The 72,089-nt window shown below is 39.1% G+C and overlaps 1 protein-coding gene across 2 annotated transcripts; it reads left to right on the forward strand.

Moving 5' to 3' along the window:
* Nucleotides 1-13,128: 13,128 nt before the first annotated feature.
* On the forward strand, nucleotides 13,129-58,444 carry LOC122014267 (oligopeptide transporter 7-like). Of its 2 annotated transcripts, none has more exons than XM_042570454.1 (6): nucleotides 13,129-13,265; nucleotides 13,358-13,854; nucleotides 13,939-14,036; nucleotides 56,494-57,060; nucleotides 57,134-57,389; nucleotides 57,477-58,444. In XM_042570454.1, exons 1-6 carry the CDS (start codon nucleotides 13,223-13,225, stop codon nucleotides 58,272-58,274), a joined length of 2,259 nt encoding a protein of 752 aa, XP_042426388.1. In that variant the 5' UTR covers nucleotides 13,129-13,222; the 3' UTR covers nucleotides 58,275-58,444. The 2 variants fall into 2 exon arrangements, with proteins under 2 accessions (XP_042426388.1, XP_042426389.1); XM_042570455.1 differs by having other exon boundaries at nucleotides 56,569-57,060.
* The last annotated feature ends 13,645 nt before the right edge of the window (nucleotides 58,445-72,089 follow it).

The raw sequence follows: 72,089 nt of genomic DNA on the forward strand, positions 1-72,089 counted from the left end.
ACCTGGTTGACCAGACTCGAGTTGACTTGACTCGAGTTGTGTTTTGATGTTTGACGAGTTATGTTTGACAATGTTTGACGTGAACAGAAAAGTTGTATCTTGATGTTTTACAAGGATACAAGCTTGGGAGATTGTGGGTGCAACCCGTGGTCAAGGTTGACCTGGTTGACCCAAGGTGAGTTGACCTGACTCGGAAAAGTCCAAGCAGGGAGCTTGGCATGGGAAAAGTCCAAGCAGGGAGTTTGGCATGGTGAAAATTCCAAGCAGGGAGCTTGGCACGGGAAAAGTCCAAGTATGGAGACTTGGCACGGAGAAGTCCAAGTATGGAAGCTTGGCACATGGAAGTCGGAGAGGGCTCGGTAGCTCGTTCTCCGAACTGTGGTCAGAGAGGGCTCGGTAGCTCGTTCTCTGGACCGGATGTGGAAAGTCCTGGTGAGTGAAGCCAGGCAGACGGATAAGTCCTGGTGAGTGAAGTCAGGCAGTGGGAAAGTCCTAGTGAGTGAAGCCAGGCAGTGGGAAAGTCCTGGTGAGTGAAGCCAGGCAGTTGTGAAAACCCTAGTGAGTGAAGCTAGGTGAAAGTCCTGGTGAGTGAAGCCAGGCAGGGGGAAAGTCCTGGTGAGTGAAGCCAGGCAAATCCTGGTGAGTGAAGCCAGGTGAAAACCCTAGTGAGTGAAGCTAGGTGAAAGTCCTGGTGAGTGAAGCCGGGCAAGGGAAAATCCAGATGGATCAAGGGTGATCGGACATCTGGTGTTGAGAAGGTCAAGTAGGTCAAGGGAGTGACCGGATACTTGACACGAAGAGAAAAGTCCAAGTGGGTCAAAGGGATTGACCGGACACTTGGTGGGGAGTCTTAGCAGGTCAAGGGAATGACCGGATGCTAAGCATGATGTACCAACAGGTCAAGGTTGACCGGATGTTGGTTTGGAAGGCTTGGGACTTGGTTTGGGCAAAAACCAAGCTCTGGATCGATCAGTGGATCGATCCAGTGATACACTGGGTATCTGGATCGGTGTGGTAACCGATCAGTAACCACACAGTGAGCTTCTGTGTGTTATCTGATCGGACTGAAGACCGATCAGGAGGCCGATCAGAAGAAGGCAACAGAGCTGGGAAAGAACAGCTGATCGGTCCCCATGACCGTGCTGCTAGGCTGATCGGTCCCCATGACCGATCAGCAGCACTCTGGACCGATCAGGGTGGAGCCTGATCAGTCCAGGCCTAGCCGTTGTGACTCAACGGCTAGGCTATTTCGGGCTTCTATGTTCTGGCCTTTTTGCCTTGCAGGTTCGCAGGTTAGCTTAGGATATCAGAGGTTATAAAAGGATCGAGAGACACTACAGAAAAAAAACTTCTTCTTCCTCCTCTGAACTGAGCTGCTGTTCTTCTGAAAGCTGTGCTCTTGAGCTTTGCTGAGCTCCGAAGCTTCGTGTGAGCTTCTTCGACTGAGTTGCTTGTTGGCATTCGTCCGTGAAGTTGGTGCTTCATCCGGGACTTCAGTCGACGAGAAGGCAAGCGAGTATTTGTACATTCATTGTGTATTTTGTTCTTGCTCTTCTTTGTATTTCCATATTGCTGTTGCAAACTATTGTGGCGAGGTTTCTCCACCCATAAGGAGTATTTATTAGCCGGTTCTCCGGGGACTCATCCACCGACGGATTGATAGGGCTCGTCCACCTTACGGACACGCCGAGGAGTAGGAGTATATCTCCGAACCTTGTTACATCGACGCGTGTTGAGGTTTGATCTTCTTGTCTTTGTTTCTTTGTTTTATTTTCCGCTGCGCTAACGTCAACTTGTAGAAAGAAACGAAGAATTTGAGGTCGGCTATTCACACCCCCCCTCTCTAGCCGCGATCATCGATCCCAACAAGTGGTATCAGAGCAAGGTTGCTCTTCGTCGGATTCACACCCGTGGGAGCACAAGCTAGAGATGGATCGGGTTGGGGAGGACATCACGATTCCACCCTTCTACGATCGCGACGACTTCGCGTATTGGAAGGTAAGAATGAGGTATTTTCTTATGACTAACCTTGAAAATTGGAGTTGTGTTCAATTAGGTTTCAAGCCTCCGATGGACAAGAAAGGAGAAACCCTAGAGAAGAAGAAGTGGACCAAGGAACAAGTCCACCAATCCCTAGTCAACGATGAGGTATTGAAAATTTTTGAATTTTCTTTACCTAATGATGTTTTGTGTAGGATAGGTGGATATAACGATGCCAAGGAGTTGTGGAACAACTTGGCGAAGTTCCATGAGGAGAGCTCCAATTCAAGCCATGAAGAGGAGTCAAGTGAGCCAAGTAGCTCACATCATGGAAGTGTTGAATTAGAAGTTGAGGGCTACTCAACATCTAAGGATGAAGAGGAGGAGAGTTCTTCTTCAAGTTCGGAGCAAGAAGAAGAAGAAGCGTCTACCTCCAGAAGGGATGAAGAAGAGAGCTTTCATTCATCCTCAAACCTAGGTAACTCAAGCATTTTAATTTCTAGCAAATTACACATAATGTGCTTTGAGTGTAGGGAATTTGGGCACTACAAGAGTAAGTGTCCAAAGAGGATTAGAAAGTCTCCACCGGCGCCAAAGGTCAAGAAAGCCGGAGTCCCGATACGCAAAGGCAAAGAGCACGTGGTGTGCTTTCAATGCAATCAAAGGGGACACTATAGGAGTCAATGTCCGAGGGGGAGGCAATCTCACAAGGACAAGAGACCGAGCACGTCTATAGGGGGAGCTAAGGTAAACCCTAAGGTAATCTCTAAGGCTCATTTTTGCAATTCAAATAGAACACATGCTAGTAGCTTTGTTGCAATTGTTAACAATAATAAGCATGATAACCTTAGAAATCAATACATGTGCTTAGGAGCAAAACATGTTAACCTAGGTAAGGAAAATACTAGAAATGTCAACCTTAGGATTAACTCATTTAAGGTTAAGGAGAACCAAGGTAGGAATCTCAAAACAACTAGACATATGCCTAGGAATACCTCAAAGAAAAATGACAAATCAAGTCTTGAGGTATTAAGGAAGGAAAATCAAGTCTTGAGGTCAAGACTTGACATTCTAGAAAAGATCCTTAAGAATTTGGAGAAGTCAACTCTAGGGTCTAAGGGTCAAAAACCAAAGACAAAGGACAAGAGAGGTTTGGGTCACAAACCTAAGTCCCAAATGGTCAAGCCCACTTATCACAATGTTCTATTCGATTATGGAACAAAATCTAGGGAAAGGAAGACCATCACCAAGGTCACAAGGGGAGTCACCCCTAGAGTTGATCTTGATGAGTCCCAAATGACCAAGGCTTCAAAGCCTAGGAGGGTCATTAGAAGGGTTGCTAGGGAAGTCATCCCTAGTGAATACTTAGTGAACCCAATGAGCTCCAATAGGTATTGGGTTCCTAGGAGCGTGATTCCATCACGCTAGGTGGTTTAGGGTGTGCCAACCTTACTTGAATAGGTAGTTAACCTAATCATGGCAAAAGGTGGCACCTTAGGAATTTTCAAGGTCTAATCAAGCCTTGAAAATGAAAGTTAAAAATTATTCCTAAGGTGTTTAGGATGTGCCAACCACATTTGAGGAATTTTCTAGAGTCAATCTAGTTGGCACATAGTGATCTAGAAATCCTTAGTATATGATTTTAGGTCTAATACACTTAGGAATATGGATTTTATGGCAAAATGATCAAAAATGGCAACTAAGGCTAGAGTTAGGTATTTTCTATACCTTTATATATTATTTGTCATGTATTGTTTGCCATATGTCATGTCATGACATCATATTTATTTTATGATCATTTAAAATGTCATGATAATGCCTAGGTTAGTTAAATGTCATGTTTTATTTAAGTTTCATACTTTATGCCATGACATCATGACATTGACACATGTTTCCATTTATGATACAATTATATGCCATGTCATCATCTTGTGCATTAATGATCAATGAAATTGATTTAAGGACTAAAACATAATTTGATATGGAGATCAAATTGTTATTTAGAAAAATACATGAGAACTTAGATTAAGCTAACCTAAACCCATATCTCACATCAAAATTGACTTGGATGTGTTTGATACACCTTAGATGTGTGTGAGATATTAGGATTATGAGTTAGGATCAAGGTGCATAGTTCTTGTACCTAGATGAGCCTAATTCAAAATTGGGGATCATAGGGAAAGCTTGTGTACAAGTCATGTACATTTGGCCCTAAGATTGTGATCCCAAATTAAAGGGTTTAAAATCATTTCAAAATTGATTTGAAAAACCTTGATGAAGTTTTTCTAGTGATAGCATTCATCATTGAACAAGTTGATACAAAGATGAGTTAACTTTGAGTTATTTCAAAGACTTTTGAACTTTGTATCAAGATTGAAAAATGGAAGTTATTTTCATATAAAACTATTTTTCCATGATAGTATATGTTATGAGGAATGTATCCTCAAAATTTCACAATTTTTGGAATTTTCTATAATTTTCTAGAGGTTTCTGAATTTCGTGGAGAGAAATCAAAACTTATCAGACCTTTATCAGGTTTGTGGACCGATCAGAAGGGTTTATGATCGGTCCAGGGGAGCCTGGATCGGTCACTGTGACCGATCCAGAGGGAGCCTGATCGGTCTGGTGACCGATCAGGGCGTGCCAACCTGCTGAATTTCGATTGTTTGTCTGAAATTGCAGCTATGGAAGTGGTGTTTTAGAGTTCTAAAGGTTTGAAACTCTCCAAGACATTGTTGGTGCAATGGTCAAGGGGGAGTTGACCTTTAGGGGGAGTTTTACCTATTAGTCAAGGAGGAGTTGACTTTTAGGGGGAGTTTTTACTCCTAAAAGACTTAAGTGATATGAGATTATCACTAAATTGATTGTTGACTCTAATGTCAAGGGGGAAATTAAGGATTTCAATGAAAGGTATGAGACTTTCATTAGGAAGAAACTCTTGACCTTGATTCACTCTTTTTTATGTGTGTCAAAAAGGGGGAGAGTAGAAAGGAAAATGGAGAATGTCTAGAGAATGTTCAGGGAAGAACATTGGAAAACCTAAGTTAGGTTATCGGGTTAACCTAACTTGATTATGGGTTTGATTATGGGTTTTGTCAAACATCAAAAAGGGGGAGATTGTTGGTGCAACCTTAGGTCAAGGTTGACCTGGTTGACCAGACTCGAGTTGACTTGACTCGAGTTGTATTTTGATGTTTGACGAGTTATGTTTGACGTGAACAGAAAAGTTGTATCTTGATGTTTTACAAGGATACAAGCTTGGGAGATTGTGGGTGCAACCCGTGGTCAAGGTTGACCTGGTTGACCTAAGGTGAGTTGACCTGACTCGGAAAAGTCCAAGCAGGGAGCTTGGCATGGGAAAAGTCCAAGCAGGGAGTTTGGTATGGTGAAAAGTCTAAGCAGGGAGCTTGGCACGGGAAAAGTCCAAGTATGGAGACTTGGCACGGAGAAGTCCAAGTATGGAAGCTTGGCATATAGAAGTCGGAGAGGGCTCGCTAGCTCATTCTCCGAACCGTGATCAGAGAGGGCTCGGTAGCTCGTTCTCTGGACCGAATGTGGAAAGTCCTGGTGAGTGAAGCCAGGCAGACGGATAAGTCCTGGTGAGTGAAGCCAGGCAGTGGAAAAGTCCTGGTGAGTGAAGCCAGGCAGTGGGAAAGTCCTGGTGAGTGAAGCCAGGCAGTTGTGAAAACCCTAGTGAGTGAAGCTAGGTGAAAGTCCTGGTGAGTGAAGCCAGGCAGTTGGAAAGTCCTGGTGAGTGAAGCCGGGCAGATTGGAAATCCTGGTGAGTGAAGCCAAGTGAAAACCCTAGTGAGTGAAGCTAGGTGAAAGTCCTGGTGAGTGAAGCCGGGCAAGGGAAAATCCAGATGGATCAAGGGTGATCGGACATCTGGTGTTGAGAAGGTCAAGTAGGTCAAGGGAGTGACCGGATACTTGACACGAAGAGAAAAGTCCAAGTGGGTCAAAGGGATTGACCGGACACTTGGTGGGGAGTCTTAGCAGGTCAAGGGAATGACCGGATGCTAAGCATGATGTACCAACAGGTCAAGGTTGACCGGATGTTGGTTTGGAAGGCTTGGGACTTGGTTTGGGCAAAAACCAAGCTCTGGATCGATCAGTGGATCGATCCAGTGATACACTGGGTATCTGGATCGGTGTGGTAACCGATCAGTAACCACACAGTGAGCTTCTGTGTGTTATCTGATCGGACTGAAAATCGATCAGGAGGCCGATCAGAAGAAGGCAACAAAGTTGGGAAAGAACAGCTGATCGGTCTGGGGACCGATCAGCCTAGGGCCTGATCGGTCCAGGCCTAGCCGTTGTGACTCAACGGCTAGGCTATTTCGGGCTTCTGTGTTCTGGCCTTTTTGCCTTGCAGGTTCGCAGGTTAGCTTAGGATATCAGAGGTTATAAAAGGATCGAGAGGCACTACAGAAAAAAACTTCTTCTTCCTCCTCTGAACTGAGCTGCTGTTCTTCTGAAAGTTGTGCTCTTGAGCTTTGCTGAGCTCCGAAACTTCGTGTGAGCTTCTTCGACTGAGTTGCTTGTTGGCATTCGTCCGTGAAGTTGGTGCTTCATCCGGGACTTCAGTCGACGAGAAGGCAAGCGAGTATTTGTACATTCATTGTGTATTTTGTTCTTGCTCTTCTTTGTATTTCCATATTGCTGTTGCAAGCTATTGTGGCGAGGTTTCTCCACCCACAAGGAGTATTTATTAGTCGGTTCTCCGGGGACTCATCCACCGACGGATTAATAGGGCTCGTCCACCTTACGGACACGCCGAGGAGTAGGAGTATATCTCCGAACCTCGTTACATCGACGCGTGTTGAGGTTTGATCTTCTTGTCTTTGTTTCTTTGTTTTATTTTCCGCTGCGCTAACGTCAACTTGTAGAAAGAAACGAAGAATTTGAGGTCGGCTATTCACACCCCCCCTCTCTAGCCGCGATCATCGGTCCCAACAATTTATAGTTAATTAGATTATTTTGAAATAATCTCAGGTTCAGGGGGAGGATTAATAAGTCAATAAATTTTAAAAATATTTCTTTTATTCAAAAATCTATTTTTGAAAAAAATTATCACATGTTTTAAAAACTGGTTTAATTTTTTCAAACTACTTTAAAACAATTTTAAATATTGTAGCACTTAATATTTTGACTTTTGTTTTAGCAAATTTTAACTTTAAATATTTTATTTTTTTTTAGAGAACTTAGCATTTTTAGAATTTTTTTCAAAAACTTGAAAGTTTCTAAAGTTAATAGATTTTAAAGTATTTTCAACTTTGTTAACCTTATGAAAATACTAATTTGTTTTGAAAGATGTTTTTAAAATTTTTTAATTTTTGAAATCTGCTTTACAAGATGTCTTGAAAACACTTTGAAATTTTTTTTGAAAAGGTTCTTTTCAAAACTAATATTTTACCTTGAGATTTTTAATAAGTTATTTTCTTTATCATTTTAAAATACTAAGTGATTTCAAAATTATCTTTGAATATATTTTAACATATGTTATAAAATATTTTTTTATTTTGAAAATCTTTTATGGTTATAGTATTTTTCCTCCCTCAAGTTATCCTGAGAATTATTTTCTTGAAGATTTTTTTTTAAACTTTCTCTAGCATATTTTTTTCTTAAATATCTATTCATGTTTTTTTGATGAATGCCAAAGGGGGTCAAGGAGTTAAGTAAGGGATTAAGTTGAAATAAATCAAAATCCATATGCTTGCATTTTCCTAGCTTAACACAGGTTGTCATTGCATCAAAAAGAGGAAGATTGTTAGTGTGATTTGCACTAACTGTTTAACTCGGGTTTTGATAAATAATAAGTTAAGTTATGTTTTGTTATGATCTAACCACATGATTAAGTGTGCAGTACAAAGTCCAGATAGGTTGACTAGCCGACCGGATATCTGGTAGGAAACCCAGCTAGGTCAACGGGCCGAATGGATAGATAGTACGAAGTCCAGATAGGTCGACAGGCTGACCGAATATCTAGCAAAAAATTTAGCTAAGTCGATAGGCTAATCGGATAGCTGATATAAAGACCAGATATGTCGATTGGCTGACTGGATATCAGTCAAGAAGTCCAGCTAGGTCAACGGACCTACCGGATAGCTGACATGAAGTCCAGACAGGTCGACGGGCTGACGGGATGTCTGGCAAACTGGTAAGTTAAGGTAAGTCATTAGAGGAGAGCGACCTAGTGAGGACGTGTCACAGTTGAAGGGACAGTAGGCGTCGGTCCAGTTTAGATCCATTTGGAATTCCTAAACTGAGATCTTGACTAGTTCCTAGTCCTGGGAGAACAGGAACTAATTACTACACTTTTTATTCAGTATTATTATCCTAATACTTGTTTTACAGAATATTTTAGACTAACATTGTCTTGCAGGGCAAAAAGGAGAAAATTACCTTCGGATAAACAGTGTCAGAAGGTGCCTTCGACGGAGATGGAATATACATTCGTATTGTTCAAAGAAGGCGCCATCCACGGCTATGGAAGGCACCTTTCACAGGATAAATTTTTTACTTTGTAGTGCATAAGTGTTGGCTGTTCGGGATCGAACTTGCCTCATTGGAGGCGCCTTCCATGGCTATGGAAGGCGCCTTCCATGCCTTATATAAGGTAGTCTCGAGAAGCCTTCACAATACAACTGATATATGAGCTACTGCGCCTTCATTTAAGCTTCTGACTGCTCCATACTTTTGCTACTACGCTGCTGCAAAGCTACTGCACCCGATGACTATTCAGAGGACTTTCGATTGCGGTCGATAGACCGACATCGACACACGAATGCTTCTACATTCAAACTCTAAGTGTCGGTAACAAACTTTATTGTTGTACTTACATTCTGTAAACGAAAAGTGTAGCCTATTACACTTATCCAAATTATTCTCTGTATTTGATTCCCTCTTCCGGGGGTACCGGAAGAGGTCTTTAGTGAATTATCCATCGATAGGTCCGCGGGACCTGAGTCTTGGAGTAGGAGTCGCCGAAGGCTCTAAACTAAGTAAACCGCTTGTGTTTGTGATGTTGACTTTTTAATTTTCTACTGCATACTCAACTCTATTTTTAAAACTTAAAAGACGAGTTTTTGAAAACCACGTGATTCACCCCCCCCCCCCTCCCCCCTCTCTCACGTGCGGTCGATCCAATAGTATAGTCGTCTGCAAGCTCCCTATGTGAAATGGTTGTCACGTGGGTCTGAGCATCAGACCAGATTTGTGCTAATGGTCCTTGGATCCTGATATGGTGTTCCAGAGAGCGCAGCTCGGCGTCGTTCGGATGGCACCACTTATCCGTCGGTAAGTGAATGATGGTTGTTATGTGTCTCTGGCCGCTCAGACCTAAAGGCTTGAAGGTCGCTTGGCTTATGGACTTGGGCATGGAAGAGGATTGGATGGTGGACACCTGGGCGGTCGGTAAGGAGGATTACGGTGGCATGTACGCAATGGACTGCACATCGAAATCCACTAATGGACCTAGACATGTTCGATCGAACTAATTTCAATACATGTGTGTTTCTTGAACTGCAAGGAGTCCAATGATTTTTTCTATTACTTATTTTGACTTCTTCGAAGGTGCTATAATATTATGCTAATTTTCAGCTAGAATATGGTTATGATTTTTTTAGAATTATAGTCATGTTGGGCCTGATCTTAATGAGACCATAGCCATAGTAGTGCAAATCATTATTATAATATAATTAAGTTGTGACATTATATTTTAAAATCAGTACCATAATAGTAGTTACCAAGTAAAAGATGATTATACTTGTACTCAATGTCTTCTGTTAGTTCACTCTATGATCATTACAAAGGAAGGAAAAGATAAATTATATTGGAATATAAGGATTTATATCCAACCAACTTCAAAATTTAACACTATTTGTTAAATAAATCTATCATCTATCTACCATTTTAATTATGTGGGGCAGCATCATAAAAATTATCAGTTATTGTATGCGAACAAGAAACAGAGATAAAAGAAAGAAAAAAAAAAATTTGACGGGGATAAAACGAAAGAAAAGTGTGTCTTTTCGACATTTTAAATTTTAAAACACCAGTTCAGCGATTCCAAATTTTGAAGCGTCTCTAGAAATTCCCAAAAACCCAAACAAATGGTTGTAGGTGATGGATTGTATGCAGGCCTAAACTACCCATGTGATTTGATGCTGACATGTCTTCTGACAATTGATCTCTCAAATTAATCAATTTCCTGTTTAAATTAACGGCAATTTATCAAATCACGCACCTAGATATCTTAATTGACCAAAAGGCGTATGCTACTTTAATATTTACCAAAAGATGCACTTTTTCAAGTGTACTTCCCTTTTTATCCTTCTGATCAATCAAACTTTTTTTTGTCGTTTTTCTTTTCTCCCTCTTCTCTTTCCTATCTCCTCTTTCATCAACGACATTTAAAATTTAATTAATTTTTTGATAACATTTTAATAGATTTAGATAAGCTAAAATAAACTATGAATAGAAAATTTGAACTCCTTGCAATATCAAGAATTTACAGGAACTGAAATGGGTGTAATCTGAGGTCTCTAGGTCCATCAGTGAGTTTCGGTCAAAACCCACTGATGGATCTAGAGAGCTCCGATTGCACCCATTTCAGTTTCTATGGATTCCTGGTGTTACAAGGAGTTCAAATTTGCTATCTATTATTTATTTTGGCTTTTAGAAGGTATTAAAATACAAGAAGAAAGAATCAGCAAAAAGGTTCAACGTGGGCCTGATATAAATTATTTTTGCTTATTCTTTCTTCTTATATTTTAACATCTTCTAAAAGTCAAAATAAATAATGGATAGCAAATTTGAACTCCTTGCAACACCAGGAATCCATAGAAACTGAAATGAGTGCAATCGGAGCTCTCTAGGTCCATCAGTGGGTTTTGACTGAAATCCACTGATAGACCTAGAGACCTCAGATTACACCCATTTCAGTTCTTGTAGATTCATGATGTTGCAAGGAGTTCAAATTTACTATCCATTGTTTATTTTGACTTTTAGAAGGTGTTAAAATATAAGAAGAAATAATCAGTAAAAAGGCTCCACGTTAGGCCTGATATGAATCATATCAGACCCACGTTGGGCCTGATATGATTACAAGCCCAATATGGATCTCACTCTATTAAGAATTCTCAATTGTTTTAGGAACTCTTCATTTCTAATGTAGTATTTTATTTTGACTTAAATCTCAATTCATAATGTATGTCTTTGTTGGGGGTTTGAAAAATTATGCGGAAAAACCTTAACTGTTGAATACATTTTCAAATATGTTGGATTGGATATTGAAAAGTAATGATTTTTGCAGTTCCTCTACCTTTTGCTTGGTATCTTTTTCCCATTTAAATAATTGACACACTTTTCTTTCAGCCTACAGAATTTGGAGTGGTGTCTCTTTGTCCTTTTCCCTTATTTCTCGTAAGTGATATCATTTTCTGGATTAATTTTCTTTTACAAAGAAAGAAGAAATAAGTGAGTCATGACTTATTTGCAGTTACATGCTAATAGAAGAATTAGGTCTATCTGGTATTGTGTCAATTCTATTTATTGGAATTATACGTATCTTCTCTTTTTTCAATAACTATACTATGACTATTTGTTCTAAGTGTTTGCATATGTATTTCTTATAGGTAATGAAACATTATACATTCTCTAATTTGTCAGAGAACTCTCAACATTTTGCTACTGCATTTTTCCACTTGATTTCATCACTAGCTGAAACATTTATGTAGGAGGATATGCATTGATGCCCTTATCTATTTTTCTACTTAGAGTAATCATAAACACATCCATTATGAAATGAAGAGTTCCTAAAATAGTTGAGCATTCCTAATAGAGTGAGATCCACATTGGGCCTGATATGGAATCATATCAGGCCCAATGTGGGCCTGATATGATTAATATCAGGCCTAACGTGGAGCCTTTTTGCTGATTCTTTTTTCTTATATTTTAACACCTTCTAAAAGTCAAAATAAACAATGGATAGCAAATTTGAACTCCTTGCAACACTAGGAATCCATAAAAACTGAAATGGGTGCAATCGGAGCTCTCTAGGTCCATCAGTGGGTTTTAACCGAACCCCACTGATGGACCTAGAGACCTCATATTACACCCATTTCAGTTCCTGTAGATTCATGATGTTGCAAGAAGTTCAAATTTGCTATCCATTGTTTATTTTTACTTTTACAAGGTGTTAAAATATAAGAAAAAAGAATCAGCAAAAAGGCTCCACGTTAGGCCTGATATGAATCATATCAGGCCCAACGTGGGCCTGATATGAATTTTTTTTGCTGATTCTTTCTTCTTGTATTTTAACATCTTCTAAAAGTCAAAATAAATAAAAGATAGCAAATTTGAACTCCTTGCAACACCAGGAATCCATAGAAACTGAAATGGGTGCAATCGGAGCTCTCTAGGTCCATCAGTGGGTTTTGACCGAAATCCACTGATGGACCTAGAGACCTCATATTACACCCATTTCAGTTCCTGTAGATTCCTGATGTTGCAAGGAGTTCAAATTTGCTATTCATAATTTATTTTAGTTTATCTAAATGTATTAAAATGTTATCAAAAAATTAACTAAATTTTAAATGTCGTTGATGAAAGAGGAGATAGAAAAGAGAAGAGAGAGAAAAGAAAAACGATATAAAAAAAAGTTTGATTGGTCAGAAGGATAAAAAGGGAAGTGCACTTGAAAAAGTGCGTCCTTTGATAAATACCAAAGTAGCATACGTCTTTTGGTCAATTAAAATATCTAGGTGCGTGATTTGATAAATTATCATTAAATTAATGTCAACAATTATTTTATAAATAAATAATAAATATGGATAATTATAAACACACCCCAATTATTAATAGAAAAGTAGCAGTTACGGTAAGTCAGTAACAGCTAGAATATTTATAACAGCTATTAAAATCGTAATTAGTATAATGAGTTCGATTGATTCAAGTTGTGTCATATGAATTGATGGGTTGAATGACTTTTTTATTTTAAAAATTAAAAAGCATGACATGGGCTACGTTTTGATTTTGGTAGGGTAGCTGCAGCTGCTCCCATCATTTTGACCAACAAAATTAATTAAAAAAAAATACAAACTCAATAGTCTATCTATCTTATACAAACAACTCCCGGCCCTTTACTCTTCTTCTCCTCCTCCGATTGGATTCCCATCTAAATCGACAGAAATCGAGCGAAAAATTCGACGAGAAAGAAGAGAAAGATCGAGCAACAATAATGAACAGTCGACGAAGAGAAGAAGATGACACAACTCCGCTGCGTAAACTTCTGATCCCCGGCCCATTAGTCTCCTTTTCTGCTTGTTTTATGCTCCTCAGCCATCTCACGCCCACCGACGTCGACGTCATGCAGTTCACGCCGAAGCAGCCTCGCCGTCGGCAGCGTCGGTGGAGGAAGAAGAAACAGGGGAGCATGTGCTGGAGAACTCGCCTGTGGAACAGGTGGCGCTGACGGTGCCCGTGGAGGACGACCCGTCGACGCCGGCGCTGACGTTCCGGATGTGGGTGCTGGGGACGGCCTCCTGCGTGCTTCTCTCCTTTCTCAACCAGTTCTTCTGGTACCGGAAGGAGCCGCTGTCCATCACCGCCATCTCAGCCCAAATCGCGGTTGTGCCACTCGGCCACCTCATGGCTGCCACGATCACCGACCGCGTCTTCTTCCGGGAAAGCCGGTGGGAGTTCACGCTCAACCCCGGGCCGTTCAACATCAAGGAGCACGTGCTCATCACCATCTTCGCCAACTCCGGCGCCGGCAGCGTCAAAGCCATCTACGTAGTTACCGCCGTCAAGATTTTCTACCGAAAGCACATCAACTTCTTCGTCTCACTCGTCGTCGTCATCACCACGCAGGCACAATTATTTTTGTTAATTAATTTGAGAAAATAATTGTGACAAGAATTTCAGTTTCTAAAAATTGGTTGAAACATGAAGCAGGTGCTGGGATTCGGATGGGCAGGAATATTCCGGCGGTATCTCGTTGAGCCGGCGGCAATGTGGTGGCCGTACAATTTAGTGCAGGTCTCGCTGTTCAGGTGAGGGATAAAGTACTTTTTCTTTTTTTTTCTTTTACAGATAAATATTTAATCAAATATCAAAAACACCCCTTAGTCTTTTTATTTCAAATCAGGAGCCATGAAATTTAAAATTCTTTAAGAGAACTAAAAATCATTTTTTTTCGAATCATTCCGATTGAACTTTAAATGTAGTACAAATTCGGAAGAAGAGGATCAAGAGACAACTGAATGATAGTTGAGACTATCTTTTCAATGATTTTGATTGACATGACAAGAGCTCTTTGAATATATTTGTGATATTGTAATTTACAAAGCGTAGATTTTTAAATTTATTAAAAAGTTGTACGTTGTTTTAATATTTATTACAAGACGTATCTTTTTAAATATATTTTTTATATTATCTTTTTAATAAATTTGGCTTTTTTTCTATTTTTTTATTTCTCACTCTATTTTTTTTCTCGTCTACACATGCAACCAATCATAATATAGATTTGAAATGTAAATTATATCAAGCACATGACGTTTAGAATTTAGTTCGAATCATATTAAATCCAACGTAAAAATTTTTTTTATCTATTCTTCTTTATCATATTTTAACATTTTATAAAAATTAAAATAAATAATAGATAATATATTTGAACTCCTTACAATTTTAGAAATCCACATGAACTGAAATAAGTACAATTAGAGTTCTCTAGGCCCATTAGTGAGTTTTGGTTAAAACTCATTGATGAACCTAGAGAGTTCCGATTGCATCTATTTCAGTTCGTGTAAATTTTTGATGTTGCAAGGAGTTCAAATATGTTATTCATTATTTATTTTGACTTCTAGGAGGTATTAAAAATATAATAAGAAATAATCGATAAAAATTCTCATACATTGTTTGATATAAATCATATCATGCCTATGTTGGGTCTGATAAATTTCAAAAATGATAATCCAAGAAAATCTGTGATTAAAGGTTTTATTTTTCGAAGATGACAAACTTATGCATGAAAATCAGACAAAGGAACCCACAGCTGATTCCATGCTTCTATTCTTTAGGATCCTTGCATTGTGTCACAGTGTAATTCCTGAACTAGATGAGAAAACTGGTGGCTTTACTTGTGAAGCAGAATTGCTAGATGAAGCAGCATTTCTGGTTGCTGTCAAGGAATTTAGCTTTGAGTTTTGTAAGATAACTCAATCTAGTGTATTCATTAGGGAGAAATATTCATTTTCTGAAGATCTTATTAAGAGGTAACAATTCAGTTTGCATGTTTTAATCAACATATTTTCTTTTTTTTTTATGAAGATCTTGGCGACTTGATATTTTATTCTAACATAGTGAGTTCAAGATTCTCAATATGTTGGAATTCAATAGCAAAAGGAAGGGAATGTAATTGTGCGTAATGTAAGTGGGAAAAATTTTGTTCTTTGCAAAGGTGTTGATAGGTATGTTTAACTTTATACAAAGGATATTTTTTTTGTGATTAGAGATATAGTTTGTGTGAATTATATCTGAAATCACTGATGTAGGTGGTAAATAAGAATTGAATTGTTATTGAGATTTGATTTTTTTTAAAATTTTTTTTTTGTTGAGTAGCATTATATTTTAGCTTCTGAAAGGTCTTAAAATTTAATCAAAAATACAACAAATAACAACAACAATAATAATCAAGCCTTTTTCACTAGGTGGGGGTGGCTGTATGAATCATTTTACGTCATTGAGCTCTATCTTCTATTATATCATCATCTATATTTAAATAAATTTTATATTATTTTATTGTTACTAACCAAGACTTTTTTTGGTCTTCCTCTTCCTCGTTTGATATGCATGTTTATCATATTTTCACATCGCCTAACTGTAGCATTTATTGGTAGTCTAAGTACATGCTCGTACCATCTTAAACGTGTCTCTCGGAGTTTTTTCTCAATAGATGCAACTCCGACTTTCTCTCTAATGCTCTCATTTCTTATTTTGTTCATCCTCGTATGCCCACACATCCACCTTAACATCCTCATCTCTGCAACTCTCATCTTCTGCTCATGTGCTCGAATCATAGCCCAACATTCAGCTCCATATAACATAACAGGTCTAGCTGCGATTTTATAGAACTTACATTTAAGTTTAAGAGATACTTTACGGTCACATAAAACACTCGATGCTCCCTCCATTTCATCCATCTTACTTGTATTCTATGTAAGACATCTCTCTCAATCCCTCCATCATTTTGCAAAAATGATCCTAAATATTTAAATCTCTCAGTTCCGGGCGATCGTCCTCTCCTATCTTAATAATTGTTTCATTACTTCTAATATTGCTAAACTTAAATTCCATATATTCTGTCTTTAATCTATTAAGTTTAAAACCTTTCCCTTCTACTGTTTCCCTCCAAGATTCTAGTTTAGCATTTACTCCTTCACGTGCTCATCTACCAAAATAATATCATTTGCAAATAACATGCACCACGGTACTCTGTCTTGAATGTGTGCAGTGAATTCGTCCATAATTAGTGTAAAAAGATAAGGACTTAGAGCTGATCCTTGATGTAACCCTATCTTTATTAGAAATGCTTCAGTTACTCCGCCTGAAGTCTTTACTCTGGTTGTTACATCCTCATACATATCCTTAATTAGTTCAATATATGTTACGCTAACACCTCTCTTTTCTAAAATTCTCCATATAATTTCTCTTAGGACTCTATCATAAACTTTTTCTAAGTTAATGAATACCATGTGTAGATCTTATTTTTTCTCCCAATATTTTTCAATTAATTGTCTAAGAAGATGTATAGCTTCTATTGTAGACTTTCCCAGCATGAACCCAAATTGATTTTCTATCACTGCAGAAATAATCGATAAAAATCTCTATACGTGGGCCTGATATAAATCATATTAAACCAAATATAAGCTTGATATATTGGGCTTGATATGATTCATATCACTCAATGTATGGAGATTTTTACCAATTATTTCTTATTATATTTTAATATCTTCTAAAAGCCAAAATAATTTAATTTATATGTATAATATAATGAATCTTATGGATAGCATATTTGAACTCCTTGCAATATCAAAAATTAACAAGAACTGAAATAGATGCAATCGAAGCTCTTTAGGTCCATTAGTGGATTTTGGTAAAAACCCACTAATGGACCTAGAGAGGTCCAATTACACTAATTCCAGTTCTTGTGAATTTCTGAGATTGCAAGGAATTCAAATATGCTATCCATTATTTATTTTGGCTTTTAGAAGATGTTAAAAATAGTAATAAAGAATCCGAAAAAAAAACCCTCCATGTTGGATCTAATATGATTCATATAAGGCCCATGCATGAAGATTTTTGCCGATTCATCCTAATTATATATTTATACCTCCGTAGAAGTCGAAATAAATAATGGATCAGTTTTTGTCGATTTTTAGGGTTGTAAAGAGTTTAAATATACTATCTATTGATTATTTTAACTTCTTTAAATGTATTAAAATGATATTAAAAAATCAACTAAACTCCAAATGTCGTGGGCATGATATGATTTGCATTTTAGGCTTGTGTTATGCATGCATGAAAAAAAAGAGAGGAAAGAGAAGAAGAGAGAAAAAATATGATTGGTTCCATGCATAGGAGAGAGGAAATAGAAGAGAGTGAGACGTGATGAAGAAAAGAAAAAAGTCAGATTTATCAGAAGGATAAAATGGAAAATGTACTTTAAAAGTGCATCATTTGGTAAATACCAAAGTAGCGTGTATCTTTTGGTAAATTTAAAAATATACATACTCTTTTTAGTAAATTGCCATTTGATATATGCCTCACTAGTATGTGGATTGATGTAGATGATTCTGTTGGATCATGAAAATGGGGGGGTGAATAGCGTTATTTGAAAATCGTTATCAAATAGGCAGCGGAAACAGAAAGATAAATACAATGCTAACAACACCAATTTTATTTGGTTCGGAGCCTTCGGCGACTCCTACTCCAAGGCCCAAGTCCCGCGAATCTGTCGATGGACAATCCACTAAAAATATCTTCTGGTACCCCCGGAAGAAATAATCGAGTACAAAGAACTAGGTCAAGTGCAACAAACTGCACTTGTCCTTTTTTATAGAAATTAAGTATAGAAAAAATATGTTACCAACACTTAAGGTACTAAAATGAGGTGTTTTGTGTTGACGTCTATCTGCCGAGCGCGAATGGAACTCCTCGGATCAGTCTTCATGCTCAACAACTTCGTAGTAGAGTCATAGCAGCAACCAGAAGCAGTCAGAGGCTCAAATGTGCGCGCAATAGCTTGTATATAATTGATATTGTTGGGACATTGACGTCCGCTAGAGGGGGTGAATAACGTCTCACCTAAATCATCGCTTCCTATGCTTGTTAGTGCATAGCAGAAATACAAAATAAATCTAATAAATAGAAAGCTAAATCTAGAGGCAATAACCAAGACAATCAAACCTCTAATGCGTTTATGTAACGTGGTTCGAAGATCATTTACTCCTATTCCACGGTTATCCATAAGATGGACGATCCCGATCTGTCGATGGATGACTCCCCAGAAAACCTCCGACTAGCTCGAGTTGCTTCTTGTGGGTGGAGAAACCTCGCCACAAACTCGCACAAGCTCTTGATCACTGAAGAAGACCTTGGAGACTCTACTAGGGGTTAACCACCTCTATTTTCGTCAACCTTGGCAAAGCATCCCGAGCTCTATTAAAGAGAGCTCGGGAGGAAAACACCTACTGTTTTTCCCGCCTCCAATCGACTGGTACAACCACCAGTCAACTGGTCCTAAGTGAAATTCGATCGTTACAAGCCAACGGTCGACTACCAGTTGACTGATGAAAACACCAGTCGACTGCTACAGTAACGCTACAGTATTGCTACAGTAATACTATATTAAAACCCTAGTCTTAGGATTTAACCCCCGAGTACATTCACTCAGCACTCATCCTCGCCCAACCAACCTAGACTTAGCCTTCTAGCCTCCTCCATCAGCCTTGCGTCCCTCGGATGCCTCCCCATCCTTCATGTCTTGCCTTCTGGAGCTTCCATCGGCCTTATCATTGTTGTCGGGTCTTCCTTTGCCAAGAGGTCGCGCCTTCGGGACTTCATCCATTGGCAAGTCACACTTGGACTTACACCACCAAGACTCATCTTTAAACTTTCCTCCTTTGCCAAGATCACACTTGGACTTTTCTTATTGTACCTATATTCGGCACACTCACAATGCATATCAAATATAATAATAAACCTAACTTAAACCTTTGCCCAAGCATCAAAACCTAGGGTACCCAGAATGCTCCAACACAATCTTCCCCTTTTTGATGTTTGGTAACCCGTTTAAGTTAGGGAAACAATATAGCAATACATATGCAAATAAATATCCAAATCAACTCATGCATAAATAATGGAACCTAAATCCCTAGGCTCCCCCTTTACCTAAACTCCCCCTTGACCTAGGATTTCTTGCAAAGGTAAACTTATCTCCCTTTGCTAATAAATGAGCAATCACTCCCCCTTCACCTAAGCTTCCCTTGAGCTAGGATTTTTTACAAAGGTGTGTAGGTTTCCCACTTAAACCTAAACTTCTCACCCTTTATCATACATCAAAAAGAGCTTCAACAATATCCCAATTATTGGACTCTTTGACTTCTAATGACCATAAACATTATATATTAATCCCCCATAAAATTACATACATATTCACTACTCTTTTGGTCATTTTCTAATGTTGAAAAATATTTTCAGATTGTATCAGTCGACTGACATAAGTCCCAGTTGACTGACATCATCAAAATGAGCTTACAGAGACATTCTGTGCTCATGAACAGTGTTACCAGTCGACTGGTGTAAGCCCCAGTCAACTGCCCTCGTCAAAATGAGCTCACAGAGACCTTTTGTGCTTAAAAAACACTGTTACTAGTCGACTGGTATACTATTTCTGTAATTCCACATACTTCCAAAAAATCTCAAATTTTATGGAGAGATCTATTTTATCCATGTCTACTTCGGAAAAATATATATAAAAAAATATTTATCACATATCCCAAGATTGATATAAAAATTCAAAACTAGTTAAATGGTTCAATTGAATATTGACCTAAAGTCATAGTTTTGACTTCCTCTTGATGTATCTGCCTATACTAAACCATAATGCATCCCTAACATTAGTTTATATGATATCTATACATCAAACACTAATTTTCATGCAATATGAACTCAATTCATATTTCCATAAATGAAACATATCCTAATTGTGTCAACCCACTAGGTTAGAGACTTAAGTATGTCTCCTAACCACTTGACACATTTGATAACCCATCTACCATGGGTCCCAAAGGCTCTTCCTAATCTTAGGAATCTTAACCTTAGTCACCTCCCTTGGTGACTCATCCACTATGGCTACACCCACATGGTGTACCATAGGTGACACTTGGCCTACAAACTTGACTTTCTTAACCTTAGATACCTTGTCTTTGGTTAATTTCTTCTTGTCCTTCACCTTGGATACCTCATCCCTGCCATAATTATATGCTACCCTAGCATATTCTTTCTTATTGACCTTGGATGACTCTCCCTTGTCCTTTGTCACATCTCCCTTACCAATATCATGTGTCACTTTAGCACTTGACCTCCTTTTGGTATTCGAGGGACCCAATTTGACATTTTTGGGTCTTTGACCACACAAACACATGTCAAGTCCTCTAGGTCCAATAATGAACCTATCTAGGACTTTCTTCATTTCTTCAAGCCTTACCTTCAAGGCTTGATTTTCCAATTCTAGGGTTCTAACCCTAGAGTCAACATGTCCACCTTCGACATCTCTAGACCTACCCACCTTCCTAGGCATATGTCTCCTTTTCTTGGGATTAATGTTTAGGTTTTCACCCACTTTCCTTCCCTTAGGCAAAGTAGTTTGGGTCTTATTAGGTCTACCCTTAGTGTATGATTTCTTAGGATTATCTACCGTGTTAACCCTATTCCTATCATTATACCTAAATCCACGATTATGCTTGGGTAAATAATCTACATTATTTCTAACAAATATATAAGAATTAGAGCTTGGATTAAACTTCAAAATAGGGATTACCTTCCCTTTTACCTTTGAAGCTCCCCCTTGACTTGTGCTCCTCTTCTTTTCCCATTTCTTTAAGTGCACCAATTTCTTGAGCTCTCCTCTCCTTAGGCACTTTGTGTGGTAGTGACCCCACTCACCACATGTAAAGCACCTAATGTGCTTCTTCTCCTTCTTCTTCCTATAACTCACATTAGTTTCTAAATTAAGTTTAGTGAGTTTAGGGTTTACCACCTTTACTTTCTTGAGCGTAGGACACCTACTCTTGTAGTGCCACATCTTACCACACTCAAAGCATTTGATGCGGTCCTTTGTGCTCTTCTTGGTAGTTGGGGTGGAGGGTTGAACTTCCAATATCTCCTCTTCTTTGGATTGCTCTTCTTCCTCTTCACTTGAAGATGTGGATGATTCCACTTCTTCCTTCCTTGAAGATGTGAATGATACCTCCTCATCTTCCTTCTCCTCCTCGGATATTGAACACGTGTAACGACCCGACCCCTCGGCCCCTTGGGCGGCCACACTAGAGGCCCATTTGGCGGCCTATTTGGCGGCCCCTTGGCGGTCCCTTGGGCGACCCCACTAGCGGCCCAACTGGTGACCCCTTATATCGACGACCGACGACCCTCGGCCGTGTCGTTACTCACTAGGTCTTCCCACCCCTGGTTAGTGGATTTTTCCCCAGGATTCGAACTCTATACCTCCAGGCTAAGTACTAGAGTTTATGAATCCTGGTAGTCAAGTGAGGCGCTCACTTGGCTACCAGGATTCATAAACTCTATTACTTAGCCTGGAGGTCTAGAGTTCGAATCCTGGGAAGGCAAAAATACACTGGCCAGGGGTGGGAAGACCTAGTGAGTAACGGCACGGCCGAGGGTTGTCGGTCAACGACATAAGGGGTCGCCAGTTGGGCCGCCAGTGGGGCCGCCCAAGGGACCGCCAAATGGGCCGCCAGTTGGGTCGCCCAAGGGACCGAGGGGTCGGATCGTTACAACACGTGTCAACATCCAATTAGTCCTTCTCCTCTTGAACCAATGAGCTATTCTCCTTGGGCTCCTGCACTACTTGGAGTTTTGTAGGGTCTTCATGGAATGCAATGATATTTTTCTAAAGATCACTTGTATTCTCATAATTACCTACACTCAACAAAATGTTAGGAGGTAATAAATTCAATAGAATTTTCGTTACCTCCTTATCTGCCTCCAATTGCTCCCTTTGCTCCTTGGTCTAATACCGAGGCCGGAGGCGTTTCCCTTTCTTGTCCGTTGAAGCTTCAAAAGGATCTTCCAATGGTTCCAATCCATTTGGAACCAAGTCTCCAAGTGCGACCTCCAATACCCAAACTCTTCTCGGTTATATGGAGGTGGGATCCGAATATCCCATCCAAGCGGACCTTCGAACTCCATCTTCCTCTAGCACTTTACTCCCTTGGCGATTAGTTCGTAGAAGAGTGACCCACTCTGATACCACTTGTTGGGACCTTGACGTCCTCTAGAGGGGTGGTGAATAGCGTCTCACCCAAATTGTCGCTTCCTACACTTGTTAGTGCATAGCGAAAATACAAAACAAATCTAATAAATAGAAAGCTAAACCTAGACGCAATAACCAAGACAATCAAACCTCTGACACATTTATGTAACTTGGTTCGTAGATCACTTACTCCTACTCCACAGTTGTTCATAAGATGGATGATCCTGATCCATCGGTGGATGACTCCCCAGAAAACCTTCAGCTAGCTCGAGTAGCTCTTTGTGGGTGGAGAAACCTCGTCACGAACTCGCACAAGCTCTTGATCACTCAAGAAGACCTTAGAGACTCTACTAGGGGTTAACCACCTCTATTTTCGTTAGCCTTGGTCAAGCATCCCGAGCTCTATTAAATAGAGCTCGGGAGGAAAACACCTACCATTTTTCCCACCACTAGTTGACTGATACAATCACCAATCGACTGGTCCTAAGTGAAATTCGATCGTTACAAGCCAACGGTCAGCTACCAGTCGACTGATGAAAACACTAGTCGACTGCTACAGTACTGCTACAGTAACGTACAATACTGCTACATCGACACTATAGTACTGCTACAGTAATGCTATAGTAAAACCCAAGTCCTAGGATTTAACCCCCAAGTACATTCACTCAGCACTCGTCCTCGCCCGACCAACCTAAACCCAGCCTTCTAGCCTCCTCCATCAACCTTGCATCCCTCGGATGCCTCCCCATCCTTCACGTCTTGCCTTCTAGAACTTCCATCGGCCTTGTCATTGTGTCGGGTCTTCCTTTGCCAAGAGGTCGTGCCTTCGGGACTTCATCCATTGCCAAGTCACACTTGGACTTACGTTGCCAAGACTACATGCTTAGACTTACACCGTCAAGACTCATCTTTGGAGTTTCCTCCTTTTCCAAGATCATACTTAGACTTTCCTTGTTGTACTTGTATCCTGCACACTCACAATGCATATCAAATACAACAATAACCTAACTTAAACCTTTGCCCAAATATCAAAACCTAGGGTACACAGATTGCTCCAACAGATATCTGAATGCCTCCTCAAACCTACCTTATATAAGGCTTGGAAGACGCCTTCCAAGTGCCTTCAAGGCGCCTCCAATTGAATAGAATCTATCCTGAAGTGATCGGTGCTTATCTGCGAACCAGCCAAACTTTATCTGTGGAAGGCGTCTTCCATAGCCATGGAAGGCGCCTTCCATAAACAGTACAAAGGCACCTTCTATAGCTATGGAAGGCGCCTTCGGGTACTGTTCACCCGAAGGAAGCTTTGTTCCTTTGCTTGCTTTCTTGCCCTGCAACAAATGTGTTAGTCCAAAATATCCTACAAGACAAGTGTTAGCATAATATATAAAAAATAAAGTAATTAGTTCCTGTCCTCCCAGGACTAGGAACTACTCAAGGTCTCAGTCTAGGAATCCTAAATGGACCTAAACTAGACCGACGCCTACTGTCCATCAACTGGGACGTGTTCTTACAGTCACTCTGCTCTAGTGACTTACCTTCACTTACCTTTGCCAGACATCCGGTCAGCCCGTCGATCAGTTTGAACTTTGTACTAGTTATCCGGTCGGCCCGTTGACCTAGTTGGACTTCCCCGCAACACTGAATTAGCACAATAGATAAAATAGTAAAGTAAAATAGTGTTAACCGAATTCAAGATTTGCTGGTCTGGTTGACCATGCACGGTCGACCGGAAACCAGTCGGTCACATATAACCTAGGGTTATCTCCTCCTAGAGTTGCCTAGTTTCACTCACTAGGACTTCTTCCACCTACCTTCACTTACTAACCGGCTTCACTCACCAGGACTTCCACTACCTAGCTTCACTCACTAGGCCCCGGCTTCACTTACCAGGACTTCCACCACCTAGCTTCACTCACTAGGGCCTGGCTTCACTCACTAGGACTTCCACTACCTAGCTTCACTCACTAGGGTCTGGCTTCACTCATTAGGACTTCTTACCTGTCTATCCTTTGGATATGACTTACCTTTTCTAGTCATCTAGTCCTGACTAGACTTCTCTCTTCCAAACACTAAGTCCTGTTTAGATTAACTCTTAGTCAAATTGACCAGACTTAGGTATATTATTAAACATCGAAACCCTAGAGGTCAACTGCACCAACAGATTCATGCAAGAGAGTTCCCATAGATTAATATAAAATCGATTTTCATCAGGCATAGAATCAACCATCTTACATGTGCTATTATTATTGGATGAGATATGAGGTATTGCTACATAAGGTCTTGAAGTTGAAACTCGGTACGTTCGAGCATGTCTTCCCATGTCTTGGCTATCTGTACTAATGACTAGTAGTTATCTGTGATTTACTATCTCTGTATTGACCTAGGAATAAATTGACGGGAACATTGGAAATATTATTGTTGGATGAAATCCTTCGTATTTATCCATTCTAATCCTGAGAGGGATGACAAAATGATTAATAGGGTGCATAAAGGTGGGGTCCAATAAGGCCAGACAATCAAGGACAGTTAGAAGTTAAGGGGACGTGACAATCAAGGATAGACAGAAGTCAAGGGGATGTGACACTTGTTGGTGCAGTTTGCACTAACGGTCTAACTCAAGTTTTGATGAATGACAAATAAGTTAAGTTAGGTTTGATTATGATCCAACCACTTGATTAAGTGAGTAGGAAATCCAGCTAGGTCGACGGTCCGACCGGATAACTAGTACGAAGTCCAGATAGGTCGACGGACTGACTGGGTATCTGGCAAGAAATTCAGCTAGGTCGATGGGTCGATCGGATAGCTGATACGAAGTCCAGATAGGTTGACGGGCTGATCGGATATCTGGCAAGAAGTTCAGCTAGATCAACGGGCCAATCAGATAGCTGACATGAAGTCTAGATAGGTCGACGGGCTGACTGGATGTCTGGCAAACTGATAAGTTAAGGTAAATCACTGGAGGAGAGTAACCAAGTGAGAACGCGTCCCGGTTGGAGGGACAATAGACATCGGTCCAGTTTAGGTTCATTTGAGATTCCTAAGGTGAGATCTTGACTAGTTCCTGGTCCTAAAAGGTCAGGAACTAATTACTATCCCTTATTATTAATTATTATTTGTCCTAATACTTGTTTTGTAGGTTATTTAAACTAACGTTGTTTTACAGGACAAAAGAAGAAAAATTACCTTCGGATGAACAGTGCCGAAGGCGCCCTCAAGCAGTGAAGGCACCTTCATATTGTTCATAGAAGGCGTCTTCCGTAGGATAAATTTTGGTCGAAGTCGTGGATAAGTGTCGGGCAGTTCGGGATCGAATTTGCCTCATTGGAGGCACCTTCCATGACTTTTATAAGACTGTCTCGAGAAGTCATTAAAATAATACTGAGATACGAGCTACCACGCATCCTTTTGAGCTTTCGATTACCCCAAGCTTCTGATACGACTCTGTTGGGACCGAAATGTAGCTAGAGGGGGGTGAATAGCTCGTCGTGTGCTCGTGGTCAACGTTGCTTGTTTCTTCAAAGATGTGCAGCGGAAATATACAAGAAACAACACACACAACGCTAACAAGTAGATTTACTTGGTATCCACCTCCAAAGGAGGTGACTAGTCCAAGGATCTACACACTCACACACACCTCCACTAATGAACACTCCTTTTCGGTAACTACCGAGGGCGGAGAAGCCCTACAAGTTCACACTACCAGAAGAAAGGGAAAGGATACACAAATACAAGCAAAAGCTTACAATGAGTATAGAAAACTCTAACCCTAGCTTTCTTCTTCAGCTGTAGATCCGCCTCTTGACTTGGAAAACCTCCAAGAACCTTCAAGAACTGGCGATCTGAACTTTGTGGAGAAGTTCTGGGAGCACAATGAAGATCTGAGATGAATCGGTGAAGTTCTGTCGAAGGAATCGAACGCCTGCAGCTAAATACGACGCCAACGGTCGGATTCCGATCGATTGGATTACTCCCAATCGATCGGGGAGGCTTTGGATCGATCGGTCGATCAATCCAGAGCGCCTCTGTACTCTACGGGAAATGTCTGGATCGATCGGCTGATCGACCCAGCCTTTATCGCGTAAAAACGCACCACCCCAATCAATCCACTAATCGATTGGGGTCTCTGGATCGATCGACCGATCGATCCAGAGACGTTCTGTGCACTCTGCGACTTGCCCACTCGAGGCTTGTCATGGGGACCTTCCCAATCGATCGGCCGATCGATTGGGCATCAGCCAATCGATCGGCTGATCGACCCAGACATTGGTTTTTGCCCAAAACCAAGTCCCAAGCCCCCAAACCAACATCCGGTCAATCCATGACCTGTTGGTTCATCATGCCTAGCATCCGGTCACCCTTGACCTGCTAGGACTCCCTTACCAATTGTTCAGTCAATCTCTTTGACCCACTTGGACTTTTCCTCATTATGCCAAGTATCCGGTCACTCCCTTGACCTACTTGGATTTCCCAACATCAGATGTCCGATCAGCCTTGATCCATCTGGATTTTCCCTTGCCTGGCTTCACTCACCAGGACTTTCAACCTGCCTAGCTTCACTCACTAGGTCTTTCACCTGGCTTCACTCACCGGGATTTTCCTTCTGTCTAGCTTCACTCACTAGGTCTTTCACCTGGCTTCACTCACCAGGATTTTCCTTCTACCTAGCTTCACTCATTAGGTCTTTCACCTGGCTTCACTCACCAGGATTTTCCTTCTACCTAACATCCCAGTTAGGACTTCCCAGTCAAGTATCTGGTCAACCTTGACCTACTTGACTCTTCTTCAACCAACCTGATCAATTCCTGATTAGAGGGGAATTGCACCAAACAATCTCCCCAAATGAACAACTGCACCTGCACTTGTCCATATCATCGAAGTCTTGTATTTTCAAACATCGAAACCCAAACCAAGACTCAAGCTTGGTCAAACAGGTCAACCTTGACCTGAGGGATATCTAGGGAAGTTATCCTTAGTGAGTACCTAGAGAATCCAAGGAGCACCAATATGTTTTGGGTTCTTAGGAGCATCTTCTCTACCCCATAGATGGGTTAGAGAGTGTCAACTCTAAGTGGAAGGGTAATTAACCCAATCATGATGAAGTTGACACTCAAGGAGCATTTTCAAGGTTATTATTAATCTTTGAAAATGATAAAGGGTTTACTCGTGGAAAGAGTAAAATGTGTCATATTTTGAGAAATTGGATGAAATTTTAAATGACACAATTTGAGAAAATCATAAGGATATACCAAGTTGGGATTTTGGTATTTTCTTAGTGTTACTCTTCTGGAAGAACGAAATATGCCAACATTTGAGGAATAAGCTTAATTTCAATTGGCATAAGTTAATCAAGAGAACTAGAAATGCCAATGTAGGTTTTGGCATTTTCTTGGAGCGTTTAGAAGGCAATGTAGGTTTAATTTTTAACTTAGCTAAGGTTTAAGGACACTTAGGTAATCTAGGTATTTTATTTATGCTAAACCTTGCCATGATTGTTTGCTCACTATATGCCATGACATCATATTTAGTTTTGTATTTTGCATTCATGACTTACTATGAAAAATACAAAAATACCATGTCATGTCATACATACATCATGTAGTTATAGAAATCTTTCTTTTAAAAGCTATTTCATTTTGATGTATGCCATAACATCACCGTGAATCATTTTAATTCCTTGTTTATTAAGGACTAATGACATTAATTAACAAGTAACATTCTTGGTGGATGTCTATAATTCAAAAATGTCTAGATAGATATGCATGATCCCTAGATTAGGGTAAAACCAAACTTTACATCTCACAAAGACCCATAAGGTGACTTGTATGTGGTTTAGTACACATTAAATACAAGTGAGATGTTAGAAGGATGAACAAAACTCAAGATGTTGATTTAGTGCATTCTTTTGAGTTTTAGGTTCATCAAAACACATAGTTATGTGTTTTCCAATCATTGGGAAAGCTAATGTACAAGTCATGTGCATTGAGTCCAAGGAACATGGTTGGATATTGGTTTTGAAAATTATTTTAAAATGTTTTTGGAAAACCTTGATGAAGGCTATCTTTTGATAGCAATCATCATTGAATAGTTGAGCACAAACTTGAAGAAAACACTAAAGTTTTTACAAGTTTTTAAATTTGTGTCAATATTTAAAAATATGAAGTATTTTCTTAGAAAACTATTTTTCCATGATACTATATTCCCTAAATAATGTCTATACAAATTTTCATATTTTTTGGAATTTTGTAGATTTTTCTAGGGGTTTCTGAAATTCACTGAAAGTGAATTTCAGAACTATCAGGCCTTCAATCGATCACCCGATCGATTGAAGGCTCTCAATCGATCGGGCGATCGATTGAGGGCAGGCTTCTCGCAAACAGAAGCTTCCTGGATCGGGCGATCGATCGATCCAGCCCTCCTAAATCGATCAGTGGATCGATTCAAGTTGGTTCAATCGATTGGAACCCAACTCCAATCGATCGAAGATGCTGATTTTGGCTGGGAAAGCTTATTTTCAGCATTTTGAACCTATTTTAGTCTAGGTAACCATTCCAAACCCCTAGAAATACATTTGTATACATAAAAAAGGGTGTTTTCATGTTGAAAACAAGGATGGATTGGTTAAGGGAGACTAAGTAGAAGTTTACATTAAGGTTGATTCAAATTTTGAACTTTTGAACCTCAAAACTTCTAAATTTGGATTTTCTAAAGGTTTAGGGATTCCAAGTCATTGTTGGTGCAATGACAGAAGGTACGACCATGTCTTTAGGGGGAGGTACTCTTTAAAGACATGAAAATTATTTTTCATACACCGTGGAAGGTGGTTAACCTTCCTTAGTGAAAGATGCTCAAGGTTGAGCATTGGTTTACAATGGAGAGTGGATATCTTCATTGTTTAAGTTGTAAATGCTCAAGGTTGGGCATTTGTCTACATTAGGAGAGAATGTAGGGTTAAGGAAAAATGAAAGGTATGGGACTTTCATTATCATGTTAATCACACCGAGTGAAGTTGTGAACAACGATGAGTAACTTTTCAGGGGGAGAGTCTCAAAGGGGAGAGTTGTCAACAAGTGAATTTGTTGATGTGTGCCAATAGGGGGAGAATGTAGGGTTTAAGTTAGGCCTTCATTATCTAAGAGAGAGTTTGCCTTCTTAGTGGGAGAATGTAGGGTTTAACTTACGCCTTCATTACCTAGTGGCATGAAGGAAGTTGAGGCTATGGGAATTAGCCTAACTTAAATGAGGTATTGTCAAACATAAAAAAGGGAGAGATTGTTGGTGCAATATCCCTCAGGTCAAGGTTTACCTGTTTAACCAAGCTTGAGTCTTGGTTTGGGTTTCGATGTTTGAAAATACAAGACTTCGATGATATGGACAAGTGCAGGTGCAGTTGTTCATTTGGGGAGATTGTTTGGTGCAATTCCCCTCTAATCAGGAACTGATCAGGTTGGTTGAAGAAGAGTCAAGTAGGTCAAGGTTGACCAGATACTTGACTGGGAAGTCCTAACTGGGATGTTAGGCAGAAGGAAAATCCTGGTGAGTGAAGCCAGGTGAAAGACCTAGTGAGTGAAGCTAGGCTGAAGGAAAATCCTGGTGAGTGAAGCCAGGTGAAAGACCTAGTGAGTGAATTTAGGCAAAAGGAAAATCCTGTGAGTGAAGCCAGGTGAAAGACCTAGTGAGTGAAGCTAGGCAGGTTGAAAGTCCTGGTGAGTGAAGCCAGGCAAGGGAAAATCCAGATTGATCAAGGCTGATCGGACATCTGATGTTGGGAAATCCAAGTAGGTTAAGGGAGTGACCGGATACTTGGCATGATGAGGAAAAGTCCAAGTGGGTCAAAGGGATTGACCGAAAACTTGGTAAGGGAGTCCTAGCAGGTCAAGGGTGACTGGATGCTAGGCATGATGAACCAACAGGTCATGGATTGACCGGATGTTGGTTTGGGGGCTTGGGACTTGGTTTTGGGCAAAAACCAATGTCTGGATCGATCAGCCGATCGATTGGCTGATGCCCAATCGATCGGCCGATCGATTGGGAAGGTCCCCGCGACAAGCCTCGAGTGGGCAAGTCGCAGAGTGCCCCAATCGATTAATGGATTGATTAGGGTGGCGCGTTTTTACGCGATAAAGGCTGGATTGATCAGCCGATCGATCCAGGCATTTCCCGTAGAGTACAGAGGCGCTCTGGATCGATCGACCGATCGATCCAAAGCCTCCCCGATCGATTGGGAGCAATCCAATCGATCGGTATCCGACCGTTGGCGTCGTATTTAGCTGCAGGCGTTCGATTCCTTCGGCAGAACTTCACCGATTTATCTCAGATCTTCATTGTGCTCCCAGAGCTTCTCCACAAAGTTCAGATCGTCAGTTCTTGAAGGTTCTTAGAGGTTTTCCAAGTCAAGAGGCGGATCTACAGCTGAAGAAGAAAGCCAGGGTTAGGGTTTTCTATACTCATTGTAAGTTTTTGCTTGTATTTGTGTATCCTTTCCCTTTCTTCTTGTAGTGTGAACTTGTAGGGCTTCTCCTCCCTCGGTAGTTACCGAAAAGGAGTGTTCATTAGTGGAGGTGTGTGTGAGTGTGTGGATCCTTGGACTAGTCACCTCCTTTGGAGGTGGATACCAAGTAAATCTACTTGTTAGCGTTGTGTGTGTTGTTTCTTGTATATTTCTGCTGCACATCTTTGAAGAAACAAGCAATGCCAACCACGAGCACGCGACGAGCTATTCACCCTCCCCCCTCTAGCTACATTTCGGTCCCAACAAGTGGTATCAGAGCCCGGACTGCCAGAAGGTTTAACCGCCGACTGTGCATAAGAGCTATGGTTTGATTGAGCCATGTGGGTACAATATTGACCTCGAACAAAGAAAGTGGGGGCTCCTATGTTCGGATCAAGAGGACCAGACACCAGGCAGGAAGTCCTAGTTGCGACTAGGCAAGGAAGTCTTAGTAGGTCGAGTGGACCGAGGGGTAAGAAGACCTGGTGGGTCGAGGATCGGACGTGGAAAGCCTATGGTCCTTTGTTTGAGGGGGGATTGTTGGGGTTGCAAGGTTGTAAACATAGTCCCATATTGGAAACACATGGAAAAGATCATGGGTTTATAAGAGAAAAGATATCTCCATTGGCATGAGGCCTTTTGGGGAGAGCCCAAGAGCAAAACCATGAGGGCTTAGGCCCAAAGTGGACAATATCATGTAATTGTGGAGATATCTAAATTCTTTTCAATTCTACAGACTCTACTGCGAAGCTGCTATGCTTGACAACTGCCCCTATTCTTGTACTTGATTCCCTCTTCCGGAGGTCCCGGAAGTAGTTTTTAGTGGATTATCCATTGATAGGTTCGCGAGACCTGAATCTTGGAGTAGGAGTTGTCGAATGCTCTGAACCAAGTAAAACCCCTTGTGTTCTCTGGTGTTTATCTGTTTTCTTATTCTTATCCGTTGCGTACTCGTAATTTTAAAACCAATAAAATGAGTTTTTGAAAATCACATGATTCACCCCCTTTCACGTGCGATCGATCTAACAAGTGGTATCAGAGCAGGTTGTGCTATGATTTGGTGCAACCACCAATCAAGCCGGGGAATCACTTTCAGATTTATTTTTGAATTGGTAAAACTTTTCAAATAATTTTTTTCATTCAATTTTAATTTGAGATTTATGCAACACCTCTCAAATTTTTCTATTTTTTTATATTTATATCTCAAACTCTGCTAATCCAAGACAAAGTCTTGACACGTTCTTTAGTTTATCTTTTCAGCACTCAAATGGCATAACTTGAAGGGTACAACATTGTTCGTCTTCCCCTATTCAACGATGATGATTTTCCATATTGGAAGAAGCAGATGGAGGTATACATGAAGACCAACTTCGACCAGTAGTTCAGCATCACCAGAGGCTACAAGACTCCTGTTGAGATCACCTAAATTCTAATGAACCCAGAACAGTGGAATCCAGAAATGAAGAAGAAGGCTCAGTTCGACTTCAAGGCTCTCAACACACTCCAGTGCAGGCTAACGAATGAAGAATTGAACCGCGTTGATCCACATGAAAATGCTAAGGAGTTGTGGGATAAACTTATTGAATTGGACGAGGGAACCAACGATGCGAAGGTAATAAAAAGGGATCTTTATTAAAAAAAATTTATTTAGCATAAAAATGCAGGAAGGAGAATCTGCGAGTCAACTACACGCAAGGATAAAAGACATCCTCAATGGAATTCACGCCAACGACCACCAGATGGAGAACTGCGACTTGATAAGGTATGCCCTAAACGCATTTTCTAGAAATGCATTGTAAATATCTATTGTGGATACCTACAAAATTTTGAAGAACCTCTCTAAATTAAAACTAGATGAATTATTTTGTGAACATGAACTCTATGAACAAACTAACTCAAAATAGGTTGAGAAAGGTGTTGCACTTCTTGCAGGACCAAGATTCAAAAGAAGCTAAACATAAGAACAAACCAGAATCAAAAGTTGAGTCTGACCAAGACTCAGAGGATGAAGATTACCTAGTGAACCTGGTAATAAAGATGTTCACCCGGAGAAAGAAGAATTTCAGCAAAAAGGACCTGCAGAAGATCAACTCCACCACCAACTCTAATAACAATAATGTGACCTGCTTTGGATGTAACAAGAAGGGGCACTACAAGACCAACTGCACGAATCTAAAGAAGAAGAAGGCCCTCAAAATGACATGGGATGAATCTTCCAGAGAAGAATCAGACGATGGAGAACCGAAGCACTCCAACTACCTCACGCTGATAGCTTACAAAACATAATCGGAGAATAAATCGGAAGATGGGTCTTGTAGGATCGAAGAGCATTTAGATATCTCCACAATGGTATGATATTATCCACTTTGGGCCTAAGCCCTCATGGTTTTGCTCTTGGGCTCTCCCCAAAAGGCCTCATTCCAATGGAGATATCTTTTCTCTTATAAACCCATGATCTTTCCCATGTGTTTCCAATATGGGACTATGTTTGCAACCTTACAACCCCAACAATCCCCCCTCAAACAAAGGACCATAGGCTTCCCACGTCCGATCCTCGACCCACTAGGTCTTCCTGCCCCTCGGTCCACCCGACGTACTAGGACTTTCTGCCTGGTGTCTGGTCATCTTGATCTGAACATAGGAGCCCCCACTTTCTTTGTTCGAGGTCAATATTGTACTCACATGGCTCAATCAGAACAGATCTTCCTGCCCCTCGATCCACCCGACCTACTAAGACTTTCTGCCTGGTGTCTGGTCATCTTGATCTGAACATAGGAGCCCCCACTTTCTTTGTTCGAGGTCAATATTGTACTCACATGGCTCAATCAGAACATAGCTATTGTGCACAGTCGGCAGTTAAACCTTCTGGTAGTCCGGGCTCTGATACCAATTGTAGGATCGAAAAGAATTTAGATATCTCCACAATTGTATGATATTATCCACTTTGGGCCTAAGCCCTCATGGTTTTGCTCTTGGTCTCTCCCCAAAAGGCCTCATTCCAATGGAGATATCTTTTCTCTTATAAACCCATGATCTTTCCCATGTGTTTCCAATATGGGACTATGTTTGCAACCTTGCAACCCCAACAGGTCTGAACCCGAATCAAGCCACGAGTCCGTACTCATTTCCGAAGGTTTTGATAAGGTATATTTTCATTTAAGAAAAAGATTTTTTAAAATTATTGTATGCTTAAATAAGAAACTAACTAACTCTAAAAATTGCATAAATGAACTAACAAAAGAAAATAACAAACTTAATAAACAATTAAAATCAAGTTCAACAAATGAACCAATTCAATCTGAAATCCCAACTCAAGTTACAAAATTTGAGAAGGATAATCTTAGACTGGAAAATGGAATAATTGAACTAAAAGAATTACTACAAAAATTCATAACTAGATCCAAGTATCTTGACATGATACTTGGGTCACAAAGAGTTGTGTACAACAAATCCGGACTCGGATACAAGTCCAGCTCAACCAACAAATCATTTATATCATTAGTTAATCAAAATAAGACCCAAACTAAAGTTTGAGTTTCAAAAGCGTGTCTAACCACGCAAGTAAGATCAACCAATATTATTGATCCTGTCCGAAAGTTGATGAGATGGATGCTAGGGATGTGGCACTCCCGCTGACCTTCGGTGGACCTCGATCCGACCTACAATACAAATAGCGTCAGTGCCAGGAAAGGGGTCCTCGGTGATGGTCCTCCGACGCTCAAGTCAGACTCCGGTGAAGAGGAAGAAACAAAGAGTGGAGCAACAAGAATTGTAGCGCAATAGTAAAGATTGTGTGTAACACATACCTCCGCCGATGCTTGAACACCCCTTTATATAGAGCTCCTATAGTGCGCATGCACACTTCCCAAGGTGAGCATGCATCTCAAATCTTTTCCTGAAAAGACCTGTCAGTAAAGTTCCCCTAATACAATACCTTAATAGGTTGAATATATCTCTGAAGTAACAGTGGAAGTTTTCGCCGTATGATCCTCTGTCTAACCATGCCGCCTATCAGCGTCACTAGCTCCCAGAAGGATATCAGAAGATAGCATGTTGTTTATTGCTTGGCCGAGCGGAATAGTCGCTCGGCCGGAGTTCTGTTGTTCGTGTGTTGTCCGTGTCAGGCCGAGCAGGATAGCCGCTCGGCCGGAAGATCGTTGCCTGCGTGCTCGATTGATGCCAAGTCCATTGCCGAAGTTGAACTTTGTTGATGTCATGCCTCGCTGTCAGACCGAGCGGAGTAGCCGCTCAACTTCTGCACATCGTTCTCCTTTGAGCGTCGAGTGTTTGAATGCTCCCTGTGTCGAAGCTGACGACGAATTGGGGCCTTATCCCCGGTCGGGGAATGTTTCATCTGATCGACCTGTGCCCTATACGCATTGACCATCTTGACTTTGATCTCCTTTGACCTCCACCTTGGCAGCGGGATGGGGCCCTTCATTATCACCGCATCAATTATGCACCTAAAAATGAGATCCACTACATAAAATCAAATCCAACCAAAACATTAAATCCAAACCAAAATAAACGTACAAAACTAAATTCTAAAATTAAAAATAAAATCAAATCAAATAAATTTAATTACCATCAAATCTACTATAATTATAAAAGTAATCGACACAAATCCAAACCTTGAAAATCAAACTAAATAATTCAGGGGAAAGCTCCAAATTAGTTGTCACCTCCTAAATAGTAACTTACTGGGCAGGGTAATTAGAACTAGCTAAAATAGGGATGACAATTTAATTTAACAAAAGTACTGGTGAAGTTTTGGATGATAGTAGGTTATAAAAACTTTGTCTATGCATATTTAGGAAGATATGACTTTGACCTGGTGTATTTGGCTTAGTGGAACTAACTGAAGCTACCCCTTACGGATCCTAACTAGTTAGACCAAGATTTTATACTAAGCTCAGTGGATATGACTATTTGGAAAACCTCGACGACATGGTTACTCTAATGATATCTAGGTGACTCACCATAGCCAAGAAGTTTATCCAAAGAATGTCTGTTTGTTGAACTCAAAGCTAAACCTGAATCTAACATAAAATTAAACCAAAGTTTAAAATTAAACTTAACTTATCTCACAAAATTATAGGATTTCTTGATTGAAAACGTAGATTGGGTGAGATAACTAAGGATTTGAAATTAAAATTAAAACTTTAAATTAAAAATTAAAATTAAAATTAAAATTAAACTCAAAATTAAAAATAAAAAAATTAAATTAAAATCAAACTTAAAAATAAAATTAATTTTAATTTAACTTATCGAATTTCAAATCGAGTTTAATCTAAATTGGTTTTAACTCCTACCTATTGTAGGAAACCAAGTAGATATTGGACAGTGGTTGTTCTAAACACATGTCTGGGGATCACACCAAATTCACTCAATTAACATACAAAAGCTTAGAAATAGTTGCCTATGGAAACAACGACAAACTCAAGGTAATTGAGATAGGTAATATTGAACTCACAACTAATTTTATTATTAAGAAAGTATTAGGGGGTGCTTGGTTTGCGGAAGGGAATGAGAATAGGAATGAGATTCATTGAAGTAAAGAATGGGAATGGGGAGTTTTGAATCCGTGGGACCCACCATTCCCATTCCTCCCATTTTACTTGGTAATGGCCTAATCCCATATTTGGGGGTTTGAATCCGTGGGACCCACCATCAACACCTCAAACCAAACACTAACTTTCAATTCATTCTCATTCCTCACTTCCATTCCTTCCAACCAAGCACTCCCTTACTTATTGAAAATTTTAAATACAATCTTCTTAGCATCAGTCAATTGTGTGATTCTGGATATAAGGTTAGATTCTTATCCTCTGAATACTTAATTAAGCACATAGATAACTCTACCATAAAACTAAAAGAGTTTAGAAAGGACAATATCTATGCAATCAACCTAACCGGTTCCTCACTTAAATGTCACTTGACACAAAAAGAAGAAACCTGGCTATGGCATAGAAGAATGTCACACACAAAATTTAGAAATTTAAGTAAATTAAATGGATTAGTTAGAGACTTACCAAAGTTACCCAACTTAAACACAACAATTTGTAATGCTTGTCAACAAGGAAAACAAACAAAGTCAACTCAAAAATCAACTAATCAACTTCAAACAAATTCTATACTAGAACTATTGCACTTGGACCTATTTGACTCCCATGGAATCAAATCAATAAATGAGAGCCTTTACTGCCTAGTAATAATAGATGATTACTCTAGATTCACCTGGGTAAAATTTTTACAAAGTAAGGATGAAACATGTGAAGTATTTAGTAATTTTTGTAAACAAGTTGAAAATGAAAAAGTCAAAAAAATTAAAAGAATCAGAAGTGATAACAGAAGTTAATTTAAAAATCACAACTTTAATTAATTCTACCTTGAAAATGGATATCATCACGAATTTTCCTGCCCTAGGACACCCCAACAAAATGAAATAGTAAAAAGAATAGAACTCTACTTGAAGCCTCTAGAACAATGTTAAATGAATATAAACTATTGGAACAATCTGGGTACCCTAGGTTTTGATGTTTGGGTAAAGGTTTAAGTTAGGTTTATTGTTGTATTTGATATGCATTGTGAGTGTGTAGGATACAGGTACAACAAGGAAAGTCTAAGGGTGATCTTGGCAAAGAAGGAAAGTCCAAAGATAAGTCTTGGCGGTGTAAGTCCAAGCATGTAGTCTCAGCAACGTAAGTCCAAGTGTGACTTGGCAATGGATGAAGTCCCGGAGACGTGACCTCTTGGTAAAGGAAGACCCGACAACAATGACAAGGTTGATGGAAGCTCCAGAAGGTAAGACGTAAAGGATGGGGAGTCAAACTGATGGAGGAGGCTAGAAGGCTATGTCTAGGTTGGTCAGGCGAGGACGAGTGCTGAGTGAATGTACTCGGGGGTTAAATCCTAGGACTAGGGTTTTACTGTAGCATTACTGTAACAGAACTGTAGTGTTATTGTATCAGTATTATCTATAGCAGTCGACTGGTATTTTCATTAGTCGACTGGTGCGGTCGATCAGAAAGTCGACTGGGAGATAACAGAATACTTTTGTTCATTCGGTTAGAGTGGAGCAGTTGACTGATAGAAGTATTAGTCGATTGGTATCGAGCCATTGGGTTGTAATGGTCGAATCTCCATAGAGGGGCAATCGACTGATTGTTTTGACAGTCGACTGGTAGGCGGGGTTTTCTAACTTGTGGCCTATATAGCCAAGCATTGGAAACTTGGTTAAGGTTAACGAAATAGACTTGGTTAAAGCCTATTAGAGTCTCCCAAGCTCTCGTGTGATCGGTGTGCTTGTATTTAAGTGTTTGTGATGAGGTTTCTCCACCGACAAGGAGCTTGAGCTAGTCGGAGATTTTTCGGGGAGTCATCCACCGACGGATCGGGATCGTTCACCTTACGAACAACCATGGAGTAGGAGTAAGTGATCTCCGAACCACATTACATAAACGTGTTAGAGGTTTGATTGTCTTGGTTATTACCTCTAGGTTTATCATTCTATTTGTTAGATTTGTTTTTGTATTTCCGCTGTGCACTAACATTATAGGAAGCGATTGATTTGGGTGAGACGCTATTCACCCCCCCCCCCCCTCTAGTGAGCGTCAAGGTCCCAACAAGTAGTATCAGAGCGAGATTAGCTCTTGTTGGACTAATCGCTAAGAGAGCAGCTAGAGGAAGATGGAGTCTGAAGGACCTCTATGATGGGATATTCGAATCCCACCTTCATACAATCGAGATGATTTCGAGTATTGGAGGAAGTAGTCGGAGACTTGGTTTCAAATGGATAGGAACCAATGGATTGTGTTGGAGGAACCGCTTGAAGCTTCAACGAACAAGAAGGGAAAGCGCCTCCGATCTCAGTATTGGATCGAGGAGCAAAAGGAGCAATCGGAGGCGGACAAGGAGCTAACTAGAATTTTGATTAATTTATTACCTCTTAATTTGGTATTGAATGTAGGTGAATACAAGAACGCAAGTGACTTTTGGGAAAATGTAATTGCGCTTCATGAGGATCCTACAAAATTCCAAGTAGTGGAGGAGCCCAAGGAGAAGGGTTCATTAATTCAGAAGGAGAAGGACCAATCGGTTGTTGATACGTGCTCAACATTCGAGGAGGAGAAGGAAGATGAGGAGGTATCATCTACATCTTCAAGGGAGGAAGAAGTGGAATCGTCCACATCATCAAGTGAAGAGGAAGAAGAGCAATCTAAGGAAGAGGAGATCTTGGAAGCTCAACCCTCCACCTCAACTACCAAGAAGAGCACAAAGGACCACATCAAATGCTTTGAGTGTGGTAAGATGGGGTACTACAAGAGTAGGTGCCCTTCACTCAAGAAGGTAAAGGAGGTAAACCATAAACTCACTAAAGTTAATTTAGAAACTAATGTGAGTTGTAGGAAGAAGAAGAAACACATTAGGTGCTTTACATGTGGTGAGTGGGGTTACTACCACACAAAGTGCCCAAGGAGAGGAGAGCTCAAGAAATTGGCACACTTGAAGAAATTAGAAAAGAAGAGGAGCTCAAGTTAAGGAGGAGCTTCAAAGGTAAAAGGGAAGGTAATCCCTATTTTAAAGTTTAATCTAAGCTCTAATTCTTATATGCTTGTTAGAAATAATGTAGATTATTTACCAAGCATAATCATGGATTTAGGTACAATGATAGGAATATGGTTAATGTAGGTGATAACCCTAGAAGACATATTCATGCTAAATCTAGTAAGGGTAGACATAATAAGACCCAAACCACTTTGCTTAAGGGAAGGAAAGTGGGTGAAAACCTAAGCATAAATCCTAAGAAGGGGAGACATATACCTAGGAAGGTGGGTAGGTTAGGGATGTCTAAGGTGGACATGTTGATTCAAGGGTTAGAACCCTAGAATTAGAAAATTAAGTCTTGAAGGTAAGACTTGAATAAATAGAGAAAGTCCTAGGTAGATTCATTGTTGGATCTCAAGGACTTGATAATGTTATGGGTTGCCTAAGACCCAAAAGTGATAGATTGAGTTTGAGATACCAATCTAGTCTCTTCAAGGTCAAGAAGAAATCATATGCTAGGGTGACAAATGATAATGGTAATGGAGAGTCATCCAAGGCCAATAAGAAGGAATATGCTTGGGTAGCATATAATTATGGCAAGGATGAGGTGTCCAAGGTGAATAATAAGAAGAAATTAACTAAAGACAATGTGTCTAAGGTTAAGAAAGTCAAGTTTGTAGACCAAGTGTCACCTATGGTACACCATGTGAGTGTAGCCATAGTGGATGAGTCACCAAGGGAGGTGACTAAGGTTAAGATTCCTAAAGTTAGGAAGAGCCTCTAGGACCCATGGTAGATGGGTTATCAAATGTGCCAAGTGGTTAGGAGATAGACTTAAATCTCTAACCTAGTGGGTTGGCATAATTGGGATGTGTTTCATGCATTGAAATGTGAATTGGGTTCATATTACATGAAAATTAGTTTTTGATATACATATGTCATATAAACTAATTCTAGGGATGCATTATGATTTAGTATGGACAGATACATAAAGAGGAAGTCAAAACTAGGACTTTAGGTCAAGGTTCAATTGAACCATTTAGCTAGTTTTGAATTTTATGTCAATCTTGGGATTTGTGATAAATGTATTTTTTATATATATTTTTCCCAAGTAGACATGGATAAAATATACCTCTCCACAAAATTTGGGATTTTTGGGAGGTCTGTGAAATTTCTGGTGCATTTATGAAATTGAGTCAGAAAGATTGATTTTTGTGGAAATTGAGTACCAGTCGACTGGTAACAGTGTTTTTGAGCACAGAAGGTCTCTGTGAGCTCATTTTGACGAGGGTAGTCGACTGGGGCTTATACCAGTCGAATGGTAACACTATTCATGAGCACAGAATATTTCTGTAAACTTATTTTGACGATGGCAGTCGACTTGGACTTATAGCAGTCGACTAATACGATCTGAAAATATTTTTCAACATTAGAAAATGACCAAAATAGTGGTGAACATGTATGTAATCTTATGTGGGATTAATACATAATGTTTATGGTCATTAGAGGTCAAAGAGTCCAATAATTGGGATATTGTTGAAACTCTTTTTGATGTATGACAAAGGGGGAGAAATTTAGGCCTAAGTGGGAAACCTACACACCTTTACAAGAAATCCTAGCTCAAGGGGGAGCTTAAGTCAAGAGGGAGTGATTGCTCATTTATTATCAAAGGGAGAGAAGTTTATCTTTGCAAGAAATCCTAGCTCAAGGGGGAGCATAGGTGAAGAGGGAGCCTAGGATTAGGTTCCATGATTTATGCATGTGTAGATTGCATGTTTATTTGCATTATTATTGTTATATTGTTTACCTAACTTAAACAGGTTGCCAAACATAAAAAATGGAGAGATTGTTGGAGCAATCTGGGTACCCTGAGTTTTGATGTTTGGGAAAAGCTTTAAGTTAGGTTTATTGTTGTATTTGATATGCATTGTAAGTGTGCAGGATATAGGTATAACAAGGAAAGCCCAAGGTTGATCTTGGCAAAGGAGGAAAGTCCAAAGATGAGTTTTGGCGGTGTAAGTCCAAGCATGTAGTCTTGACAACGTAAATCCAAGTGTGACTTAATAATGGATGAAGTCCCGGCGGCACGACCTCTTGGCAAAGGAAGATCCGACAACAATGACAAGGTCGATCGAAGCTCCAGAAAGCAAGATGTGTAGGATGGGGAGGCATCCAAGAGATGCAAGGCTGATGGAGGAGACTAGAAGGCTAGGTCTAGGTTGGTCGGGCGAGGACGAGTGTTGAGTGAATGTACTCGGGGGTTAAATCCTAGGACTAGGATTTTACTGTAGCATTATTATAGCGTTACTGTAGCAGTCGACTGGTGCGGTCGAACAGGCAGTCGACTGAGAGCAAGCAGAATGCTTCTGTTTATTTGGTTAGTGTGGATCAGTCGACTGATGGAAGTATCAGTCGACTAGTATCGAGCCCTTGGGTTGTAACGGTCGAATCTCTGCAAAAGCAGCCGACTGATGGTTTTGACAGTCGACTGGTAGGCGGGATTTTCCAACTTGTGGCCTATATAACCAAGCATTAGAAGCTTGGTTAAGGTTGATTAAATTAATGGTGATTTACCCTAATTAGAGTCTCCAAGTTCCCAAGTGATCTAGCGTGCTTGTACGAGATTGTGACGAGGTTTTTCCACCCACAAAGAGCTACGCGAGCTAGCCGGAAGTTCTCCGGGGAATCATCCAACGATGGATCGATATTGTCCACCTTACGGATAGCCGTGGAGTAGGAGTTTTATCTCCGAACCACGTTAAATCAACGTGTTAGTTTTGCTTTCTATTGTTAGTATTTGTTTTTGTATTCCACTGTGCATACTAACCATTGTAAGAAGTAAACGTTGGGTAAGACGCTATTCACCCCCCCCTCTAGTGGATGTCAAGGTCCCAACAAGTGGTATCAAATTTTGGTTAGCTCTTGTTGGACTAATCGCTAAGAGAGCGGCTAGAGGAAGAAGATGGAGTCGGAGGGACCTCTCGGATGGGACATCTGAATCCCACTTCCATATGAGCGCGAGGACTTCGACTATTGGAGGAAGCGCATGGAGATGTGGTTCCAAATAAATTGGAACCATTGGATTACGTTGGAGGAACTGTTTAAAGCTCCAACGGATAAGAAGGGAAAGCTTCTCCGACCTCGATATTGGACCGAGGAGCAAAGGGAGCAATCAGAGACAAACAAGGAGGTAACTAGAATTTTGATTAATTTATTACCTCTTAATTTGGTATTGAATGTAGATGAATACAAGAATGCAAGCGACTTTTGGAAAAAGGTAATTGCGCTTCATGAGGATTCTACAAAACTCCAAGTAGTGGAGGAGCCCAAGGAGAATGGCTCATTGGTCCAAGAGGAGAAGGACCAATTGGATGTTGACACGGGTTCAACATCCGAGGAGGAAAAGGAAGATGAGGAGGTATCATCCACATCTTCAAGGGAGGAATAAATGGAACCGTCCGCATCTTCAAGTGAAGAGGAAGAAGAGCAATCCAAGGAAGAGGAGATCTTGGAAGCTCAACCTTCTACCTCAACTACCAAGAAGAGCACAAAGGACCACATCAAATGCTTTGAGTGTGGTAAGATGGGGCACTACAACAGTAGGTGTCCAATGCTCCAAAAGGTACGGGATGTAAAGCCTAAACTCAACAAGGTTGATTTAACTAATGTGAGTTGTAGGAAGGAGAAGAAGCACATTAGGTGTTTCACGTGTGCTGAGTGGGGACACTACCACACAAAGTGCCTAAGGAGAGGAGAACTCAAGAAATTGGCGCACTTGAAGAAGTGGGAGAAGAAGAGAGCTTCAAGGGTAAGGGAGGTAAACCCTAATTTGAATTCAAGTTCAAATTTAAATTCTTCCATGCATGCTAGAAATAATTTTCATTATTTACCCAAGCATAATCATGGATTTAGATATAATGATAGGAATAGGATTAATATAAGAGATAACCCTAGGAGACTTATTCATGCTAAATCTAGTAAGAGTAGATCTAATAAGACTCAAACCACTTTGCCAAAGGGAAGGAAAGTAGGTGAAACCTAAGCATTGATCCCAAGAAAGGGAGACATATGTCTAGGAAGGTGGGTAGGTCTAGGGATGTCCAAGGTGGACATGTTGACTCTAGGGTTAGAACCCTAGAGTTGGAAAATCAAGCCTTGAAGGCAAAGCTTGAGGAAATGGAGAAAGTCCTAGAGAGGTTCATTATTGGACCTAAAGGACTTGACATGTATTTGGGTGGCCAAAAACCCAAAAATGTCAAATTAGGTCTCTCCAAGACCAAAAGGAGGTTAAGTGCTAAGGTAGCACATGACATTAGTAAGGGAGGCGTGACCAAGGACAAGGGACAGTCATCCAAGGTCAATAAGAAAGAATATGCTAGGGTGACATATAATTATGGCAAGGATGAGGTATCCAAAGTGAAGGACAAGAAGAAACTAGCCAAAGACAAGGTGTCTAAGGTTAAGAAGGTGAGTTTTGTAGGTCAAGTGTCACCCGAGGTGTATCGAAGTGGCCTAGCCATAGTAGATGAGTCACCTAGAGAGGTGGCTAAGACTAAGAACTCTAGGGGAGCTCAAAGAGTCTTTGGGATATATGGTAAATGAATCTCAAGTGGATCATGCTTGGGACTCAAAATGGGTCATCAAATGTGCCAAAGTGGTTTAGAGACAGACTTGAGTCTCAAATCCAAGAAATTGACACAATTAGGTTGAGTATCATGCATGAAAATATGAAAAAGGTTTCATATTGTATGCAAATTAATTTTGGATGTATATATGCCATATAAACTAATGCCAGAGTTGCATTATGGTTTAGTATGAGTAGATACATAAAGAAGAGTTCAAAACGATGACTTTAGGTCAAGGTTCAATTGAACTATTTAGCTAGTTTTGAATTTTATGTCAATCTTGGGATCTGTGATAAATATATTTTCATATATATTTTTCCTAAGTATACATGGATAAAATAGACCTCTCCATAAATTTTGAGAATTTTTTTGGAGGTCTGTAGAATTTTTAACACATTTCTGAAAGTGGGTCAGAAAGGTTGATTTTTGCCAAAATAGAGTATCAGGAATTTTGAGCACAGAATGTATTTGTAAGCTCATTTTGACGATGACAGTCGATTGAGACTTATGTCGACTAATACGGTCTGAAAATATTTTTCAGCATTAGAAAATAACCAAAAGAGTGGCGAACATGTATGTAATCTTATGGGGGATTAATATATAATGTTTATGGTCATTAGAGGTCAAAAAATCCAATAATTGGGATATTGTTGGAACTCTTTTTGATATATGACAAAGGGGGAGAAGTTTAGGTTTAAGTGGGAAACCTATACACCTTTATAAGAAATCCTAGCTCAAGGGAGAACTTAGGTGAAGGGGGAGCGATTGCTCATTTATTAGCAAAGAGCAAGAAGTTTACCTTTACAAGAAATTCTAGCTCATGAGGGAGCTTAGGTAAAGGAGGAGCCTAGGGATTTAGGTTCCATTATTTATGCATGAGTTGATTTAGATATTTATTTGCATATGTATTGCTATATTATTTCCTTAACTTAAACGAGTTGTCGAACATCAAAAAGGGGGAGATTGTTTGAGCAATCTAGGTATCCTAGGTTTTGATGTTTGAGTAAAAGTTTGAGTTAGGTTTATTGTTATATTTGATATACATTGTGAGTGTGCAGGATACAGGTACAACAAGGAAAGTCCAAGGGTGATCGTGGCAAAAGAGGAAAGTCCAAGGATGAGTCTTGGCGGTGTAAGTCCAAGCATGTAGTCTTGGCAACGTAAGTCCAAGTGTTACTTGACAATAGATGAAGTCCTGGAGGCGCGACCTCTTGGCAAAGGAAGACCCGACAATAATGACAAGGCCGATGGAAGCTCCAGAAGGCACGAAGTGAAGGATAGGGAGGCATCTGAGGGATGCAAGACTGATGGATGAGGCTAGAAGGCTAGGTCTAGGTTGGTCGGGGAGGATGAGTGCTGAGTGAATGTACTCGGGGGTTAAATCCTAGGACTAGGGTTTTACTGTAACGTTACTGTAGTATTACTATAGCAGTACTGTAGCAGTCGACTGGTGTTTTTATCAGTCGACTGGTGTAGTCGACCGGGCAGTCAACTAGGAGCGAACAGAATGCTTCTGTTCGTTCGATTAGAGTGAAGCAATCGACTGATAAAAGTATCAGTCGATTGGTATCGTGTCGTTGGGTTGTAACGGTCGAATCTCCATAGAGGGGCAATCGAATGATGGTTTTGGCAGTCCACTAATAGGCGGGGTTTTCTAACTCGTGGCTTATATAACCAAGCATTGGAAGCTTGGTTAAGGTTGACGAAATAGACTTGGTTAAAGCCTATTAGAGTCTCCCAAGCTCTCGTGTGATTGATATGCTTGTATTCAAGTGTTTGTGGTGAGGTTTCTCCACCGACAAGGAGCTTGAGCTAGCCGGAGGTTTTCTAGGGAGTCATCCACCGACAGATCGGGATTGTCCACCTTACGGACAGCCATGGAGTAGGAGTAAGTGATCTCCGAACCACATTACATAAACGTGTTAGAGGTTTGATTGTCTTGGTTATTACCTCTAGGTTTAGCATTCTATTTATGAGATTTATTTTTATATTTCCGCTGTGCACTAACATTATAGGAAGCGATTGATTTGGGTGAGACGTTATTCACCCCCTCTAGCGGACATCAAGGTCCCAACATAAAATATCAAAATATTTTTGAACAAAAGCTATTAGCACATCATGCTATGTACAAAATAGAACTACAATAAATAAAACTTATAACAAAACCTCATTTGAACTCTATTATAATAAACAATCTAATATAAAATACTTTAAAGTATTTGGATGCTCAGCCTACATACTAAATACAAGATAATACTTAGAAAAATTTACCTCAAAAGTAGAAAATGGAATCTTTATAGGCTACTCGTTAAATAATAGAGGTTATAGAGTATATAACAAAGTCGCACTAAGAATTGAAGAAATCTCAAATGTAAAATTTAAAGAGACCAAGCAAAACTTAGAACAAACCCAGATTCAAATAATTGATTGTGTTCCAAGTAACAGTAGTCAAGGGGAGCTAGTGAAAACATAAGTTATGAAGAAGAAGATCAGTCTCAAGTAAATGAACCCACTATAACTGTAAGAGTTAACCCAAACCATCCAATTGACCAAATAATTGGTGACTCAGACCTAAGAGTTCAGACTAGATCGTCCTTTAGAAATTTAAGTTAAATATCTTTGATCTCAAAAATTGAACCCAAAACGATAGAAGAATCCTTACTTGACTCAAACTGGATCATAGTCATGCAGGAAGAACTAGCCCAGTTTGAAAGAAACGAAGTCTAGGACTTAGTACCACCGCCTAACAATAAAAGGGTAAAAGAAACAAAATGGGTATTCAGAAATAAACTAAGTGAAAATAGATAACTTATTAGAAACAAGGCTAGACTAGTGGCTAAGAGGTTTAGTCAAGTAGAAGGACTTAACTATGATGAAACATATGCCCCAGTAGCTAGACTTGAGTCTATCAGAATGTCACTTAGCTATGCAGCCCATAAAGGATTTAAGCTTTATCAAATGGATGTTAAATCCGCCTTTTTAAATGACCTAATAAAAGAAGAAGTTTATGCAAGTTAACCACCTGGGTTTGAGAGTCTAGACCACCCTGACCATATCTTTAAACTTAAGAAAGCATTGTATAGTCTTAAACAAGCACCTAGGGCTTGGTATGAAATATTGACCTCTTACCTAATTTCTAAAGGATTCAATCAAGGACAAATTCATCCAACTTTGTTTGTAAAATCAATCAACTAAGATATCTTTATAGCCCAAGTATATGTAAACAAAATAATCTTTGGTTCAGCTAATTCAGAATTTTTATATGAATTTATAACCTTAATGGAACAAGAATTTGAAATGAGCTTAGTAGGTAAACTAACTTACTTTTTATGTTTACAAATTAAACAAACAAATGAAGAAAATTATGTTTACCAACAAAAGTATATCAAGGAATTACTTAAAAAATTTGGAATGGAAAATATCAAGGAAATAAAAACACCAATGACAACTAACACAACCTTAGATAATGACTCAAATGAAAAACTCGTAGACCTAAAATACTATAGAAGTGCTATAGGTAGTCTTCTATACTTAACCGTAAGTAGACCTGATATTTTATTTGTGGTTAGTATGTGTGCTAGATACCAAACCTGTGCTAAAGAATCCCACTTAACAAACGTAAAAAGAATTTTCAGATACCTAAAAGGAACATCAAATGTAGGAATTTGGTATCCTAGAACACTCAACTTTGAACTCATAGGTTACTCTTACTCAGACTATGTTGGTTGTGAACAAGACCGTAAGAGTACAAGTGGTGGATGCCAGTTACTTGGACCATCACTTGTTAGCTGGTTTAGTAGAAAGCAACATTGTGTTACTTTATCTACTACTGAGGCAGAATATATAACAATAAAATAATATGTTGCACAATTATTATGGATGATACTCACTCTAAAAGATTTCAACTTAAACTTTACAAATACAAAAGTACTACTTGACAATGTTAGCTCAATTAATTTAACAAAAAATTATGTGCATCATTCAAGAACCAAACACATCGAAATTAAACACCACTTTATCAGAGATCATATCACTAAAGGTGACATGGAACTCAAGTACATTGAGTCCAAGTCAAATTTAGCTGACATATTCACCAAACCCCTCCCTGAAAGTGAATTTAACAACTTACGTCGACAATAAGAAATGTGTTTAATAGACTAGGACTACTATTTTTAATTATTTTCTAAATAATTTACAAATTCTAAGGTGTTTTTTTTAATTTTCTCAAAATTCCCTTATTTTTAGAATTTTTCAAAATCAATTTTAGCCTTAGCCTAAATTAAATCCATAGAAAGCATGTTCCTATAGATCTAGGACTTGAGTATCTCACCAACACATTAGGGCTACCTTGTTTGTGTATTGCCAAACTTAGACAGAGGTGAGATGCATAGGCAGATTGCCTGGACTTAAGATGCTTATATCGGTTCATCAATATAAGTCTGGGCATTAAATACCAAATTTATAGTGATCAGGTTAAGTAATCTAGGTTAGTCAAACACTAACTGGATGAAAGACTTAACCTGACTAACCAAGTGAATATTATTATCTTCTGATAGTTAGTTAGTAACTAACGGTTAGATATTTAATAGTTGACTAGTAATATCAGGTTCAGGGGGAGAATTAATATCCTGAAAAAATTTCTTAAATTTTGAAATATTCTAAAATCATAAGTTTTGAATTGTTTTTTTAAAAAAAATATTTTTGAAAAGCAGTACGAATTGTTGCAACACTTAGTTTTTTTTGGAAAATGCATTTTGAAAAAGCTTCATTGTTACAAAACCTAGCACTGTCAAAAATCTTAAGCATCTTAAAGGTTTTTTTAAAACTATTTTGACTATATTTTAACACATATTGAAAAATATTTACCTTTTCATAACACCTTTTTAACTCCTCCAAGTAATCTTGAAAATTATCCTATTGTCAAAATTATTTTCTGATTACTTTACTTAGCATTTTTTACTTAGTTGTCTATTCCTATTTTTTATGAATGTCAAAGGGGGTAGAAATTAAGTTAGCAAACAACTTAAACTAAATCATAATCATATTTATCTATTTAGGTTTGCATGTTTTTCCTAACTTAAGCCAGATTGTTATTGCATCAAAAAGGGAGAGATTATTAGTACAGTTTGCACTAACGGTCTAACTCAGGTTTTGATGAATGACAAATAAGCTAAGTTAGGTTTAGTTGTGATCTAACCACTTGATTAAGTGAGCAGGAAATCTAGCTAGGTCGACGAGCCGACCGGATAACTGGTATGAAGTTCAGATAGGTTGTCGGGCTAACCAGATGTCTTGTAAGAAATTGAACTAGGTCGGCAGGCCGACCGGATAGATGATATGAAGTTCAGATAGATCAATGGGCTGACTGGATATCTGGCAAGAAGTCTAGCTAGGTTAACGAGCCGACCGGATAGCTGTCATGAAGTCCAGACAGGTCGACAGGCTGATCGAATGTCTGGCAAATTGGTAAGTTAAGGTAAGTCACTGGAAGAGAGTGACCAAGTGAGGGCGTGCCCCGATTGGAGGGACAGTAGGCGTCGGTCCAGTTTAGCTCCATTTGGGATCCCTAAGCTGAGACCTTAACTAGTTCCTGGTCCTGAGAGGACAGGAACTAATTACTATCCTTTATTATTAATTATTATTTGTCCTAATACTTATTTTGCAAGTTATTTGGACTAGCATTGTTTTGCAGGACTAAAAGAGAAAAATTACCTTTGGATGAACAGTGCCAAAGGCGCCCTCAAGTAGTGAAGGTGCCTTCGTACTGTTCATAGAAGGTGCCTTCCATGGCTATGGAAGACGCCTTCCGCAGGATAAATTTTGGCTAAAGTCGTGGATAAGTGTCGGACTGTTCGAGATCGAATTTGCCTCATTGGAGGCACCTTCCATGGCTATAAAAGGCGCCTTCCATGGCTATTGAAGGCGCCTTCTATGTCTTTTATAAGGCTGTCTCGAGAAGGCATTGAAACAACACTGAGATACGAGCTACCACGTATCCTTTTGAGCTTCCGACTGCACCAGGCTTCTGCTATGACTCTATTGCGAAGCTACTGCGCCCGACAACTGCTCCGAGAACTTTTGATCGCGGCCGGTAGATCGACACCGGCACACGAGTGCTCCTACTTCTATTTCTAAAAGTGTTAGTAACATTTCATTTGTGTACTTGATTACTATTTTAAAAAGAGAAGTGTAGGTTGTTACACTGCCTCTATTCTTGTACTCGATTCCCTCTTCCGGAGGTTTCAAAAGAGGTTTTCAGTGAATTACCCATCGATAGGTCTGTGGGGCCTGGGTATTGGAGTAGAAGTTGTCGAAAGCTCTGAACTAAGTAAAACCACTTGTGTTCTCTGGTGTTTGTCTGATTTCTTATTCTTATCTGCTGCATACTTATAATTTTAAAACCGACAAAACGAGTTTTTGAAAACCACATGATTCATCCCCCCCCCTTCATGTGCGATTGGTCCAACAACAGTCAAGGGCAGTCAGAAGTCAAGGGGGCATGACAGTCAACAATTAGGAGGTGAAAGAAGGAGTTAAATCTCTCGACATCATCAGCCACATAATTTTCAGTCGGGAACGGATAGATCAGGATCCCGGATCTGAGACATAAGATGTAGCCTGTGTAGGGGGATCGGTGGCCGGCTTTGAAGGGGGGTTGGATAGACGACACCCCTAAATCGATTGCTTCCTACACTCGTTAGTATGCGCAGCGGAAATACAAACTAACTACAAATATGAAAGCTAAACACTAAAGGAAAGAAAAACAAGCAAACCGCTAACACGTTCGTTTAACGTGGTTCGGAGATTAAGGCTCCTACTCCATGGCGTGTCCTTGAGGTGGGCGATCTCGATCTGTCGGTGGATTAGCCCCCGACAAACTCTGGCTATCTCAAGTAGCTCATTGTGGGTGGAAAAACCTCACCACAACACTCACAAACACTTGAGAACAAGTAGACTACTAATTAGGGTTTACCACCACTAATTTTGTCAACTATAACCAAGATCCCAAGGCTTGGTTATATAGGCCACGGGTTGGAAACCCTGCCTACCAGTCGACTGCTAAAATTAGCAGCTGACCGCCCTCTGTGGAAATTCGACCATTACATCCTAATGACTCGATACCAGTCAACTGCCAAAACTAGCAGTCGACTGATCCACACAAACCGAGCGAACAGAAACATTTTGTTCGTTGCCAGTCGACTGCACCAGTCGACTACACCAGTCAACTATTATTTTTAGCAGTCGACTGCTATACTAATTGCTATAGTGATGCTACAATAACCCCTAAACTTAGGATTTTACCCCGAGTACAATCTCTCAGCACTCGAACCCTCACCCTTATGACTCACTTAACGCTTTTTTGCAGCCTTGACCTCTTGCCATCAAGCCTACTTCCTTTGGCTCTCGTCCCTCGTATGCATTCAAGCCCGGGGCTCATCTCCAATGTCATCCTTCGCGTATGCCTCGAAGTCGCTTCCCTCGATCCTTGTCCTCGCTGCCTTGTCCACGATCCTCGGATGCTCCATCCTTCACCGGACCTGAAGCCATCAACCTGAGTCACATGTGTATCCTGCAGTCCTGCACAACTCAAGTACACATATCAAATACAAGGGTGAACCTAACTTAAACTCTTTGCCCAAACACTAAAACACATGGTCGCACGGACTATTGGGATTGCTCCAACAATCTCCCCCTTTTTGATGTTTGGCAATACGTTTAAGTTAGGAAAAATATAATAGCAAAACAATATGCTAAAAATAATAAACTTGCGATGCCAAGGCTACACACTTGGACTTACACCGCCGAATGGACTTACGTTGCCAAGGCTACACACTTGGATTTACACCGCCGGAACGAAAATGCACCATGCATTGGAACCTATCCCAAGGCTCCCCCTATAACTAGGCTCCCCATTGAGCTAGGAATTTTATCACAGGGCTATTTAAGAACCTATCACAAGACTCCCCCTACGCAAAGACACTTAAGGTTTTCCTAACTAAACCTTACTTCTCCCCCTTTGCCTAACATTAAAAAAGCTCCAACAATATCCCAATTGTTGAAAACTTAATTATCAAATTGACCCTAAACTAGTGTATTTATTCCCCATGGATCTCATACACATATACGAGCTGACCCGGTCAAAATCCAGTGCTGAAAATAATTTCAGACTGGTATCAGCCAACTGCCAGAAGTACCAATCGTCCTTATGAAAACAAGCTTACAGAGACATTCTATGCTCAAAAACACTGTTACCTGTAGCAGTCGACTGGTATGCTATTTCTGAAAAAATCAGTCTTTTCTGACCAACTTCAGAAATGCACCAAAAATTCCACAGATCTTCAAAAATTCTCAAATTTTGTGGAGAGGTCTATTATATCAATATCTACTTGGGAAAAATATATACAAAAATATATTTATCACAAATCCCAAGATTGATACAAAACTCTAAACTAGCTAAATGGTTCAATTGAACCTTGACTTAAAGTCCTAGTTTTGGCTTCCTTTTGATGTATTTACTCATACTTACCCACAATACATCCCTAACATTGGTTTATATGACATCTATACATCCAAAACCAATTATAATGCAATATAACACCAATGTCATATTCCTTGCATGAAACATAACTCATGTGTGCCAATTCCCTAGGTTTGAGACTCAAGTTCATCTCCAAACCATTTGACACACTCCATGACTCATATAAACTCCCAAGTAAAATCCACTTGAGATCCATTTGCCATGGGTCCCAAATTGACTCTTTAAGCTCCCCCTAGAGCTCTTAGCCTTAGCCACCTCCTTAGGTGACTCATCAACAATTGCTAGACCACACGGTGCACCTCCGGTGACACTTAGCCTACAAACCTAACTTTTTTAACCTTGGACACATTGTCCTTGGTTAATTTCTCCTTACCTTTAAATGACTTTCCCTTGCCATTTATTGACTTCTCCTTACTATAGTCATATGCAACCTTAGCATAAGACTTTACCTTAGCATTGGAGACACTAGATCGGTATCCTAAGCCCGATCTATCATTGTTGGGTCTTTTGGCTACCCAACACCATACCTAAACCCTTAGATCCAACATTAAATCTTTCTAGGTTTTTCTCAAATTTATCAAGCTTTGCTTTTAAAGCTTGATTTTCCCTTTCTAGGTTCCTAACCCTAGAATTGACTTGTCCACATTGGACATTCCTAGACCTACCCATTTTTCTAGGCATATGTCTCCCATTCTTGGGATTAATGCCTTCGGTCTCCTTAGGTCTACCATTTCTAGATTTATCATGTATTGGTCTCCTAGGTTTTTGATCTATATTTACCCTATTCCTATCATGATATTTAAATCCAAAATTTTGCATGGGCATATAATGATTAACATTATTTTTCCTAGCATGCAAGGAGGAATGAAAATTTGAATTGCATTTCAAATTAGGGTATACCTTCTTTACCCTTGAAGCTCCCCCTTGACTTGAGCTCTTCTTCTTCTTCTCCCATTTCTTCAATTGTTCCAACTTCTTGAGCTCTCCCTTCCTAGGGCATTTTGTGTGGTAGTGTCCCTTCTCCCCACACGTAAAGCACACAATGCGCAATCTCTTCATTTGGGCTTCTTTATTCCCACAACCCTTGTTAGTATTTAAATTAACTTGAATGAGTTTAGGAGTTACCTTTTTCTTACCCATTGGCCACCTACTCTTGTAGTGTCCCTTCTCATTGCACCCGAAGATACAATGCGATCCTTTGACTTTGCTTCGGTGGAGGTGCTCACTAGGTTGACTTCTTCCAAGATTTCTTCTTCATTTGTCTTAGACTCTTCTTCAACCCTTAAGGATGTAGATGCTACCTCATCTTCCTCCTCCACCTTGGATGTTGAGCATGGCTCAACTTCCGGTTGCTCCACCTCCTCTCCTTGAGCAATTGAAATCATCTCCTTGGGCTCTACCTCTTCATGTGTAGGCAAAAGTTCCTCTCCTAGAACTTTCTTCAACTTACTCCACAACTTGTGAGTATTCTTGTATTCACCTACACGACTTATCACGTTAGAGGGCAAAATTTCAATCAACATTGATATTACCTTTGAATTTGCCTCCGATCATGTGGTTTACTCCTCCGTCCAATGTCGTGGTCGGAGCTTCTTTCCTTTCTTGTCCTTCAGGGCTTCGAATGGTTCCTCGAAGACCATCATCGTGTCTCAATCCGTCTCAAAGAAGTTCTTCATTTTCACCAACCAAAACGTGATGTCCCATATGCTTCCTCCTTCGAACTTCAGAGGTTTTATCAAGCCGGTCATCTTCTTGCTTCCTCGGCAGTTAGTCCGACGGAGAGCGGCCTTGCTCTGATACCACTTGTAGGGGGATTGGTGGCCGGCTTGAAGGGGGGTTGGATAGACTACACCCCCAAATCGATTGCTTCCTACACTTGTTAGTATGCGCAGGGGAAATACAAACTAACTACAAATATGAAAGCTAAACACTAAATGAAAGAAAAACAAGCAAACCGCTAACATGTTTGTTTAACGTGGTTCGGAGATTAGGGCTCCTGCTCCACGACGTGTCCTTGAGGTGAACGATCCCGATCTGTCGGTAGATTAGCCCCCGGAAACTCCGGCTATCTCAAGTAGCTCCTTGTGGGTGGAGAAACCTCACCACAACACTCACAGACACTTGAGAACAGGTAGACTACTAATTAGGGTTTACCGCCACTAATTTCGTCAACTATAACCAAATTCCCAAGGCTTGGTTATATAGGCCACGGGTTGGAAACCCCGCCTACCAGTCGACTGCTAAAATTAGCAGTCGACCGTCCTCTGTGGAAATTCGACCATTACATCCCAACGGCTCGATACTAGTCGACTGCCAAAACTAACAGTCGACTGATCCACACAAATCGAGCGAACAGAAATATTCTGTTCGCTGCTAATCGACTGCACCAGTCGACTGTTGTTTTCAGCAGTCGACTACTACAGTAATTGTTACAGTAACTGCTACAGTAACCCCTAAACTTAGGATTTTACCACGAGTATAATCTCTCTGCACTCGAACCCTCACCCTTATGACTCACTTGACGCTTCTTTGCAGCCTTGACCTCTTGCCTTCAAGCCTACTTCCTTTGGCTCTCGTCTCTCGTATGCATTCAAGCCCACGACTCGTCTCCAATGTCATCCATTGCGTATGCCTCGAAGTCGCTTCCCTTGGCCCTTGTCTCCGCTGCCTTGTCCACGATCCCTCGGATGCTCCATCCATCACCGGACCCGAAGCCATCAACTTGAGTCACATGTGTATCCTGCAGTCCTGCACAACTCAAGTACGCATATCAAATACAAGGGTGAACGTAACTTAAACTTTTTGCCCAAACACCAAAACACATAGTCGCACAGACCATTGGGATTGCTCCAACAGCTTGGAGTAATGCCTACTTCGACTAGTCAGTTTTCCTCAAGCCTGGGTCGCATAGTCAGGCCTATACTTTCACTGTACTCGTCCTCCTCGTCAAGATGCGAGCACGGTGTCACACCTGAACGGTCATCCTGAGTTGCCTATAGATAAACCCGGTCGGGGCAGAAAGCACTAGGCGACAACAATGTCAAAGAATCGTAACCTACTGTTAGAGAATAACTGTTATTTGTTAGGGAATATTCCGATGGTCTACTGTCATCTGTGAATAGAACCTTCCTTCAACCAATGAGAGGGCACCACGTGTCCTCCATCACCCAACAGGCCCTGACGCCCGACATTCTCTGGCATCGGTCAAGGTCCAGAGGTACGCATTGTCATATAAAAAGGGAGGTCCTCTCCCTTGAGCAGGTACGCACACATACACACTCGTCTTTTATAGTTCTTTTTCTTTTCTTATACTGTTCTTCTAGGGAAAAAGTATCTGGCTTGAAGACTTTTTCTTTAGTTTCTGGTCTTTAACGTTCCGTGTATTTATCTGAGTGTGCGCAGAGCCTATCTACCGCCGATTCCGTCTTCACTGTCCTTCAATTCTAGGTAGGAGTTCATTTTCCAATATACATATGTTAGGTGTGTATGCTATCTCAGATGAAAACTCAAATTTCAAATAGGATGAATGACGATTCCACATTTTGACATAGGTAGATGTCTAACTTATTTTTATTTATTTTCTTATAATTATCCAAACTGTACAACCATTATTATCATTAGCATACTAGTAAACAAATTTCTTATCTGTTTTCAATGGCTTCCATACTTAAACCTACAAAATAAAATAAAATTGTAAATCGTTTACTGAATTTACAATTTAACTTTTTTTTTTAAACAAACTGTTGTGATTTAGAGTTTTGCATGAGAAGGAAACACCAAAAGGTGGATTGACGAGGAACCAGTTCTTCACAGTGGCCTTCCTTTGCAGCTTCGCCTACTACGTCTTCCCCGGCTACCTCTTCTCCATGCTTACCTCCCTTTCCTGGGTCTGCTGGGTCTTCCCTCGCTCCATCTTGGCGCAGCAGCTCGGCTCCGGCCTCTACGGCCTCGGCCTAGGGGCAGTCGGCCTCGACTGGTCCACCGTCTCCTCCTACCTCGGCAGTCCACTGGCCAGCCCTTGGTTTGCCACCGCCAACGTCGCCGTCGGCTTCGTGCTCATCATGTACATCATCACGCCGATCAGCTACTGGCTCAATTTCTACAAGGGCAAGAGCTTCCCAATCTTCTCCGACGGCCTCTTCGCCTCCACCGGGCAGAGCTACAACATCTCCAGAATCATAGACCCCAATTTCCACCTCGACATCGACGCCTACGAAAAGAACGGCCCACTCTACCTCAGCACCTTCTTCGTGGTCACTTATGGCGTCGGCTTCGCGTCGCTCACCGCAATCATCTCGCACGTCCTCCTCTTCCACGGAAGGTGAAGACGGCCGCCCCTTCTTTTCCACGCTAACGGCGTTGAAAACTTTTACCTAATTTGCCGCCGAATTCAGCGAAATCTGGCAGATGAGCAGGTCGGCTTTCAAAGATCAGAAGATGGACATCCACACAAGATTGATGAGCAGGTATAAGCAAGTCCCCCAGTGGTGGTTCATCGCGATCCTCGTCGCCAACATCGCACTCACAATCTTCGCCTGCGAGTACTACATCGACCAGCTCCAGCTGCCGTGGTGGGGCGTGTTGCTTGCCTGCTCCATCGCACTTTTTTTCACGCTCCCCATCGGAATCATCACAGCAACCACCAATCAGGTCTAATTAATCCGACCCTTTCTCCCTCGGACGGTGAGTAATTGACTGACAAACTGATATCTCGATTTTCTGTGCTTGATGAACCAGACGCCGGGATTGAACATAATCACAGAGTACATTATAGGGTATCTGTACCCTGGCCGGCCGGTGGCGAACATGTGCTTCAAGGTGTACGGGTCCATCAGTATGACGCAGGCGTTGACGTTCCTGCAAGACTTCAAGTTGGGGCACTACATGAAGATTCCGCCGAGGACGATGTTCATGGCTCAGGTGGTAGGGACGTTGATCGCCGCGTTTGTTTACTTGAGCACCGCGTGGTGGCTCATGGAGACGATTCCAGATATTTGCAACAAGAGCTTGTTGTCTCCGGATAGTCCGTGGACCTGCCCGCACGACCACGTCTTCTACGACGCGTCGGTGATATGGGGCCTGATCGGCCCTCGCCGGATCTTCGGGGACCTTGGCACGTACGCAGCCATCAACTGGTTCTTCCTCGTCGGCGCGGTGGGACCGCTGCTCGTCTGGCTCGCGCACAGGGCATTCCCTGACAAGGAGTGGATTAGGCTCATCAACATGCCGATCCTGATCGGCGCCACCGGGAACATGCCGCCGGCGACGGCGGTGAACTACACCACGTGGATTCTGGTCGGATTCCTTTCGGGCTACGTGGTTTACAGGTACAGAAGGGACTGGTGGAAGCGACACAATTACGTGCTTTCCGGTGCTTTGGACGCAGGATTGGCGTTCATGGCCGTCCTGATCTATCTCTGTTTGGAGCTGGAGAATGTTAGTCTGCATTGGTGGGGTAACGAGTTGGACGGTTGCCCCTTAGCCTCTTGCCCGACAGCTACCGGCGTTGTCGTTGAAGGCTGCCCGGTGTTCTAAGAATATCTAACTTAAGGTTATTGGACTTCGGATTATTGGATATGGATTTAATGTGTAGAATCTTTGAGCCCAACAATTATTATCTATGGACTAATAACGGATTGAATTCATATATAAAGATAAGATCTCCAAAAGTTTAAGAGAGATCTTGACCTAATTTTTTATTTTCATTGACAAGAAATTTTTCAGCTTGGTTATCTCCTAAATTTCTTGGAAGATCTTCCTTTCTGTTACATCTTTTTTTATAGAGTCAAGGACATGTTTCTTCAATTAGATTCCTTATCATTTTTATTTATGCTTATGTATTATATTATATTTTCGATGAAACTATATCCTGTTTTGTGTCTTCTCAATTCGAGTTCTTACTTCATTTCTAAAATTCATACGGCCAGGAAAAAACTCATGTTCTATCATACCAATCTAATTTTGATTGAGAATAGAAGGTAGAAGATAATTTATTAATTCATAGTTTAGCTCTAAAAATGTGCCGGAATAGAGGAAGAAACTAAGAGTACAGTGGCAGTTTCAGTAGACTCCAGATCTAACGCTGAAGCATAATATCGACCACTTGCAAACACTATAGCAGAAGTTATATAGCCAGTGAGTTGTTTGCTCACTTTAGCACCTCAAAATTGACTGTAACTTCATTCCTCAAGAACAAATTATTGACCTTCTTAATTAGTAAGTCAACGTGCAATATCAAAAGGGAGAGAGCGTTAGCGGATATGGGCAGATCACAAAGTGGTTAGTGGTTGATTGATCGTTAGTGGTGTGTAGTGATCGATGCTTCATTCAATTTTGAGAGCACACATATTTTCTAAAATACTCTAACCACATTTACTGAATTTATTATCACCTAGGCTATCATTCGATGAGAAGTAATGTTAGTTAATTAGTCAGTGAACTAGTTAACATGATATGATTTCAAGCGATTTGTTGCACCTATACATTTTTGACAAAAAGTGTTTGATGATTATAAAGTTCTCAAATTCGTATCAAATAAATACTTTAATACTCTGAATGAGGAGCCGAGAAAGTCATTACACTAGGTCCATGAAGGCAAATTGTAGTAACGTACGGTGAGGGACGAGCAGAGCGACCTGTAGAGAATTAGATCAAATGGCTAGAGAGTCTATGAGTTAGCTCTTTAAAATTATCTATATTATTATTTAAAAAAATGAGTTTTATAAAGTCTTCAAATACTTGATCGCATTCATATCAATTAATTTTCATTAAGTATTTTTTAATATTTAAAATATTAAATTAACATTCTTAGAGCATTCATATTTATTTTTCTATAATATTTTTAAAATTTAAAATAAATTATTCATTTTATTAAATATAGATCATCATTTTTTTTACTATTCTATTATCTTTATTTTTTTATTATTTTCTTTTTTCTTATATTATTTTTATTATAATATTTATAATAGTATAGAGATTGAAAAGAAATGAGAGATTAAAAAGAGATATTATTTTATTTTTAGGATAGATAGCTTCCATCACTATAATTGATATAAATAAATTTTTTATAAAAAAAAATTGTAAGCTATAGGATAATTGATATAAATAAATTTTTTATAAAAAAAATTGTAAGCTATAGGATAGTAACGGATTTTATATTATACATGCTCTTATATTTTTTAAATTCCTCTGAGTTGTGCTAATAATATTTTCGATTTTAAGTCATATAAGGTTACTATTGTCAGTTTAGAGTGAATTAAATATGCCCAAGTCCAAAAAAAAAATTCTTAAAAAGTCAATAAGCGATTGAAAAGAGTATGAAATTATAAAATTTGGACATGGAAAGGTCACAAGGAGGCATTAGGAATACATTTATGTAAAAGATCATACAGGGATCTCGGACACTCTACATGATTGATCCCATAGCTATCCATAAAGAGGTAGATCAGGAAATCAAATAGAGTATTTTACATAGGTTTAGTTAGGAATCAACTCTTATCCATATTTCCAAATTTATCATGTGATGATTAACTCGGTTATGTCATGAAGACAACATTAGGAATACATAATTTTATAGTAGATTGTGTTCGTCTTAATACGGGCAAGAGAGGATGAATTATCTAAAATAAAATTTAATCTTTCCCAATCTTTCAGTTTTAGCAAATACACACTTAATTAAAGAAAACTAAAATGCATAAAAAAGGAAATATGAGACAACCAGATCTACTTGGTTTGCAATCATAAGATTGCTTATCCAAAACAATAAGAGCTCATTAAGATCTACTTCTACGAGTGAATCCTCAAAGGCGGAGAAGCCTCGTACACGTGTTTAAAGAACAGAAAGGAAAGTGTAGAATATGGAAATGAAAGTAAAGAAAGTGTGTTCTCCGAACAGGAGAACAAGCTCTCCTTTTATAGCTCTTTGGTTAGATTTTACCGTTGGTTGACATGACATCTCTGGGCACATGGGGTGGGCCTGAGCGCCCTAGTGATGCACTCTATCTTCTATGCAATGGCTTTAGGATAAAATGTTATCCTCATTTGGGCGCTTGGACCGATCCAAGTGCCTAGAGTGTTGCTGACGTGGACGTTCGACGTCATCCGCAGTAATGTTTACGAAGAGGCGCATATGCTGGCCAAAGTCGTCTGAGCGCCTAGACCCTGTCCGAGTGCCTGGACAAGTCAACACGGAGTTGATTTGTCCGACTGCTGTTCCGGTTGCTTAGGTGATTCTACGGGCATCCAGAGTTGAGTTCACCCAAATCTAATTTCGGCCTTCTCGCCTTGATCAGTCTTCTACTCCCACTTCTCGTCCCTTGGAAGGTTCGCGAGCATCCATCTCGCCCCACCGATATACTCTTCCGTAACTTCTCGTCTCTCAGATACACTGAACCTGTCAACTCGCTTCCCGTGTCATCCTTTTCGTCCGCTACGTCTTCTGCTCAACTTCTTGTATTCCTAAGTCCATGAACACTTAGACATAAGCATAAAAAAATACAGAGACTAACTTAACCTGGTTGATTATATCAAAACTTACACAGGGTACTTACAATCTCTCTTTTTTTGATGTGCACTAACCCAAATTAAGTTAGGATAATAACAAACAATAAAATATTATTATAATTAAGTACAAATAAATTTTTTGCAATTAATTCACCCTTAACTCCCTAAATTTTTCTATCTTTGATCACATTAAAAAAAAAAGGTAAATAAAGAAAAATACGAAAATTTAACTAAGGGTGAGAGAAATAGTGACCCAGGTAAAAAAATTTCAAGAATTATTTTCAAATATTTGAATTTCTAAAATTTAAAAATTATATTTATCAAAAAAAAAAAGAAATATTATTTTAAATCTTTAAAAAAATTTAAAATTTTTTATCAACATTGACTATAAATATTCATATTAGGATAAAAATTTTTACAAAAAATATAATATATCTTTACCGATATAATTTATTTAATACAGAAACATGTATATTTAGAAAATAAATATTTAAAAATAAATTTTGACTTTAAAAATCTTTCTAATTTTTATGAATGTGTAAAACAAACATTTATTTGTAGAAAATTTAAAATTTTTAAAATAACGTTTATCTGAAATTTTAATAATTAAAATTAGTTTTTCTATAATTAATTTATGAAAAATTGTTTATCAATCAGAAAATTTTGAAAATATTTTTGCTAACAAAAAATCTATGATTTTATCACATTAAAAGTTTTGAGAATAAAATTTGAAAAGTAAGTTTGTACGAAAAAATAACATATCAATTAAGTTAAAGAAAAAAACTCTAATCTAACAAATTTATTATTAATTTGAAGAAAATCTAGATTAGGTATGTTTTTGGAATCCAATGTAGGTTCCTACCTATTGTATTAATCAGGAATTTTCTAGGAATTATATTTCTTGGTATTGTTATGATTTAACTATTGTGATATCTAAAATACCAATTTAGTCTTATATTGTTTCTAAGGTTTGAAATATATAAAACAATCAGACATGAATAATTCTTTTTTAATTTTTCTATTTCTCCTTCAACTTTTCATTTTCAACCTTCAATTTATCGAAATCTTTTAATAGGCATGATTTTGTTAAAGTAATTATTAATTATTAATTCTCCTTTTTAATTGTCCATTTTTTGTTTCTAATTTCTATGAATTTCTAGAAAATATTTTGATAAATTTATATAATTTATCGGGAGGTAGAGAATGTACCTTACTTACTAAGCCGGTCTCATTATTCGATGTTTCCCCTTTATCGCTGCTTTCTTTTGAAGTGTGTCTCCCTTCGTTGATGCTCATCTTTAAGGTACTTTCGTCATCTTTTGGCGATCTGCTATTAGTGTCACAGTCTGGCATACACTTTTAGCTCGGACTCAGATGACGACTAGTTCTACGTTGCTCTGAGCTTCTTGTGTTTTATTTTATTTGGCCCTTTATCCATCTATTTTGTCTTGTTCTTCTGTTTTGGCAAGTTGTCTTTTACGTGACCTTCTTCATTACAATTGTAATATCTGATTTCTCTTTTACCTTGAAAAAGCTTCATTGCCTGTTTCTTACCAAAGTTATTAGACTTAAAATTTTTTGAAAACTTTCTTACCATAAAAATTGCTTCATCTTTGTTGAGTGATGTGTCGGAATCTAGTTCGTCTTTCTAGTTAGCTTTTAGTGATGAGTTTTTAGATGACTTTGTTTCTTTTGTAACTTATGTATATCAAGACGCATGTAATTTGAAAGTAGAGAATAATTCTTCTAGGGTACTTGCCTCCAAGTATTTAGAAATGTAGTATGTATCTACTAAGATTGACCACTCTTGTGTTCTCAGAAAAGCGTTGAGCATATACCATATCGAGTCCCGATTAGTTACGATTCTCCAAGATTGTTGAGTTGGGTGATCAGTTCCTTGATCTTTGCATGAAGTTGAGCCATCTTCTCTCCCTTGTTCATCCGGAGGGTTGTTAGCTGATTTCGGAGGATGTCCCGTCTCGCCAGTTTGACTTCCGAGGTACCTTCGTATAGCTCCAGGAATTTCTTCCAAAGTTCCTTTGCTGAGTCATAGCTGGTAATCCGATTGACTTCTTGAGGTAGAAAAATACTCAGCAGATAAAACTTTACTTTGTCGTTCGCCACGAAGTCAGCTTGTTCCTTTTTGGTCCACATGTATTCTTCTTTTTTAGCTCCGTGTTGATCTTTAAGTGCTATAAAATCGTATTTAATTATTAAAAGAATTTCAAATCCATTCACTTTTTCCACATAACGAATTCCCCCTCGAACTTTGACGAGTAAATGCTAAATCCGGCTATTGTCTTTGTGCTTCAGTCAACGGTTAGTCCTTTTGAAGTGATTGCACTCTGATACTACTTGTTGGTCCCGATGCGGCCGATAAAAGGAGAGTGAATTGTCTAAAATAAAATTTAACCTTTCTCAATTTTTCAGCTTTAGCAAATACATAATTAAAGCAAACTAAAATGCATAAAAAAGGAAATACGAAATAACCAGATTTACTTGGTTTGCAATCAGAAAATTACTAGTCCAAGCAATAAGAGCTCACTATGATCTCCTTCTATCAGTCAATCCTTGGAGGCAGAGAAGTCTCATACATGTGTTTGAAGAATAGAAAAGAAAGTACAGAATATGGAAATGAAAGTACAGAAAGTATGTTATCCGAACAAGAGAACAAGCTCTCCTTTTATATCCCTCTAGTTAGATTTGACTGTTGGCTGATGTGGCATCTCCGAGCGCCTGTGCTAGCCAAAGTTTGACGTTCGACGATATCCACAGCAACATTCATGAAGAGGCGCCTGTGCTGGCCAAAGTTGTTCGGGCGCCTGGACAAAGTCCAACAGCCTAGACTTGGTCTAGGCGCCTGGACAAGTCAACACAGAGTTGACTTTTCCGATTGCTGTTATGGTCGATTGGGTGATTCTGCGACCATCCAGAGTTAAACTCACCCATACTCAACTCCAACATTCTGATCTCCTCAAGCAGTCTCTCAGAAACGCCGCGTGCGTCCTTCTCGCCCCACCGATATACTCTTCCACAGTTTCTAATTTCTCGGATGCATCGAGCCCGTCGACTTGTTTCCCCTGCCATCCTTTTCGTCCACTACATCTTCTACTTAACTTCTTGTGTTCCTGAGTCTCTGCATATTTAGACACAAGATATCAAAAATAAAGAGTCTAACTTAACATAGTTTATCATATTAAAATTTATCTGAGGTATTTATAGATTGAATGCGTCTAGATTATTAAGATATTTTTTTTTTCAAACAAACAAAGGTCTTGATACGAGGAAAAGAGTCCTAAATTAGAAAATTTTAGTAAAGGGAGACTCAACAAGTGTTAGAAATACAGTCAGAAACTTGACGTCCATAGACTTTGAAATAAATTCTTAATGACTAAAATTGATATAAAATTAGGAAACTTGAATATGTAAGAATTTAAAAGAGTACATGCATGGAATAAATTGGTGTCAGTTTGGCGTAACACTGGACGTGCGTAGATTTATCAAAGACTTTTTGAGTAAATACTTTGATAGTAGAATAGGGTTTAGAATATACGGATATTAAAAATGTTGAAACGCAATTAGTTTCTAAACCATATTCAAACAATTTTAACAAATTAAAATTACACACTCAACTTTTAAACTAATTGACCATGTGTTTGTGGTCCAACGCGGTTTGGATTTGGTCGAGATTTCAACATTGTGACGATGGATCTAGTTGCAAGCATTTTTTTTTTCTAGATCTCAGTAGATATGATTACGAATGTTGGAATTAGGGGTGCAAAAAAAAATGGAATTTGCTTGTGAATCTTTTTGAGTCGGTTTAAAATTTATTTATTTTTATTTAAAATTATGAATTAGATATTTCTTTTAAATCGAATTCAAATCTATAATATATTATTCTCGAACTGACTATATATTTGACACACGAAGTCATTAGCAAGTAGAAAATGTAGCGTTTTGATTCTAAAATTTTAAAGCTATTTTAAATTAATAACTAGTTAGTTGACTATTGTTTGGGGCAATAATAAATTAACATAGCATATTTAGAAGAATTTTAAAAATATATAATATTGATTAATAGATTCTAGAATATGATTAGCAAGTTGAAAGCGGCACTGACTCATTAAACGAATTACCAAAAAATGGTGTAAATCAATGCCATGAAATTCTTGAAAATGACTAGTCTGATCATAATCAAAATCAAACACGGAACGAAATGAGGCAGGAGGTGACAAATGACACGAAATATTATTTGTTCAAGTAAATAATAGAGCAATCCCCTTAAAGATTTGATCAAGGACTAAAGTTAAAAGACGATTTATTAACACTAGTATACATAATTTCACATTGAGACTGTGCCGGCCGGGTGCGGCGGTAAAAGATAGAATATGTAACTAAGGTTTAATTTTCAGAGTGTACCTATGATTAGGGACAGGTTTACCTTACGACCGGGGTAGGCCGGGACTCAAGATACGACCTTAACATAGGTCACCGGCGATGAAAAGATGAGAAAGGGAGTCAAGAGAGGAGTGAGGTGAGACGGAGGAAGAAGGAGAAAGGATACCGAGATTTAATAACTAATGTATAATATGGAAAGAGTGAATTAGGAGAAGAAAGAGCGACCGTCTCTCTCTTTTTTTTCCCTTTGTTTTTATGGATTAAATAAATTATTTAATCCAAAAATTAGGATTTCTTAAAGAGGATATGCAATGGTGAAATGGTTTGAAAGTTTATCTATATTTATGTCAAATTTGAAGTTCATCCTTGAGGTTTTAAGAAATTGGTAAATTTTTATCAAAAATTATAAGCTAATAAGATTTGATTATCATGTCAATCGATAGAATCACTTCTACATCATGGTAGATGTAAGAATTCTTTAATCTTCTAAGGTAATTCAGAATTCAGAAACTAACCTTACGACTAAAAATATAGTTTGTGTCCACTTATAGGAAGAGAGACAATGATAAAAATAAATTTTTATTTACATAAAGTCATAAAATAACAATTACTCTTGATTTAAGAATAAAAAATAAAGAAATCTTAGGCGATAAACTCAAGATTTACTCTATCAAACCTATAAGACTGTCCCCCAATTTAATTGGCATATTTCTGCTGCCACATCTACTCTAATCTGTACAAAAAAAAAAAAAAAAATCTCTCGATTTATCAAATTGAAATCATAATATCAACGCCGCCAAACACAAAATTAAATTTTAAAATCTTTTTCGTGCCATGACAGTTGAATTGGAAAACGGAAGGCATGAACATAGACGTTGACAAATAATGGATCCATCTCTATCTATAACAATTGAACTACTGGGGAAGCTGCGTCACAGCCAGGATCAGTCAGGTTTGAAGGAGAAAATTGCATTTGACCCCTTGTAAAACTAGAAACGGGGAAGCTGCGCAGCCCTATTTGTCTGAATGAATTAAGTCAAGTGGGGTCAAAGTGATATATATAACTCGATGAGAAGGATAAACATCTAGTTTTCAACTTTAGATTTCTCTTTTATTTCTTCGAAAAGCACAATAAAAAAGATTTTACACTGAAATTTTTCATTAAGTCATTTTTTTTTTCAAATACTTGTAATCCTCATCAATTGTGAGCCTGATCGATGTACGCCTCTAAAGAAACAGATGAAGTGGAGAAAGCAAGTAAACGAAGGAAGTGATAAAGAAACGGAGAGCAAAAAGCAGAGCAAGTTCTCTCATAGTTATTTAAGGTCAATGTTTATTCCTAACATTCAGGCATACATGGCATATTTTCCATATTGTAGGTTATACATAACCCGAAGCCTTCCTGAAGCCCAGCTCACAAGAGCAGCAATCGAAGTAAAGCAGAGTATCTATTTGTTGATTTATTCGATTCTAATCCAGAAAATTGCTGCTCAATCATGCTCGTAAAGAGCACTAGAAGGAAGTTGATCGCCATGGCTGCCATCCGCATCAGGTGCGGAGAATTGGCAAGCAGCATGGCGAGCAGTCCCATGCCATGTAGCATCCATACCAGCTGATTATTCTGTTGAATTTTATTTTAAATTCAAAGTAATTTTTGTAGTATTTTTAGTCTCACATGGTTAAGTGGAGAAGTTTAGAAGGACTTATATAGGAAGTCCTTCCTTCTTTGCTTAGCAATGATAAGAGGACCTATACGCATGGGCGGACCAAGCCCAAATCAAGTGGATTTGGGAGGTTTGAGCCGAAAATCCATAAATCGGACACGTGGCCTCGAGCTTTCTCCCTTCTCTGTGTGATTCTTTCTGCTTTCTTCTCGTCTAAGGACAGTCGGCGCATCAACCCTTATTTTTGTACAAATATAATACTACTTATATTACTTTATTATTATACAACATATTCAACCGGTTTTTTTTTTGGTCCCAGTAGCTTACCACAGGAGCCAAAATAGGACAGATAGTTAAATCATTTTCATCAGTTGATTATCGAATCGGTCTCCCTTTTCTGATCTTCTGTAAAGTTAAAGCAAAGGCAAACTATTTAGCAATGCAATGTAATGCGAGAAGGGGAAGGGAAGGGAGGTGGAAACAGAGATTCACTAGGGCTGGTTTTAAACTAGTCGGTCGGCTGACCGCAAGAGGTCTCCGGTGGAGGTAATTAAATCATTTTCAATTACCGGTTGTCCAATTGGCCTACCTTTTGTGGTCTCCGGTAGCGTTACCGCAAGGGAGATATGGAACAAAATATTTATAATCATGTGGAAAAGGTACTGGGTCGTCTGACGAACCAGATTTACTGGCAAAAACATAAGTTAGGAGATAAATTATTTATAAGTACGATTCAATTGTGATTATATATGATCATAATTAGTTGTGATTATTTTTTAAGTTATCATCTTCTCATATTATAGTTTGAATTATGACAGATGATTAAAAATTATCCAAAGACTACCATCCGCTCGACGTCAGACTGCCTAATTACTTGTTCATTAATTACCCGTCTTGATCTAAACTATAATCTGGAGGGGACGATAAATCCAAGAAGAAATCACAATCAATTACGATCAGATTTCGATCATGATCCAACCGTAATTATAAGTAGTCCAATGTCTTAATTTTTTTTTTATGGATTAGAGGATCTGTCCTCATCATTTCACATTATCGATCTCTCTGTAGAGATAAATTATGAAGGATTTTATCCATGCATAATCTCATATCCTTAATCTTAATAAATTTTTAGTATCGAATTTAGGGATATAGAAGAAGATAAATATATATATATATATATATATATATATATATATATATATAAAATAAATTTTAGATTATCAATTTTAAAAATTACTCTTCGTTATTACGCCAAAAAGTATCATATATTAACCATATGCGCTATATCCTAACAGCTAAAAATTGACCTCAAAATAGTCGCCCAGCATATCAATATCATCCCGGAGGGACAACAGAATTTTTATAATCAAAAGTCGATCGGATGGTTAAATCATTTTCATTGTCCAACCGCCAACCGGTCTACAGTAGGGTTACCGCAAGCAAATATGATATATGGAATAAATTATTTATAACTAAAGAACATTTTGACAATATTAAAAAAATAAATAAAATGAAACCATCATTTTCAAAAGCGGAACAGATTATTTATAATTGTTGTCATTTTCAAAAGTCGAACATATTATTCACAATTGTCATGCAAAACTATGATTTATCTAAATTTTATATTATAAAGTTTAGTTTAGACAGCTTCCAGGAAGGTACCATATGAAACTTCTTAAATTGTTTTGTATTTTATAAAAGCTCAGAATCCGGCTGGCTGCCTCCTGCCCATCCAACGTGTCGCTAAGCACGAAGAGCAAGGATGCAATTTATATATAAACCACTAAGTTATTCATAATTTATTAAACGAGATATTTAATTTGGAACCAATGAATTTTGAAGATGACTGGTCTACTCATATAATTTTTTTTTATTAACTATCAAAATAAATTTAGAAAATATAGAGCATTTATTGGACGAAGTATTTGATTCTGATCCAGAACTACTGCAAGGCCATTGGAAGCAGGAAGTTGATGGCCATAGCTGCCATCTGCAATGGCAGATGTGAAATACCTATTCATTTCTTTATTCAATTTATTAGTTAAAAAAAAATCAATTTTCTACAAATTGATCCGTGGCACAAATAGGAGCAATCAAGTAGATCTGCTGCCGGATCAGTGACGTCACACTGATGCATTTGATTAACAGATTCTAAAATATGATTATCAAGTTGAATGCGGCGCTGACTCAAATAAACGAATTACAGGACAGGCGTAATTCTATGCTAAAAAATTCTAAAAAGTGATAAATCTGTGTCGGATTCACATTTTGGAACGAAATGAGGCAGGAGTCGACAAACGAGACGACGTATTGTTTGTTCAAGTAAATAATAGAGCCATCTAATTCTAATGTCCCCTTGTAGATTTGATTAAGGAGAAATTTTAGAAAATTATTTATTAACATCAGTAATCATAGTTTCACACTAAGTACTTAGTAGTTTGTCGCACCCATTGAGGGAAGCTGTGCAGTCCCTATTTGTTCGAATGAAATTAGTCAAACGCGGTCGAAGTGATATATATAACTTGATGAGAAGGATAAACATCAATATTTCAACTTTAGATTTCTCTTTTATTTCTTCCAAAAGCACAATAAAAAAAAATTCACTCTGAATTTTTCATTGAGTATTTTTATTTTTCAAATACGCCGATAAAGAAACAGAGGAAGTGGACAAAGCAAGGAAACGAAGGAAGCGAAAACAGAGAGCCAGAAACAGAGCAAGTTCTCTCATCCACGCATAGCATACATGGCATGTTTTCTATATTGTAGGTTACACATAACCGGAAGCCTTACCTGAAGCCCCTCCTCACAAGAACAGCAATCTAAAATAAAGCAAGGAATTATTTATTTGTTGATTTATTCGATTCTAATCCATAAAAATTGCTGCTCAATCATGCTCGTAGAAGAGCACTAGAAGCAGCAAGTTGATGGCCATGGCTGCCATCCGCATCAGGCGTGGAGAATTGGGGAGCAACACCGGAAGCAGCATGGCGAGCAGTCCCAGCATCCACACCGTGTAGTACCTCAACAGTTGCTCATGCTCCGCCGAGGATAACGCTGCCGGCGACGCCGCCCCCATCTGGTCGACGATGTCTAGGATGAGGTAGGAGTACCTGGCGGTGACGAAGGAGCCGAAAAAACTAAGTAGTCTCCGTTGTTGCCGTGGGCTGAGGCCAAGCCAGCCGGCGAACGGTGCGGCAAGCTCGTGGTCCATCGATCTGAAGGGATCAGTGATGCTTCGATGCGAGAAGATGAAGATGAAGATGAAGATGAAGATGAAGGTTGGGAAACAGAGATACACTGGATGGCTCCTTTTATAATCGCCGGTGGGGTTGAACTCATAGTTTGCAAAATCGCGATCCGGATCGTAGGATCGTACGATCCTACGATCCTAAGACCCAAAATCGATCCAGGATCGTGCAGAATCGAGTTTTGCAGCAGGATCGCAGCAGGATCGGTAGGATCGGTAGGATCGTAACAGGATCGGAGCAGAATCGGAGCAGGATCGGTGGAAGCTTTGAGAGGTCATAACTTTTGACTCGGATTGAACCACGGGGCCTATAATATATCAAATCAAAGCTCGTTCAGAGATCTTTAATAAATTTCAAAGTTTATCCTTAACCACCCTATTTCAAACCCAAAAAATATTATTTAAATCCTTTTCGGATGCCTAGAAGATTTTATTTTTTATTATTATATTTTTTCATTTTGTTAGGGTTTTAAATTATTTAAACATATATTTAATTATTTTTGAGTTAGTTTTATATCAATAATATTCTGTCATTTTCCCCCCAAAATGATGAATTTTTGGATGTCTATTGTCTAGTATTGTGTGACATCAACCAATCTTTAGAAGATTATTTTCGACGTTCATATTTGAATCAAAGGATCCAATAACTTTTGTTATGTACGTTATGTGCTTTATTGGCCTTTAAATTGGATCATCTTATAAACCAAGGAAATATTTTTGACGTTGAATGTGTTATTATTATTGTGTTAATAGAAATTTTATATTCTTTCATTTTATGATATGAAAATATAAATATTATTACTATGTGAGAATAATAGTTAAATTACTAGTTAATTTAAATTTGTACATGTAGTAATGTAATATAAGGTGTTGAGTGTAAATGATTGCATATATATGCAAAATTAGTTATCTATTTATATGTAAATGAGTTTTTTAAGTATTTTTTCTAATTATTAATCATGTATGATAAGATTTTAAGGGTTTTTGGTAGGATCGTACAATTCTACGATCCGATCCTGACCGATTCGATCCTGACCCTAAATCGATTCTACGTAGGATCGCGATTCTACAAACTATGGTTGAACTTTAAAGCAAGATGTACAACATTACGTCATCCGGATGGCAAATATGTGGCAAAAGATACGAGCCACATTATTTATAATCGTTGAAAATTAAGATTGTATTAATTTAAGAACATTTCAACAATATTTAAAAAACTGAAACCATCATTTTCAAAAGTGGAACAAGTGTTTAACAAACTATGATTTATCTAAACGATTTAAATTTTATATTATAAAATTTAGTTTAGACGGCTTCCAGGAAGGTACCATATGAAACGAAAAAACTTGTCTGTTCACACCACCTGCGTCAATTTTCACAGATATTGAGGTTTCAGATTTATGCTAAATTAGTATCGTTGAACTTGCTCCGATCCGTATTTTTTTTTAAAAAATTAAGTTATATAGCTATTTTTGATCATCAATATTTGATAACAAGTCTTTAGATTGTGTTAAATGAACTTTATTTCACTAATAGGTT

This window comes from Zingiber officinale, chromosome 8B (assembly GCF_018446385.1).
Source record: "Zingiber officinale cultivar Zhangliang chromosome 8B, Zo_v1.1, whole genome shotgun sequence".
NCBI classification, from domain to species: Eukaryota; Viridiplantae; Streptophyta; class Magnoliopsida; order Zingiberales; family Zingiberaceae; genus Zingiber; species Zingiber officinale.

What these genes read in the sequence shown, in the direction of transcription:
- LOC122014267 (XM_042570454.1), top strand. Translation starts at nt 13,223, where the DNA reads ATGAACAGTCGACGAAGAGAAGAAGATGACACAACTCCGCTGC. An exon ending in AGATGACACAACTCCGCTGC is followed by an intron (nt 13,266 to 13,357) that starts GTAAACTTCTGA and finishes GACGTCATGCAG; the next exon opens with TTCACGCCGAAGCAGCCTCG. An exon ending in GTGCAGGTCTCGCTGTTCAG is followed by an intron (nt 14,037 to 56,493) that starts GTGAGGGATAAA and finishes GTTGTGATTTAG; the next exon opens with AGTTTTGCATGAGAAGGAAA.